At 37.9% G+C, this 72089-nt stretch overlaps 2 protein-coding genes and 1 pseudogene across 2 annotated transcripts; all 3 read left to right on the forward strand.

The window, feature by feature from the left end:
• Positions 1 to 5048: 5048 nt before the first annotated feature.
• LOC116114140 lies at positions 5049 to 5956 on the forward strand. The gene has a single exon (XM_031400294.1). It carries the CDS (start codon positions 5111 to 5113, stop codon positions 5801 to 5803), a length of 693 nt encoding a protein of 230 aa, XP_031256154.1. The 5' UTR covers positions 5049 to 5110; the 3' UTR covers positions 5804 to 5956.
• Positions 5957 to 28252: 22296 nt separating this feature from the next.
• LOC116114149 lies at positions 28253 to 33812 on the forward strand. Its single transcript, XM_031400302.1, has 2 exons — positions 28253 to 28761; positions 33547 to 33812. Exons 1-2 carry the CDS (start codon positions 28288 to 28290, stop codon positions 33748 to 33750), a joined length of 678 nt encoding a protein of 225 aa, XP_031256162.1. The 5' UTR covers positions 28253 to 28287; the 3' UTR covers positions 33751 to 33812.
• Positions 33813 to 70775: 36963 nt separating this feature from the next.
• LOC116114144 overlaps positions 70776 to 72089 on the forward strand; it is a 3265-nt pseudogene continuing 1951 nt past the window's right edge.

Raw genomic sequence — 72089 nt, forward strand, 5'->3', positions numbered from 1 at the left:
CAAAATTTCAGGAGGAGGAGGAGGGGTTCTTTGGCGGAGAAGATGTTAATGGTGGAGGAAGAAGAAAGTGTTAATGGCGGAGGAACAAGAAGATATAGAGGAATGAGGAAGAAGAAGATGTAGAGGAAGGAGGAAGAAGACGATGTAGATGAAGAAGAAGATGCAGGAAGAAGAAGATGTAGACGAAGCTAAGAAGAAACAGCAACCAAGGTGGAGATGCGTTAATGGCGGGAGGAAGAAGAAAGTTTTTGGGTTTGTTTGCAAGAATTTCGGGTTTTTGGGAATATAGTATAATTTTTAAAAGATTACATAATACTTCATTAATCCTAATTAAGCACTAATCAAGTTTAATTACCCTTAATCGATAACAAGGCTATTTAGTTAACACTTTAAAACTTCACAGCCTTTTAATTAAATTTAAACTTGAGATGGCTTTTTAATAAACTACCCTGAAGAAAACAGAGAAAAATTAGTTAGAGTTTAGTGGAATTTTCTAATTGAATTGGATGAATGAAGAAGAAGGCACGTGATTAAGACTTTATATTAAAGTAGATCACTAAAACACCATTGTTCTTACAACAGAAGTTAACTCCTAGTTTTGCTATATTACAAACTGACCCAGGTAAATTTATTACACTACAAAAACCATCAACCTTCATACATATTATTCTCAATATCTCCCCTTAACACAATGTAATAACTGCTTTATACTAGAATACTCATAAAAATATAGATAATAAAATTATGGGTACATCAGTAAAAATAGTTGGGCCCAAATTTTTCTTTTATTCAATATACATATTCTTTACACAAAGTCAGTATCATTTACAAAAGTTCTCAAAAGTGTATGGACAGTGTAACTATTCCTCCTCGCTTGCAGATGTCCATCCGATTGTGTCCTTACCTAGGTCCTGCAAAACATAGAAAAACAACGGGTGAGCACAACTAATGCCCAGTAAGTAAATCCTCTACTTATCTATCCCCGTAACTCTTTCTCTTAATTCTTTCCTTACACTCTTCTCTCTCTGTTTCTGTTTCTCATACTCTTTTCTATACACTCTCTGGTGTATGTCACGGCCTCATCTTACCGGAGGCACGGCTAGGGACTCATCCCACTCTTCGTGACTCAACTCATTCTCTCTTTTTGTTCTTTCTCTTTCTCTGTTTTTCTCATTCTTTCTCACTCGAGTGTCATGACCCCATCTTACCGGAGGCACGGCCGGGAACTCCCCTGCTCTACGTGACTTCTACTCATTCTATACCGATCGGACTCGGTTATGCATGGATTCAGAACCCTTGGCCATGTGAGTGTACATTCTTTCTCTCTATCTTTCGAACGTCACGGCCCCTTCTTACCGGAGGCACGACTGGTGATCACAAAGCACCCACTCTCGTGACTTTACTCATTACTCATGGGTTCCCCATTGCACAACCTACTCTATCCTCTTCTTTTGCTCTTAGAGTAGTTTATTCACAAAGGTCTCTACTCTTTCTCAAGCTAATGCTCATCTCATTCTCAAGCTAGTACTCATAGTGTAGCTTAACTCTTAGAGTAGTCTATTTACAAAGTTCTCAACTCTTTCTCAAGCTACTTCTCAATGCACAATTAATGCATATGGATGGTTCATGCTCATTAATGCACTTAGGAAATGTCAATATGCAATGTTGAAAGAATTAAGGTTCACAACTCATGCTCATACTTCTTTTAGGTATTTCATCAAACAACTCATGTGCATACAAAAACTCTTCTCTAACTACAACTCTATTTCTCTTTTTAACCATCCAAAATGGGAAAAAACTCCCTTCTATGGACATAATTCCTATCATAGAAGAACGCTCCCCAAAAATTTACTCAATCTCCTCCAACTTCATCTCAAACTCATCACACATCAACACTTCTCATAAAGGAAGCATATCCAACAAACACAACATGAATATTCATCTCAACTCAATTTCTCAACAAGTAGACATATATCTCTACTCAATTTCTCAACAAGCATCATATATACATGCATAAAGAAATCTCTACTCAAGGATTGCTTAAACTTTAGCTTTGAGTTTGATTTACTTACCTTGTGATGGTGTGATTCCACTAGCACTTATCTTTTCCTTTGGTAGATGTCTTTTCTCTACACATTTGAACAATACCACAATAAGCCCTCAATACCTTTATAAGTAAAATTCACATCTAGAGCAAGGATCCTTACCTTAGGATACCTTAGATCAACTCTTTACCAAAAACTACTCAAAAGCCCTCTAAAATCCTTGAAAAGTTGAAGGATAAATTGAGAGAAAAATGGTGGATGGATATGGCGGTGGAAGAAGAAGAATGAAGGGTTTACTAATATCAAACCCTTATTAACTTATGCTATACACCTTCTTTCCCATTTTGCCCTCACTCTTTCTTAGAAATTCCATCATTGTCCTTTGATTCATTACACTCACACCCCTAATACTAACACATTCTCCATGAAATTTTCTTACATTTTACTCCCCACTTTTACTGCTAATTAGGGGTAGAATAGTCACTTTGCCCCTAAGGAAAGAATGCTCTAGAAACTCACTACACATTTTAGTCGGTTCTTCACCACGGCGAAGACTCTTTCTTCGCCCCGACGAAAAGTTACATAACCTACCTCTTTGGTTTCAGGACCTCGTTGCCGTGGCGAAGATCATTCTTCACCCCGGCGAAGTCTGTAACACCAAAACTTTGCAAAGTCTTTACAATTTCAAGGCAATCACTCAACCAACCCAATACATCCATTCAACCAAGGGCCAACCAAACAATATTAACAATAAACCGACTCAAACAAGGGCAAAATAAGACACATTAGTTACGTACCTCGAGTGAGGCGTTACACACAACATCTTTCTTTCCTAGTTAATCTTCATACACAGTATTCTCAATATCCCCCCTTAAACACAACGTCTTTCTCTCTTGGTTTTCTCTCCTCTCAACTCTCTCGCATTTCTTCTTTTTATTTTCTTCTTCTTCCTTTCTATTCTCTCTTTTCTCTTTCTTTTTCTTATTGGTTTTTCTCCTCCTCCCGCGAACAATCCATTTTTAAAATCTCTTACTATTCATAAAAATATTTGGCAAATTTTTGTTAGCCCTGACTTGTTTTTGGCTATGACACTTTACTCCCTCAAAACTTTCAAATTCTTACACTTTACCTCCCAAAATTACTAAGTAAAATAGGATGACTTTTTCACGAGTATATATATAGTGAAAATTATTATGAAATAGAAAGGTTATTGATTAGTATATGATCTAAAATTGGCATATTTTGTCTCAAAGATATGTGCAACTTAGATGCCTTGGAGTTCTCGCTCCAAAGTCAACAATTATTTCTCTAGTGAACATTTATGTATATTCTAATGGAAGTCCATTAACAAGCGGAAAACTCACTGTTTAATTTATATTTTATCTAGCATAGCTCAAACTAAAGTTTCCACCTATGCCATAAATGAATTTGCTTTAGCTTTCATAAAAACAATAACATATATATAAATAATAGCGTCTCGATCTCATCTCAATCTTTATTTATGTATAATGGCGGTAATATCTGTGCAAACTTTCTTCTTCTTCTTCTTCTTCTTCTTTTTTTTTTTTTTTTTTTTTTTTTTTAAATCATTGGGAGTGTTTTAGTCAGTTTGCGTGCACCTTAACTAATTCTCCAAAACCTTAGAATTGTCGACTGCTTGAGGGGGAATCAAATCCAAAAGCTCATAGAACCTCATTTTACTCTTTTGTCATAGGCCACTAGTGGTGGTTAGCAAACTTTCTTCTTGTTATCATCAGTATTTATAAAATTTTTTTTGTTTGTTTGTCGCATTTGATGGAGCTTAATGGTGATTAATGAATAAATCGGTTAATAGGGACAATATCCTACTATGGTGAATTGTCTACCATCGTTATCATCCTAATTTTGTCCTTCCGAAGTGGACAGAACAAATAGTCCTAACCGCAAACAACAAACTTTAAATCCATTTGTACTGTAAAAAAAAAAAAAAAAAAAAAAAAAAAAAAAAGAACCATACAGAACTTGATGTTTGTTTGTGTACAAGTTTATTTCGTATTAATTTAATTGGCTATTTTCAGGCTTTTTCACGTGATACATTAGCGTCGTTTGAAATGTGACAACAAATTAACTTCATTAGATTATTTACCACATCATTTAATGTTATTGATACATATTGCTGAGGGGATTACTGTTATAAAGGTAAATGGTCAAACTACATTGGTCTAATCGGCCCATATAATAAATAGTCGAGGCATGAATGGAGACCCAAATTATAGCTGAACTGAACGGATCCACAAAAAATCAAAAAGCCCATTGGGTGGAAAAGTCAGTCAAGACTCCAAGTCAATAGGACGGCAGAGACCAACCGCGTGCTCAATTCTAGTTTCTCGTTTGAATAAATTTAGAAGGAAACCGCTAATTGCGGCCCCTTTTGTGTTTGATTTTTCAACGAGGAAGTGAACTGAAATGCAAGTGCTACGTGTGATTGTGTTGAATGATGTGTAAGTAAATATATAAAATTGAAACGCTCTTTAACTTTTGACTGAGAATCAACGCGTGTTTGTATGGACAAGGTCCAGAAGGAACAATCTATTCACTCGAAAAATCAATGTAAACTGATTTATCCCGGATGTGTACATATCAAATCTTTACGTTGGGGTATTTTTATTTACACTTAATGCTCATAATATATTTTGTAAAATTAGAATTAATTCAGTATAATAATTTAATTTAAAGCCATTTTATTTTTTGGTTAATACATAATAAAACAGATCCATGAATATCATTACATTTAATACAAACTACTGAAAAAAAAAAAAAAAAAAAAAATCAATATGCATACAAGAATTTGTATATGTTTTTTTCTATATGTAAATTATTCTATGTTCACATGGGTCCTACAAGAATATCTTTTGAATTTTTTTTTCACTAAAACTCTTTGGAAAATTCAAATTGTGGAAGCTTCAATCCTTTTCTCCTGGAGTCATGAAAAAGAGAAGCAAAGATCCTTTAACCAACAAGATTAGCTCAACCAATTCTCTATATAAACCAACGAGATTAGCTCAATCAATTCTCACTACAAAAGCATGAATCATATAATAATCGGTCGTTCAACTTTCTCCTTCGTTTGTTTCCTAGCCCTAGTGACATTACACGGCATCCATGCAGTTGAGTATGTAGTCACGAACAGAGCTGCAACAACCCCCGGCGGCATTCGGTTCAACAATGAGCTCGGCTCTGAATACACCAAACAGAGGATGGCAGCCGCCTCCGACTTCATTTGGGGAATTTTCCAGCAAAACACTGAAGCTGAACGAATAAACAGGCCACAGGTGATCCTTTCTGTTGATCCGGACAGCAAGTTCCTAGCGTACGTCGTCAACAATGAAGTCCACGTAAATGATAGCTATATCAATAACATTCGTGGTGATATCAAGTCGGATTTCAACGGGGTGCTTTACCACGAGATGACACATATTTGGCAGAACGGGATAGGAAAAGCTCCTGGAGAAGTAATTGAAGGGGTAGCCGATTTCGTCAGGTTGAAGGCAAATTATATCCCCGCTCACTGGGTGAAACCAGGAGGTGGTGATAAGTGGAATCACGGTTATGATGTTACTGCTCGGTTTTTTGACTACTGTGATAGCTTGAGAAATGGATTTGTTGCAGAGCTCAACAAGAAGATGAAAGATAGTTACAGTGATCGTTTCTTTGTTGATTTGCTGGGCAAAACCGTTGAGCAGTTGTGGAGCGATTATAAAGCCAAATATGCGAACTAAATTAAGCATGTTAATTAGGTTTTAATTTAAATAAGTATTATATATATGTGAGGGATAGTGATAATAAGGTGATCATCATGATTTAGTGTTGTCTCATTTGATCACCATATACAGTATATACATACATAATGAATAAAGATTTAATTTATATAAGCTATCGTTTAATTATTACTTTCTATTGATGGGTTTTTCTCATCGTTTATATCTTTTAATCTCTCATCGCAAATATTCTATTCAAAATCTTCGGACATTCAGGAACATCTTCTTCAAACTCATGCTGATTGACAAGTCAGGATTTATTGAATGGGTAGGCCCTTTAATTTGGCCCCTTTATGTGTATCACCGAAAACCATTGTTTACTATAAGTCCGAGTTATTAATTTAGAATAGTATGCTTTAGGATTCTATGAACTTTCCCTAGAAAAACCCTCTCCTTGACTATTTCAAATTGAACTCTTATGCGTTTCTCCCTGTTGAGGTTTTTCCCAGAAGGAATAGTATGCTTAGGAGAATTTTTTTTCGGTGGGGGGTTGTTGAAAATATGCTTAGGAGATTTGATTTGAATCCATTGCTAGGTGATATGAGCATACTTCAATTACACCACTTCTTTGATTTAGTCAATAAACAACACTACCATCCTAGATTGTAAGAATTGTTAGTTTATGTACGGAGTCTCTTGAAGAGACCTATTAATTTGCTTTTATTTCGCAGTAGTTGTAACTAAACAAAGTCCAACCTTTATAAAAGGACCTGCTATGAATAACAAAGACATGACTTAGCTTCCATATTTTCTTAGTGGAGTCCCGACTAAAACTCGAATACTAGTCAAAGCAGTTCTCAGTTTTTCCTTTTGCTGTAGTTGTTATCAAATTGGTATCAGAGCAGTTCCGTCCATGGCAGAAAGCGGAGCTCCTCAAACACGTTTGAAGGATTTGAAGGACCTTGCTGAGGATGCAGCAATCAACAGGATTGAGGGAAGCATGGAAACCTTCATGAGAGAGATCCGTAACCAAGTCTCTAATCCAGTGATGCAGATTCGAGATGTCTAAACACCCCCTTCACCACCCAAATCCAATGTTGTTCCTTCTTCCTCTGCATTACGCTTGCAAAACCCCTACGTCCAGCCCCAACGAGGACCAAAAATTAACCTATAAAAATATGACGGAGAAGAAGAAACTACTGGGTGGATTTTGCAAGCTGAGCAGTACGTCCTATTTTATCAAATTCCACCTCCACAACAGTTATTAATTGCCTCCTTTCATTTAAAAGGTGATGCTTTGTGTTAAGATTCTAGGGTTTATGATTAAACCTAAATCAGTCTAAAGCAGGTCATCAATCAACGATTAAACACAAGACAAATGAAAAATAAGAAGAACAAACATAAAACAGGATATAACAGTTTATAGTGGTTCGGCTTTACAGCCTACATCCACTATCCAAGGCTCATAATAGGGGATATCATTATCAATCAATAATGTACAGTGAGAATGATTTCATCAGAACATAAGGGAAAAACAAACAAGGAAGGAACACACCAATTCGCAAAACCCTAACTCTCTCAACCCAGAATTTGCCTTTTCCTCTTGCACCAGCAGGTGTTAAATACATATGCTTGAAGCCTGAATCATCATCCAACTGTCTCTGATTCTCCATAACCGCAAGATCACACGATCAATTCTGGAACATTCGGTAGGGTTGTGAGTTGTCAAAGCAAAAGAGAAATGAGAGAGAGGAATGAAGTCTGCGCACAAAATGAGATAACCCAAACAGATAGTATATTAGGTTTGGCCAAAAAATGACGTCGCATAAGAGAGTTTGACTTTAACACTTAAGCTGACTTCCACCATGGCAAATAAGGAGCCACATCACCACAAGTCTCCACCTTGGCTTCTCGATTTGTCACCCCCCATGTGGCCTTGGAAATGTACCAGTTCATTCTTGAACTTGAAGTAGGCTCATACAGAGCCTGTGTTTTTCAAATGGGACAGATTTTGTGAACATGTTGGTAGGATTATGAGATCCATCAATTTTCTCAATCTCGATCTCTCCTCTTTTAATCATTTCCCTAATGAAATGAAGACGGGCATCAATGTGTTTGGTTCTTTCATGGTAAACTTGGTTTTTACAAAGGTGAATCGCACTCTTACTGTCACTGTTAATCTTCACTGTCTGTTGCTCAATACCCAACTCATTGATCAGGCCTTTCAACCAGGTGGCCTCCTTTACTGCCTCAGTCAATGCAACATATTCTGATTCAGTTGAAGACAGGGTAACCATATGCTGCAATTTTGATTTCCAACTGACAGTGTTTCCCCACAAAGTAAAAACAAACCCAGATGTAGACTTCCTTTTGTCCAAATCTCCTACATAATCTGCATCACAAAACCCCTCAACACACTCATCACAACTATGGTTTTTCTTAAAAATAATTCCTACTGATTTTGTTCCTTGTAAGTATCTCATAATCCATTTAAGAGCCTTCCAGTGAGTCCTTCATGGATTGCTCATAAATCTGCTAACCAAACTTACAGCAAAACTTAAATCTGGTCTGGAACATACCATCAAGTACATTAGGCTTCCCAGTGCACTAGCATAAGGTATCCCTACCATGTCAAGCTTCTTAGTTTCAGTCTGTGGACTCTGCTCTTGTGAAAGTTTCAGGTGAGCATCGAGAGGAGTTTGAACAGATTTAGCATCCAGCATGTTGAATTTCTTCAGAATTTTCTCAGTGTAGTCCTACTGGACTAACTTTAGACTTTCAAAAGCTTTGTTTCTGACAATGGAAACACCAAGAATTTTTTGAGCTTGACCCAGCTCTTTCATTTCAAACTTGGTGTTCAGTAACTTCTTCAGTCGACATAACTCAGATTTATTATGGCATGCCATAAGCATATCATCCACATACAACAGTAAAAAAATATGTGTCAGTTCTGAGATTCTTTTATAGTAAAAATAGCTGTCAAAATTACATCTATTAAACCCTATTTCTAGCATAAAAGAATCAAATTTCTTATACCACTGTCATGGTGACTGTTTCAAACCATACAATGATTTTTTTAGTAGACAAACTTTACCTATAACACTGTTGTAACCTTCAGGCTGCTCCATTAGAATACTTTCTTCCAAATCCCCATGCAAGAAAGTTGTCTTCACATCAAGTTGTTCTAATTCCAGATTGAATTGAACTACTAGAGAAATCAGGACCCTAATGGATGTATGCTTGACCATGGGAGAAAATATTTCATTATAGTCAACCCCCTCTACTTGTGTGAACCCTTTTGCGACTAACCTAGCCTTGTACCTAGGTGCATCCTGAGTTTTTAAACCTGGTTTTCTTTTGAAAATCCATTTACATTTTACCACCCTATAGTTTTCTGGTTTATCAACCAAAACCCAAGTATTATTCTTCATAAGAGAATCAAATTCTTCCTCAATGGCTTTCTTCCATTCCAATTTTTCAGATCCAGAAACTGCTTCTTGGAATGTCTTAGGTTCATCATTCATCTCTTCCTCCACCTAAAGAGCATAAGCAACCAGGTGTGCATATCTTAGTCTACTTAGAGGTCTGATAGTTCTCCTAATTCTATCTCTTGATAATTGATAATCAGTCAAGTTTGAAGTATCTACACCTAGAGTATTCTGCCCTACTTCATGATCACCAGTTGGTTCTTCCTCATGAGTATCTAACTCCTCAACTCCACCTTGATTCAAACTTGGGCTAAAACTGGAGTCTGTCACTTCTAGTTCTAGGTGTCCAGCTTCTGAATAAGAGTTCTCAAATTCATCAGGTTTGTTTCCTAAACCAGGTAGGGTATTTTCTCTGAATATGACATCTCTACTCACAATACATTTCTTAGTTTCTAAATTCCAGAACTTGTAGCCTTTAACCCCATCTGGATATCCTAAGAAAATGCATTTGATGGCTCTAGGTTTTAACTTTTCATCCTTAGAATGAACATAGGCTAGACATCCAAAAACTCTAAGGTTTTCAAGGTTTACAGGATGACCAGTCCACCGTTCAAGTGGAACTCTAAAACCTATAGTTGATGAGGGTGTTCTGTTTATCAAGTAGACAGCAGTACGGGCTACTTCAGCCCAAAACTTGACTGGAAGTTTGGAACATGACAGGATGCTTCTTACCTTTTCTAGAATAGTCCTATTCATCCTTTCACAGAGCCCATTCTGTTGTGGAGTGTGTCTCACTGTCCTATGTCTAACTACCCCATTAATTCTATAGTAGTTATTGAACTCCTCATTAATGAATTCCAAACCATTGTCAGTTCTTAACTTTTTCACTTTCTTTCCACTTTGCTTTTCAACCATAGTTTTCCGTTCCTTAAATCTAGAAAAAGGCTTCATCCTTGGTTTTAAGAAAATAAATCCAAACATGCCTAGAGTAGTCATCTACAAGACTAAAAAAATACCTACACCCTCCAAGTGAATAATGCCTAGATGGTCCCCATAAATCAGAGTGCACATGCTCAAGTGGTGAGCTTGAGTAGTGCTGTCCAGTCCCAAATTTTACCCTACACATTTTCCCAAATACACAGTGCTTACAAAAATTCAGATTCCCTGTTTTATCCCCACCCAGTAGGTTTTGTTTACTGAGTTCACTTAAGCCCTTTTCACTAACATGGGCAAGCCTTTTATGCCACAAGGTAGTCTTATATAGTTCCTTAGTTGACCCAAAATTAGCCACTCCACTATCAGTCCTACCTTTCAACACATACAGTCCATTTCTTTTCTCAGCCTTCATGACAACCAGAGAACCCTTTAAGACACTAAGACTCCCATTAGCAGCCTTATAGTTCAGACCTATAGAGTCTAAAGTTCCAAGAGAGATAAGATTTCGTTTTAGGTCAGGGATATACCTAACATCAGTAAATGTCTTAGTTAATCCACTATGAAGATTCAGTTTAACAGATCCTATTCCCTTAATATGATAAACAACATTGTTTCCCATCATTACTTTCCCACCATCTAAAGGTTGAAATGAGCTAAACCACTCCCTATTAGGTGTCATATGATAGGTACAATTAGTGTCTAAAATCCACTCTTCCATAGTACTGCCCTATGAAATAACTAGGACCTTTGAACTCTCATAACCTTCTGATACTACCCCTGCACTACCTCCATCATCCTCTTTCTCATATTTCTTTATTCTTTCTCTCAGGACAATCTCTCCTAAGGTGACCCTCCTTATGACAGAAGAAACACTTCCATTTCCCAGGTTTGGACTTAGACCTATGTTTATTCTGCCCTCCTCTTTTCTAGTTCTTCTTTTCAGATCTTCCTCTTACTACAAGAGCCTCACCATCACTCACATTTTTATCCCTAATTCTATTTTCAGTATCCTTAGCTGAGATAGCTTTTACTACTTCTTCTAATTTCTGAGTCTGCCTATCATATTTCAAAGTCTCTACAAAATTCGAGTAGGATTTGGGTAGTGAGTTTAACAAAATCACAGCTTGGTCCTCATCACCAATTTCAATGGAAATACTCTCTAAATCTTGTATAATCTTAAGAAAATCATTCTTATTATCTTTTAGAGATTTTTGTTCATCCATCTTAAACCCAAATAAACTTTGTTTTAGAAATAAACGATTAGGCAGAGTCTTAGACTGATAAAGTGAATCTAACCTGCTCCATATCTCTACAACAGTCTTTTTCTTTTTGACTTCTCGAAGCACTTTGTCACCTAAGCCAAGGATCAGAGAGCTCTTGGCCTTGTTCAGCATGTCTTGTTTTTCAGTAGTGGTTAATGTTGCAGGTAACTCATCTTCTCCTTTCAGAGCTAACGCCAAGCCCTTTTTAACCAATACTGCCTCCATCTTTATTTTCCATAGTCCGAAGTCGTTCTCACCTGTAAACTTCTCAAGCTCATATTTAGTTGACATGTTTTCTCACAGATCAAAAAAACATTCAGCAACAGAGAAGGAATCAGTTTAAGGAAACTCAGAGAAATGTATTTAGGCAAGATTAAACAGAGAAACCTTAATTGGACATTCAATCGAGCTTTGATACCAATTTGTTAAGATTCTAGGGTTTATGATCAAACCTAAATCAGTCTAAAGCAGGTCATCAATCAACGATTAAACACAAGACAAATGAAAAATAAGAAGAACAAACATAAAACAGGACACAACAGTTTATAGTGGTTCGACTTTATAGCCTACATCCACTCTCCAAGGTTCACAATAGGGGATTTCATTATCAATCAATAATATACATTGAGAATGATTTCATCAGAACATAAGGGAAAAACAAACAAGGAAGGAACACACCAATTCGTAGAACCTTAACTCTCTCAACCCAGAATATGCCTTTTCCTCTTGCACCAGTAAGTGTTAAATACACATGCTTGAAGCCTGAATCATCATCCAGCTGTCTCTGATTCTCCATAACCACAAGATCACATGATCAATTCTGGAACATTCGGTAGGGTTGTGAGTTGTCGAAGCAAAACAGAAATGAGAGAGAGGAATGAAGTCTGCGCACAAAATGAGATAACCCAAATAGATAGTATATTAGGTTTGGCCAAAAAACGACGTCGCATAAGAGAGTTTGACTTTAACACTTAAGCTGACTTCCACTGTGGCAAATAAGGAGCCACATCACCACACTTTACAATATTTTAAATGGTTGCAACACACTGGGTCTTTGATAGATTGGAGCGTCTTTGTGCATGCATTGGAAAAACGTTTTGGACCATTTGATTTTGATGATCTAGAAGAAGAACTTGCCAAGTTGCGCCAAAATTCATTAGTAATGGCTTATCAAAAACGATTTGAGGGTCTTTCAAACCGAGTGGGAGGATTGACAGATGAATTTCTCCTACATTGTTTTTTGAGTGGGTTCAAAGATGAAATCCGATATATGCTAAAACTACAACAACCAACTTCCCTCACGGAAGCCATCGGACTTGCACGCACACAGGAAGCTCACCTTGCTGCCCGACCATGCAATCTAAACTTATCCTGTCTAAATGTTAGAGCACCACCACCACCAAATGCTATTGTTATGCAAGGGTCCTCCTTTTCCACTCAATTTTCTACTCCTCCAATAAAAAATATCTCATATGAAACCATGAAAGAACGCAGACACAAGAGTCTCTATTACTATTGTGATGAGAAATTTCGGCCTGGGCACTTTTGCAAAAACAAACTTAAAATATATTGGCTGGACAAACTTCTTTTGAAGATGAAGACATGGACTGTTTAGATGATCCACCTTCTTTAGACAACAATGCCCCTGAAATTTCTTTGCACGCTATGACGGGAGCACCTACACCTCAAACCATGCGAGTTACGGGGCTGCTTGGGCGTCAAGTTATATCCATCCTCATAGATATTGGTTCTACCCATAATTTCTTGGATCCTCATCTAGCTAATAAAACAGGTCTCTCAATAGACACAAATGCTACGTTTGATGTCATGGTAGCTAATGGCGACAAACTTCCAAGCATAGGACGTTGTACAAACACTGCACTCACGATCCAAGAGACACTTATTCATGTTGATTTTTTCCTTCTTTCTTTGGGTGGTTGTGATGCTATCTTAGGTACAAAATGGCTATAGACTTTAGGGCTGATTTTGTGGGATTTTCAATACATGTGGATGCAATTCACCCATGTTGGCCAGCCTAGAAAGATTGTGGGAAATTATGTTGCATCAGTACCTTATTCCACATGTAATTCTCTTAGCCAATTGGGAAAGCATGCTGGACCTAGTTATCTTATTTTTTCTCTAACCTCTAGTAGTTCCCCAAAGGCAAATTTGGAGGCCATAGTTCCCCTTTCTTTGCAACCTCTTTTGCAGGAATTTTATCGAGGTTTTCAACAAACCATGTGGCCTTCCACCTTCTCGTTCCCATGAACATCACATACATCTATTCAAAGATGCGCAACCCGTAAATGTTCCGCGTATTGCTATCCTTGCATTCGGAAAGACTGAAACTGAGCACCTGATTCAAGTGATGTTGACCGATGGCATTATATGGCATAGCCACAGCCCTTTTTCTTATCCTACTCTCTTGGTTAAAAAAAAGGATGGCTCTTGGAGACTCTGCATCAACTACCGAGCCTTAAATCAACACACAATTAAAGATCGATTTCCCATGCCTATGGTTGATGAGCTCCTAGATGAATTACATGGAGCCTCCATATTTACGAAATTAGATCTCTGTGCTGGCTACAGTCAAATTTGAGTTGCTTCTATAAATGTACATAACACAGCTTTTTAGACTCATGAAGGTTATTACAAGTTTCTTGTAATGCCATTTTGGCTTACCAACGCCCCTTCTACATTTCTAAGCTTAATGAACCACATTTTCCAGCCATTCTTGCGTAAGTTTATCTTAGTCTTCTTTTATGACATTTTAGTTTACAGAAGATCAATGGAAGAGCATCATTCCCTACAACAACACAAACTTTATGCAAAACAGTCCAAATGCTCTTTCAGAACTTTTGTGGTAGATTATCTTGGGCATGTGATATTGCAAGATGGAGTCACTGTTAACCAATCCAAAGTCGAGTGTATCATCAATTGGCCAACTCCAAAAACCATTAAGGCCTTAAGGGGATTCTTGGGTCTCACAGGTTACTATTAGAAATTTATTCGCCATTACGGACTCTTTGCTTAGCCACTCACACAACTCCTAAAAAACGATGCCTTTCATTGGACTAACGCTGCAGATAAAGCTTTCCAAGACCTCAAGATTGCCATGAGTAGTCCTTCAGTCCTAATCCTCCAGTCCTACCTCTTCCTGATTTTACAAAGCCTTTCACAATAAAATGTAATGCTTCTGGTGTTGTTGCTGGCGCCATCCTCATGAAAGAAAGGTCGCCCCTTAGCATTTCTCAGTCTTGCACTATTGATGCAGTGATACTTTGCTGGAAATGCATCAACATTACAGGTTCAGTTGGATTTGTTTTTGAAGCCTGTTGAAGATAGTTTCTTGCAGTGGTCCAATGTGCATGGTTGTAATTTTTAGTGTATTGTAGTTGAATGGCTTACGTGTGATTAAGTCAGTATTATGATGTGTATTGTGTATGAAATATTAGTTGTTAAGTTTAAATTTAAATTTGTAATGTCTGCTGTAGTTGTTGAATCAGCAGAGAGTTGTTAAGCTAATGCTTATAGTGATCAACTTCAATGAAAAGATATAGACTTTTGCATACATGCTTTGAGTTCTCTTTATCTTTCTTTTGCATTCTCCAGCCAAGAACCATCAACTGGTATCAGAGCCACTTACAAAAATCTAAAACCTATTGCAACCAATCATCAACGACAACTCAAGAACACCCTCAATTTTCAGTAAAAAGACTAGCCTGCATCTTCCCACCTTTCTTCTTTGTAATAGACACAAAACAAAGACATGGCAACCCAATCTGCTTTGATGGCACCATCGGTGTTTAATGGGGAACACTACTGCATATGGTTGTTAAAATGAATGCCTTCCTCCGAGGACAGGGACTGTGGCAATACGTGGAAGAAAATAGGCAGCCACGTCCATTAGGACAGAATCCCATTTTGAAAATGAGATTGCATGAGGAAGAAATAGCCAAAGCACTGAGAGCTCTTTTTCATATTCATGCAGCTGTGAATGACCTTGTATTCACAAGGATCATGGCATATGAGACCCCAAAGGAAGCATGTGATAAGCTGAGAGAGGAGTAAATAGGTAGCACCACAACAAGGAACATGTAGGTGCTTCATCTAAGGAGAGAATTTGAGATGCAAAGGATGCAGGAATCAGAAAAAGTCAAGGATTATGTTGACAGATTAATGAGTGTTGTCAACAAAATAAGGCTGATGGGAGGGGAGTTGACAGATATAAGAGTGGTGGAAAAGGTTTTGGTGAGCTTGCCGAAGAGATTTGAGTCCAAAATCTCATCTCTTGAGGACTCTAAGGACATGACTCAGATCACATTGACTGAGCTTGTTCATGCTCTCCAAGCTCAAGAGCAAAGAAGGCTCTTGAGGCAAGAAGACACAAGTGAGGGAGCAATGGTGGCAAACCATAAAGGCAAGCCCGCAGAAGGACAAACGAGGAGGTATGCTGGGGATAAAAAGGGGAAAGAAAAGAGCAGCAATCAATGGGAGAAGTCAAGTGGAGTGAAGGAATTTCCAGCTTGCACTCACTGTAAAAAGAAAGGACATTCAGAGAGGAGGTGCTGGTTAAGACCAGGGATATAATGCAGAAGCTGTAAACAATTTGGGCACATTGAAATGGTTTGTAAGAACAAGGGAAGCTAGCTAACACAGCAAGCTCGAGTTGGAGAAGACCAGCTGCAATGTCAAGAGGTAGAACAACTTTTTGTGGCCACCTGTTACATGGCACAAACTAGCAATGAAGCATGGCTAATTGACAGTGGCTGCATCAACTATATGGCTACAGACCTGCAAAGTTTCATTAACCTGGACAGCTCATATTGTTCCAGAGTTAAAATAGGAAATGGTGAGTTCATGGAGGTCAAAGGCATAAGAGACGTTGTTGTCCAAACCTGGTTAGGTATCAAGATCATTTCTCATGTATTGTATGTGCCTAGGATTAGCCAAAACTTATTAAGTGCTGGGCAAATGTTAGAGAAGGGTTATTCTCTACATTTCCAAAATCAAGCATGCACCATATTAGATCCTGAAGGGGCTGAATTAATGTGTGTAAAAATGTTAGGAAAAAGCTTCCCAGTTGAGTGGAAAAACTCCAACAACTTAGCTTTATCAACTAGGCTGGAAGAGTCAGAGATCTGGCACAAAAGACTTGGCCACTTTCACTACAATGGCCTCAAAGAGTTAAAGAATAAGAATATGGTCCAGGACGTACCTGAGATTGAAGAGAAGAGTGCCCTCTGCAGTGCTTGCCAACTTGGCAAACTAAGCAGGCCCCCATTTCCGTCGGATTAGGCCTGGAGAGCAACAACAAAACTCCAGTTGATCCATACTGATGTTTATGGTCCTATGCAGATTGAATCAATGAGTGGGAGCAGGTATTTTGTACTCTTCATGGATGACTTCACACGGATGACATGGATATACTTTTTGAAGTAGAAAAATAAGGTCCCTATTGTGTTCAGAAATTTCAAACTGTTGGTGGAGAATCAGGCTAGAACAAAGATCAAATCTATAAGAAGTGATAATGGAACTGAATATACATCAAGAGAATTCAGTTCAATCTGTCAAGAAGCTAGAATTAGGCACCAGTTTACTACACCAAACACACGACAGCAAAATGGGGTTAGTGAGAGAAGAAATAGAACTATCATGGAGATGGCTAGGTGTATAATGGCAGAAAAGCAACTCTCTGAGAGGTTCTGGGCTGAGGTTGTCAATACAGGAGTCTATCTCCTGAATAAACTGCCAACTAAGGCAGTCAAGGGGCAAACTCTAGCCGAGGCTTGGAATGGAATTAAACCAGCAGTGAGCTACTTGAAAGTGTTTGGGAGTGTGTGTTATGTTATGGTTCCAGTAGGGAAGAGAACTAAGCTTGATGATAAAGCTGAGATTGGCATATTCATTTGCTATAGCAGCCCATCAAAATGGTACAGAGTATACATCCCTGAGTCAAAGAGAATTGTGATAACAAGGGATGTAAAAGTGAATGAAAATGCAGTGTGGAATTGGGAGAGTAAGAAGATAGATGCTGACTGCAAAGTGCAACAGCCAACCAAAAACTTATTTGAAGAAGTTGAAATTAAAGAGGATGAAGAACCACCAGTTCGAGGGACCAAAACCTTGGCTGATGTATATGCAAGGTGTAATGTGGCAATGCTCGAACCAAGAAACTATGCTGAAGTTGCTGAGTCAAAAGCTTAGGGGAATGCAATGTAGGAGGAGATATCTATGATTGAGAAAAATAATACCTTGAGGCTTGTTGACAGACCTGAAAACAGAAAAATAATTAAGGTAAATTGGATTTACAAGCTGAAGGTTAATCCTGATGGTACAATCCATAAACACAAGGCAAGACTTGTGGCAAAAGGATTTGCACAACAGCAATGGGTGGATTATTCTGACACATTTGCTCCGGTGGCTAGACATGACACTATTAGATTGATCCTTGCTATGGCAGCCCAATTTGGTTGGAAAATCTTCCAACTTGATGTCAAGTCAGCATTCCTGAATGGTTGCTTGAGTGAGGAAATTTTTGTAGAACAACCTAAAGGTTATCAAGTGAAGGGTGAAAAAGGCAAAGTGTATTTGCTAGAGAAGGCCTTGTATGGCCTAAAGTAGGCACCTAGAGCCTGGTACAGTCGCATAAATGATCACCTAAGTAGTCTAAGATATGTGAGCAGTCCTAATGAACATAGTCTTTATGTCAAAAAAGCTAAGGGTGACTTGATTGTGGTATCTTTGTGTGTGGATGATCTGCTGATTACAGGGAGCAATCCAGACTAGTTGAGCTAGTTTAAAAGGTCCATGCAATCTGAATTTGAGATGACAGATTTGAGGGAGATGACATATTTTCTTGGTATGGAGATTGTCCAATCCAGAAATGGAATCTTTGTGTGCCAAGAAAGGTATGCAAATGAGGTGCTTATAAAGTTTGGCATGGAAAATTCCAAACTTGCAGATACTCCATTAGTTTCCAATCTGAAACTGAGCAAGAATGATGGTGAGAAAAGAGTGGATGAGGGACTGTTTAGAAGTCTAGTGGGATGCTTGTTGTATCTAACAGCCACATGACCAGATCTTATGTTTGCAGCTAGTTATCTTTCTAGGTTCATGAGTTGCCCAAGTGAATTGCATTATAGGGCAGCCAAGAGGGTGTTAAGATATGTGAAAGGGACCTCCAGTCTTGGCATTTGGTTCAGGAGGACAAAAAATCTAGTGTTGCTGGGCTATACCGACAGTGATTGGGGAGGATCACTTAGTGATATGAAAAACACATCAAGTTATGTATTTTATATCAATTCTGGTGCAATTAGCTGGTTGTTAAAGAAGCAAGATACTGTGGCACAATCCACAGCAGAGGCAGAATATATTTCTGCTATAGCAATTGTAAACCAAGCTGCTTGGCTTAGGAAAGTGCTAATAGATTTGAAGCAGAATCAAGGAAGGCCAACTCCAATTTTGTGTGACAACCAGTCAGCGGTTGCCATGGCCAAAAATCTAGTCCTTCACGGCAGGACCAAGCACATTAAGATAAAGTTTCATGCTATAAGGGAGGCCGAAGACAATGGAGAAGTTACTTTGATTCATTGCCGGGTTGAAGATCAAACTACAGACATTATGACCAAAGCATTGCCTAAAGCCAAGTTTGAGGAACTTAGACTTAAACTTGGTGTTTCCAGCAAAGGTATAAAAGGAGTGTTGATGCAATGATACTTTGCTAGAAATGCATCAACATTGCAGGTTCAGTTGGATTTGTTTTTGAAGCCTGTTGAAGATAGTTTACTACAGTGGTCCAACATGCATGGCTGTAATTTTTAGTGTATTGTAGTTGAATGACTTAAGTGTGATTAAGTCACTATTATGATGTGTATTGTGTATGAAATATTAGTTGTTAAGTTTAAATTTAAATTTGTAATGTCTACTGTAGTTGTTGAATCAGCAGAGAGTTGTTAAGCTAATGTNAGCCACTCACACAACTCCTAAAAAACGATGCCTTTCGTTGGACTAACGCTGCAGATAAAGCTTTCCAAGACCTCGATCAAGACTGCCATGAGTAGTCCTCCAGTCCTATCTCTTCCCGATTTTACAAAGCCTTTCACAATAGAATGTAATGCTTCTGGTGTTGGTGCCGGCGCCGTTCTCATGCAAGAAGGTCGCCCCTTGGCATTTCTCAGTCATGCACTTTCTGAGACTAAACGCTCTTTATCAACTTATTAAAAAGAACTCTTTGCTTTGGTCATAGCTGTACATAAATGGCGCCCCTTCCTCTTGGGTAGCAGATTCAAGGTACGCACTGATCACCACAGCCTTAAATTCCTTTTGGAACAAGGATTGGGAACCCCTCCCAACAACGATGGTTGGCAAAACTTCTTGGCTTTGAATTTGATGTGGAATATCGTAGTAGTGCTTCTAATTATGCTGCCGATGCTTTGTCCAAAATTCTGAAATGTCTATCTCTAACTCAACTATTACCAACTTGGTTAGATGATATCCACGAAAAGCATTGCGAATCTGTGGACATTCAACACAAAATGCAAGCTCTTGTTGATGGGAGAATTTTTGGTAACAAGTATGCAGTCAGACATTGATTATTATTTTACAAAGATCGGATTTATTTGGCTTCAAATTCTGCTACTAGAGATCTTATTATGCGGGAGCTACATGCTGATCCTAGCGGGGGCCACTCAGGATTTCAACAAACTTTCAAAAGAATTGCTCGTGATTTTTATTGGCCTGGGATGACATCTTCTATTAAAAAATTTGTCAGAGTGTGATATTTGCCAAAGAGTTAAACCTGAAAATACACACCCTGCTGGTAAACTTCAACCACTGCCTATTCCTTCACAAATTTGGACAGATTTAGCAATGGACTTTATTGAAGGCTTGCCATCGTCAGCTGAGAATGATGCATTTTGGTAATAGTTGACCGTCTTTCAAATTATGCCCATTTCTTTGCACTTAAACATCCATTTTCTGCAATCGGTATAGCACGGTTGTTCTTTGACAATATTTCCAAACTTCATGGGTTTCTGAAGACAATTGTCAGTGATCGTGATAAAGTGTTTGTTAGCACTTTTTGGCGTGAGTTATTTCGCTTACAAGGCACTAGATTACAATTTAGTTCTGCTTACCATCCCCAGTGTGATGGACAATCAGAGATAACCAGTCGGTGTCTCGAAAATTTCTTGCGTTGCTTCACCAATAACCGTCCGCAGGACTGGGCAAAATGGCTCACATTAGCGGAATTTTGGCACAATACGAATTTTCATTCTGCCATCAAGATGACACCTTTTAAAGCAGTTTATGGATACAAGGCACCAAGGCTTCTCTCTTACATTTCTGGTACAACTCACTTACCAGATTTGGATGCAACACTAAGGCAACGAGATCGTATTCTTTCATTGTTGAAGGAGAATTTGGAACTTGCGTAGAATCGCATGAAGTGTATGGCAGACCAAAAGTGGTTGGACCGTGAATTTGAACCAGTTGAATGTGTTTTTTTACGTCTTCAACCTTATCGGCAATCATCAGTGGCATTTAGGCGCTCAATGAAACTAGCACCGCGTTATTTTGGACCTTATAAAGTTCTCCAACAACTTGGGAAGTGGCATATAAGTTAGATCTTCCTGCCGAATCTCGTATTCATCCTGTCTTTCACGTATCTCAATTAACAAAGAAGCTTGGCAAGGAACCACGCCACAATCAACATTACCTTCAACTAATGACCAGCAGTGTTAGAATTTGAGGTGGGCCTGACTCCTCACCCAATAAGGCCTTGTTAAATGAGAGGATTACCTCCTCTTATAACCCAATAGGCTTGAGCTTGCCTAGTCGATGTAGGACTTCAACACTCCCCCTCACGGTCAAGCCCATATGTTGGGTCATGCCTGTTATTGGAGGTAGTTGTTGGCTCTAACTCCTCACTCGCTGGTCAAGTGCTCAGCTCAACTGAATCTGGGCTCTGATACCATGTTAGAATTTGAGGTGGGTCTGACTCCTCACCCAATAAGGCCTTGTTGAATGGGAGGATTACCTCCTCTTATAACCCAATAGGCTTGAACGTGCCTAGTTGATGTGGGACTCCACAAATTCCTGTTTCCCTTCCCCATAAGCTGTTAGACGAGAGAATTGTCCAAGCAGGACGCTGAAATATCAAGGAGGTTCTGGTGCAATGGGAAGGCTCCACTACTGCTACCTGGCATAGGCGTCTGGATCTTAAGCGTACATATCCGAACCTTGTGGGCAAGGTTCATTGAAAGGGGGGAGTATTTGATATGAGTGTACTTCAGTTACACCACTTCTTTGATTTAGTCAATAAACAACACTACCATCCTAGATTGAAGGAATTGTAAGTTCATGTATCAAGTCTCCTGAAGAGACCTATTAATTTTCTTTTATTTCGCAATAGTTGTAACTAAACTGTACAGTTCTCAGTTTTTTCTTTTGCTGTAGTTGTTATCACTAGGATGTGTTCAAAGCATTATTTACATAATATAGAAACATTTATTTTAAGTTTTTAAAATTTTTAACGTATAGGAAGAAAATATAAGTTTAAACTGCCCAGTAATTATTAGATTTCTCAATAAACAAAATTCAACTTAATTTCAAGATGGCCAGGGTTCTATAATTTGCATACGTTGTTGACTGTTCAATATAGGCCGTGTTCGGCCCTTTTCAGTGGTAGATCATACATTTGGGAATTGAAGCAGAATTTTTGCCACTTGTCCACATGGTAGTCAAAATCCTCGAGGAAAAAAGTAGGCTAAGTATGCATATCCATATACTAATTAATAACAGCATCATAGAAATCTTGGGCATTCTTCAACCGAGAGAATTTGAGTCCTTCCTCTGTATACTTAACAAAAACAATAAGTTGCGATCATCATTCTTTATAAACTGCAAAGATTATTGAAATTGAGAGTCATCCAATATATAATTCAATAATCAAGATGATGTAATCTTGATTTTATATTTTCGCTCTTTCAATCATGATGTGTTACATCACTTTGTATTAATAACAACATCATAGAAATCTTGGGCATTCTGCAACCAAGAGAAATTGAGTCCTTCCTTTGCATACTTACATAAACAATAAGTTGCGATCATCATTCTTCATAAACTGCAAACATTATTGAAATTGAGAGTCATCCAATGTATAATTCAATAATAAAGATGATGTAATCTTGATTTTATATTTTCGCTCTTTCAACCATGATGTGTTACATCACTTTGTATTCAAACTTTATAAAAATAGTATTATTCATCATTTAATTATTTTCTTGGTTTCCAAACAAATTATATCCATTCTAGTAATCAAGTTTCTTTACCTTTTGCTATAGAATGCTGCGTTGAAATCCATTACTAGGTGTGATTACAAGAAAATAATACTTTTTGTGATCACATAAAAATTTTAGAATAGTTTTGATACGATCAACTCATTAGTGTTAGATTAGTACGGTAATTCATTAGTGTTAGATTATCACACCGTACTAATCTAAGAATTTAGTCAAATTTATGATATACAGAATTTTAAAAGCGCTTTCAGAACCTTACTTGTTTTGTAGTTAATAAACAAAGTGATACAAATATAATATTAGGAAAGATCAACTAGGAACAAACTATGAAAGTTTTAGAGAGGTTACCAAATGATTAAAACTTATGCGGAATGGGTTGCTTGTTCATATCGTGCATAAGAGTTGTTCAAGGCATAAATGAAACATTTATCCAAGCAAGAAAAAAACACACTCATTTTTACATGGTTTAGCAACATGCCTAAATCTATAGGACCAAGTCCAGAAGAAGCAAATCCACTATATAAATTATGAGTTCAAATACAAAACAAGAAAAGTATAGTTGCAAAACACTCCCTATTTTCAACACATCAATCATTTCTTCTCTAATTGAATTTCAAACCACCATATCAAACTTCACACATGAGACCACCACGTCACACTTGAACTCCTCTCAAGTTTCAATAACGAAGGATCAACTTTTGAACAACAGCTAGCACACATCTAAGCATCAACATAGAACCATGTTTTAGAATCGTCACAACAAAGACAATGTAAGAGAAGGTAATTTTAAGTCTACCAAAGTATATGAAAAACCTTAGACGAATACAAAAACCTCAAAGGATATTCAGTGATGAATTAGAGGCAATTATGTTTCTTAAGGAAGGCACAGGAAAGTATGAATTTATAGAAAACCATGCACCAAAGGTTAGGGGACAAAAAAGTTAAGGTAAAAATTTTGTGTTCTGCTTTTTTGAAAAGAATCTTTTAGACCACAAACAAAGTAAAACAACTTTTCTAGTACATCAAATTATACGACAGGTGTAAATGGACCACAAAAAATATCTTAAAAGAGAATATATTTTCCTCTTTGCAAATCAAGTGCAATATGTGCTTTGTGAAAAAAATATCTGTCAGATGCGTTGTAACCACACATACTCTGAAGTGCCCATACGAGAACAAAAATTGACAAAAATACTTACAAACCACAATCAATATCACTCGTATTTATACGATTCTCCAAAATTTATTTTATCCATTGAGACATCGATTCCAATTAATAAGATAAAATTCAAGGATACAAGAAATCAAAGATTATCTATGTTGATGGGCCTTTCTCATCAATATATTTCGTGCTCTCACTTCGCGATCACCATATGTTTAACCGCTTTTTGATTAGAAACCTTAAGGTTTGCTTTTATTGTAGGGCTTGGGACTCGTATGGGAATAATTCTGTTGAAGATAGAAATAAGTATCTTCTTGATGTAACTCCGTTCGCTCTATAGTTTGGTTAAAGCGATTTAGATCTCTGTGTTAGTGAATCGATGATGATACTGATCCATGTACTAATTTTGAGCTACTCATAATCTAACTTTCAAAACATCTTCTTCGAACTCATACAGGTCACAGACTGACAAGTCAAGATTTATTGGATATGGTCTATATATGAATCATGGCTCTATAAATTCAACAAAAAGACTTTGTCCTCTCCGCTTTGATTTCTAAGGATGTGGAGCTTGTTTCTTCACGTCACTTAGGTAAATATTATCATAATAACTTATAAGTATGAGTTATTTAGATATTATGCTAGTGTGGTGGTTAAGGGTCCGTTTGTTTAATTATTTTTGCACTATCCTACCATACACAAAATACCATTTGTTTCTCTATTCTGAAAATCCTATTTTATTTTATTCAATTATTTTTAAACCCCCTAGTTTGTTAATTTAACTAAACACAAAAAAAAAAAAAAAAAAAGTTTAGAAATTGACAAAAACACCCCCACCCACCCACATTTCTAGATTCCAGCCACTACCGCTAAAATGTGGCTGGAATCTGGTATAATAGCGTACTACCAACTGGATTTGGCCAGTAGTGCACCGATCTATCATTTTCTGACCAGATCCATTGTGGATTTGGTCGAAAAATGTCAGATCTACGACCATCTTTGACAACTAAACATGGCTAGATATGGATGTCAACGGCCAGATCTAGTCGTAGATTTGACATTTTCCATGGATCTGCCTAGAAAAGGCCATCTCGGTGCACGACTGGCCAAATCCAGCCAGTCGTACACTGATACGATGACTCCGGCCACCCTCTGGCGGTGGTGGCTGGCTGCCAATATTTAATGGGTGGGTTGGGGTGTTTTTATAATTTTCAATGTTTTATTATTGGGGTGTTTAGGAAATTAACGAACCTAGGGGGTTTTTTTGTTCATTTTTAAATCCTACCTTGTTATTCCCACCCAACTCTTACTTTTTCAAAAATACTATCCAAAATACTAAAACAAATGGACCCTAAGTTATAAGTCTGTCTCGGTTGCTAATAGGGATAGTCATTGGAGTTTTTATCTAGGTGATAGTTTCAAGATCCCAAGGGATTAGTTGAGGTGTACATAAGTTGACTCGGATACTCCCGATCATAAAAAAATAAAAAAAAATAAAAAAAACTTAAAAGTCTGAAAGTAAATACACATCTTTGTAGTTTCAACTAGTTTGCTAAGGGTTTTTCTTTTTTCCTTCATTTAATTTATATATACAGTAGAATCTCTCTATAATGATACTCTATATAGGAATAACCCCCATATAGTCATAAAAATTTTTGATCCAACTTAGGCTAATTATAAATAAGAATAAATTTCGTATTGTAATAAATTATAATTTCTCTAGGCCCCGTTTTAAGGAACTTTCTTTTACATAGTAATAATTATATGTTTATTGCAAAAAATATATGTTATGTTACATTAAAGATTTAAGATAAAATAAAATATTTATCTAAAGTTGTTTGAGACAATGATTTATAATTTAGAGTTGTTATCACATCTTTTATCTTGCGAGTACATAATAAGTCGCCAGTATGAACACCTTTTTTGTTGAAGCCAAAATTTTTCTAGCTTCTCAAGCATGTTTAGAGTTTTTTGGCATGAAACTTTTTGTATTTCGTACTATCATCCTCAGGATTATCTCCTTCCTCTGCTTATCTAATTTCAGTAATGATTTCTTCTTCAGTTAAAACATACACAACTTGTTGCTCATTTGTATGATCGAGGAAGACATTAATATCCATTTGATTAGTGTAGTGAAGTTGTTGAATTTTATCACTCAAATCTATAATGACTCTTTGATTCTCCACTTCATTTGTAACTTGCAATTCATCACATCAGGGGTCCTAATTTTATAGTGCTTAAAACAATTGGCAATTGTCATTGGCTTCACATCAATTGACCATGTAACAACTGCATTTACAATTCCATCAAGGACATTTATCTTTTCTGGTTTCAAGATACGATCTTCTATCTGTTTCAAAAGTAGGCGATTAAAGCACTAACAATAATAACCTTTGAAATTTCTAGTGATGCCTGCATTACATGGTTGGATTTTGGAAGTGTTAGCTGGTGGTAGGAACAAAACAAAAAAATCCTAATGCTACTAAAACAATTAATTGAAATCCTAATACTACTAAAACATGAGTTGTAAAATAAGAAATCAAGTAATATTCTTATATCATGAAAAGTAAATAAGAAATCCTACTACTAAAACATAAATTATAAAATCAGAAATTAAAACAATAATTCTTATAACTATACCTCTATTAAATTATAATTTGCTCATAGTAATAAATTTAGTTGGTTACAATATTATGACTATAGAGAGGTTTTACTGTATTTTGTTTTCTGGTTCTTGTTTTTGTTGAGTAGTGCAAAACAAAATACTTTACGTAACTAAGATCATCTCCAAATGGTTATTTATATGACCAAAACTTCTTATTATAAAGAGTTTATCCATAGAAACAAGAGTCTAACAGACTTTTTATTCTTTAAATATAAATTAAAGAGTGAGTTTGACTCTCCACATTTATTAGAGAGTCAAATTCTACTCTCTATCCTAATTTTAAATAATAAATTGCAAGTTTCTATGTATTTTATTTATGATTTATCTCTCCTATTAAGTTTCTTTCTTGAAAAAATTATTCTCTCTCCTAAAATTTAAAAAGTCTATTAGATTTGAATAAAAATTTTGTTCTTTATATTTAAAAATCAATAAAGATGCTCTTTATTTATATAAAAGACGCTCTTTAAAATAAGAGCTCTATTGAAGATGCTCTAACACATAATTCACTAATTGAAGTCTATGAATAATTGAATTCTATGAACTTTCCCTATAAAAACCCTCACCTTCACTATTTCAAATTGAACCGTTATATACTTTTCTCCCTGTTGAGAAAAGTCTTCATGAACAACACAGAAATTCTAAAAAGAAATTGTTTGATTAAGGGATTTGATCTGAATCCATTTGGAGGTGGGTAAGACTATCTCCAACCCATTGCACCAATTTGGTGCAAATTTTGGTGCAAAACACTATTCCAAAGGAAAAATGATAAAGAAGTTTTAAACAGTTTTAAAGCTATTCAAGAAGAAAATCGACAGCTCGCTGCTATTTTCAATCAGGGCAACTCAGCTAGGGCACAAAATTATGAAATCCAAATGAGAAAATTGGCTTTGGCAGAATATCGAGAAGATAACAAAATTTTATTCAAGGATTTGAATTCTATAACCGATCCAAGCCTACGTGAGTTTTTTCAAAATGAGCAATAAAGAATTATGCAAAAAAGAGCTCAACAACAAGGTCAAGGATCTCAAAATAACTCAAGTTCTTTTCAATATTTTGATGATCTTACTGAATCTGGAACTAATCTACCGGAATACTAAATTGTTATTTTAGTTTATGTTGTATTTTCTTTTAATTTTAGTGTTTTTAAATTAGTGTTAATTTTTATTTTGAGTTATTGTAGTTTAACATTTGCATTGAATAAAGTTCTATTTTTTATTTTTCATCATTGTTTTAATTATATCATTATTATGAATTTATTATTATAAATAATAATCAAATTAAATTAAATACAAATAATCAAATTTGATGTGATTTTTGGTATAAAATTTAATACTTAAATTAACTTAACAAAATTAAAAAAACAAAAAAAAGCAAAAAAAATTATTGACGCTACAGTATCACGCCATTTTGGCGTGGCACTTTGGCGTGGGTTGGAGATGCCCTAAGTAACTGGGATGTGTTCAAAGCAGAATTTAAGATACTTGTCGGCAGGCCAAGTCAAAGTCCAATATCATTTTTTTTCCTTCTTCTAACAATTAATAAACATTAATTTGTCCTTTTCAAACTATTTTATAATACATGTAAGTATCATAAATATAATAACACGTGATTTTAATCAAGGGCCAATTCTCCTTTTTTTTTTTTTTTTTTTTTATTTCCCCTCCTATTGATTTCCAAACTCTATATAAACCATTGAGCAACATGACACAAAAATACAACCAAAGATAACTACTATAACAGCGAACCTTACCCATGGCTCACTACATCTTTTTCCTCTCTTTAATATTAACTACACTAGCAACTATGCAAGGTTGCCATGCAGTTGACTACACCATCACAAACACCGCCGGCACAACTACTAGTGGCGCCCGCTTCGGCAGCCAAATCGGGGCTGATTACAGTAGGCAAACACTAGCATCCGTTACGGATTTTATATGGAGAATCTTCCAGCAAAACAACACGGCTGACAGGAAAAGTGTAGAGAAAGTCAGCTTGTTTATCGACAACATGGACGGGGTCGCATATGCAAGCAACAATGAAATTCATGTTAGCGCGAATTATATAGGAGGTTATTCGGGTGACGTCAAAGGAGAGATCACTGGAGTACTTTATCATGAGATGACACATATATGGCAATGGAATGGGAACGAACAGACTCCTGGAGGATTGATTGAAGGGATTTCGGATTACGTGAGGTTGAAAGCTAACTATGCGCCTAGTCACTGGGTGCAACTATTGATGCAGTGATGCCTTGCTGGAAATGCATCAAATACTCAAGTCTGCAGGATTGTGTTCTGGAAAAAATGCAGAATGGTTCATGCAGCAATGACTTAACGTGCATGGGAGAGTTTTTTGTGTAATTGGTTATCTTGTTTTAAAGGGTATTTAAGTAAGTTCATTAGAAGTAAGTTTACTGTAATGTTGTGTTGAAATTTGAATTTGAAAGCTGTAACTTCTGCTGTAGTAGGTGTAATTAGTAGAGAGTGGATATGTGTTATATATTGTTTCTTTAATGAAAGGTCTGAAGCTTTTGCAAAAATAGTTTTTGGTGCTCTTTTTTTATCTCTCTCTCTCTCTCTCTCTTAATGTTCTTAGGCTGAAACCTACAAATGGTATCAGAGCCATCGCAAAAAACCAGAAACTTAGCATCCTAAACCTTTCGTTTACAACTCAAAAACACACTCCATTCTCAGCAAAAACTAACCTGCATCTGCCTTCCTCTTCTCTGCATCAGACGTGAAAAATAGAGCATGACAACACAATCTGCATTGATGGCTCCACTGGTGTCCAATGGAGAAAATTACCACATCTGGGCAGTAAAGATGAAAGCCTTCCTTCGTGGACAGGACTGTGCAGTATGTGGAAGAAAACCAGCAGCCACCACCACTTGGACAGAATCCCACGTTGAACCAGTTGAGGATGCATGAGGAAGAAACAGCCAAAGCTCCGAGAGCTCTTTCTCACTACATGCTGCTGTGACTGACCTTGTTTTTATAAGAATCATGGCATACGAAAACCCCAAAGAAGCATGGGATAAATTGAGAGAAGAGTACATGGGGAGCAATACAACAAGGAATATGCAGATTCTTAATCTAAGGAGGGAATTTGAGATGCAAGAATGTAGGAAACTGAAAAAGTAAAGGATTATGTTGATAGACTAATGAATGTTGTCAACAAAATCAGGCTTATGGGAGTGGAGTTGGCTGACCGAAGGGTTGTGGAAAAGGTTTGGTAAGTCTCGGAAAGATTTGAGGCCAAAATTTCTTCTTTGGAGGACTCTAAGGACATGACTCAGATCATTGACTGAGCTTGTTCATCTCTCAAGCGCAAGAACAAGGAGACTCATGAGGCAAGAAGACATTAGTGAGGGTGCATTGGTTGCAAGCTTCAAAGGCAAACCTGCACAGACACAAACAAGGAAGTAGCTAGAGATAGAAAGGGGAAAGAGAAGAGAGTAATCAGTGGGAAAGGGCTGGTGGAGTGAAAGAATTTCCAGCCTGTACTCATTGTAAAAAGAAAGGGCATCCGGAGAGAAGATGCTGGTTCAGGCCTGGTTACAGTGCAGGAGTTGCAAGCAATTCGGGCATATTGAAAGGGTGTGTAAGAACAAAGGAACCAGCCAACACAGCAAGCAGCAGTTGGGGAGGATCAGCAACAATGTCAAGAGGCTGAACAACTTTTGTGGCCACTTGTTACAGGCACAACCAGCAGTGAAGCTTGGTTAATTGACAGCGGCTGCACAAATCATATGGCTGCGACTTGCAAAACTTTGTGAACCTGGATAGATCATATTGCTCCAGAGTAAAGATAGGAAATGGTGAGCTCATGAAGTCAAGGCATGGGGGATGTTGCTGTCCAAACTTGGTCAGGTACAAAGTTAATCTCTCTGTGTTGTATGTTCCTGACTCAGCCAAAATTTATTGAGGGTGGGGCAGATGTTAGAGAAGGGTTTTCATTACATTTTGAGGATCAGCTTGTACCATACTTGATTCTAAAGGAGCTGAATTGATGAGGGTAAAGATGCAAAGGAAAAGTTTTCCAGTTGAGTGGAAAACCACCAATGAATCTGCCTGTAAGTAGACTGGAGGAGTCCGAAACTTGGCACAAACGGCTTGGACATTACCACTATAATGGCCTCAAGGAGTTGAAGAATGCAAACATGGTAGTGACCTACCAGAAATTGAGGAGGAGAGCACATTGTGCAGTGCATGCCAAATTCGAAAATTGAGAGACCTGCGTTTCACTCGGATCAGACCGGAGAGCAACAATGAAGCTTCAACTGATTCATTCAGATGTTTTTGATCATGCAAACAGAATCCTTGAGTGGAAGCAGGTATTTCATACTCTTTATAGATGATTATACACGGATGACATGGGTGTATTTTTACAGCAAAAGTGAGGTTCCTGCAGTGTTTAGGAAATTCAAACTGTTAGTAGAAATGAAGCTGGAACAAAGATCAAATCATTGAGAACTGACAACGGAGCAGAGTATACTTCAAGGGAATTCAATTCTCTTTGTTTAGAAGCTGGTATTAGGCATCAATTCACTACTCCATACACTCCACAGAAAAATGGAGTAGTAAGTGAAGAAGAAATGGACCATCATGGAGATGGCTAGATGCATGTTGGCAGAAAAACATCTTCCTAAGAAATTCAGGCTGAGGCTGTAAATACGGGAGTTTATCTTCTGAATAGGCTGCCAACCAAAGCAGTCAAAGGGAAAACACCAGCTGAGGCATAGACTGGAACTAAACCTACAATGGCTATTTGAGAGTGTTTGGAAATGTGTGCTATGTGATGGTTCCAGCAGTGAAGAGGACCAAGCTGGATAACAAAGCTGAAGTGGTATTTTCATTAGTTATAGCAACCATCAAAAGGATTCAGAGTGTACATTCCAAAGACAAAAAGAATTTGATCACCAGGGATGTGAGAATTGATGGAATGCAGTTTGGTGTTGGAGAGCAAGAAGATTATTGCTGATATAACACGCAACAACCAACCAAAGCTGCCCTAGATGAACATGAAACTGAAGAAGATGAAGAACCAGCGTTCGTGGAACCAGGACCTTAGCTGATGTTTTGCAAGGTGCAATGGCTGTGTTAGAACCTAAAACATATGTGAAGCTGCTGGATCAGAGGCCTGGAAAAGTGCTATGCAGGAGGAGATTTCCATGATTGAGAAGAACAACACCTGGAGGTTAGTTGAAAGACTTGAAAACAGAAGAATAATTCAGGTAAAATGGATTTATAAATTAAAGCTCAATCTGGATGGTACAATCCACAAACACAAGGCTAGACTCGTGGCAAAAGGATTTGCACAGCAACAAGGTGTGGATTACACTGATACGTTTGCTCCAGTAGCAAGACATGACACTATAAGGATGATCATAGCCATGGCAGCCTAATTTAGTTGGAAAATTTTCCAACTTGATGTCAAATCTGCCTTCCTAAATGGCTGCCTGGAAGAGGAGATTTCTGTGGACCAACCCGAAGGCTACCAAGTGAAGGGTGAAGAAAGCAAGGTATACATGCTGGTGAAGGCATTGAATGGTCTAAAACAGGCTCCTAGGGCCTGGTACAGCCGCATAAACGATTACCTTAACAGCTTGGGTTATGTAAGAAGTCCAAATGAACATACCCTTTATGTTAAAGAAGCTGAAGGTGATTTAATTATTGTGTCACTGTATGTGGATGACTTGCTAATGACAGGGAGTCATCCGGATTAGTTGAGCAAGTTCAAACAATCCATGAAATCTGAGTTTGAGATGACAGATTTGGGGGAGATGTCATACTTTCTTGGTATGCAGATTTTTCAGTCCAAAAATGGAATATTTGTGCATCAGGAAAAGTATGCAAATGAAATTCTCATAAAGTTTGGGATGGAGAATTGTAAACCTGCATGTACACCCTTAGTCTCTAACCTGAAGCTGAGCAAAAATGATAGTGAAAAAATGGTGGATGAGAGTATGTTTAGAGGCCTGATAGGATGCTTGTTGTACTTGACAGCCACACGTCCAGACCTGATGTTTGCAACGAGTTACCTCTCCAGATTTATGAGTTGTCCAAGTGAATCTCACTATAGGGCTGCAAAGAGGTTGCTAAGGTGTGTGAAGGGAACCTCAAACCTAGGCATTTGGTTTAAGAGAGCAGAAAAATTGGTTCTGCAGGGATACACAGACAGTGACTGGGGAGGTTCCTTAGATGACATGAAAAGTACCTCTGGGTATGTGTTTTACATCAATGAAGGTGCCATTGGTTGGTTGTCAAAGAAGCAAGACTCAGTGGCTCAGTCCACTGCAGAGGCAGAGTACATTTCTGCCGCAGCTGCTGTGAACCAAGCTGCTTGGTTCAGAAAAATCATGTCTGATATGAAGCAGGAACAAGTTAGGCCAACACCTATATTGTGTGATAATCAATCAGCAGTGGCAATGGCAAAGAATCTAGTTCTCCACGGCAGGACCAAACATATAAAGATTAAATTTCATGTAGTTAGGGAGGCTGAAAATGATGGGGAAGTGACTTTGCTGCACTGCCGGGGTGTGGATCAGATTGCAGACATCATGATAAGAGTTTACCTAAAGCCAAGTTTGAGGAACTTAGACTCAAACTTGGTGTTTCCAGCAAATGCATCAAGGGGGAGTGTTGATGCAGTGATGCCTTGCTGGAAATGCATCAAATACTCAAGTCTGTAGGATTGTGTTCTGGAAAAAATGCAGAATGGTTCATGCAGCAGTGACTTAACGTGCATGGGAGAGTTTTTTGTGTAATTGGTTATCTTGTTTTAAAGGGTATTTAAGTAAGTTCATTAGAAGTAAGTTTACTGTAATGTTGTGTTAAAATTTGAATTTGAAAGCTGTAACTTCTGCTGTAGTAGGTGTAATTAGTAGAGAGTGGATATGTGTTATATATTGTTTCTTTAATGAAAGGTCTGAAGCTTTTGCAAAAATAGTTTTTGGTGCTCTGTTTTTATCTCTCTCTCTCTCTCTTAATGTTCTTCGGCTGAAACCTACAGCAACCTGGTGAGGGCAACAAGTGGGATCAAGGCTATGATGTGACAGCCAGGTTTCTGGATTATCTTAACAGTTTGAGAAATGGATTTGTTGCAGAACTTAACACGAAGATGAGAAGTGGGTATTATGAAAGCTACTTCATGGATCTGCTGGGGAAGACGGTGGATCAGTTGTGGAGTGAGTACAAGGCCAAGTATGGAAAGTGACCAATCGAGTAGTCTAATTAATAAACCAATATATAAGATGTTTTAGAGAATAAAAGTCTGTCAAAGTGTCTGTTTTTATCCATATCAACTGTATGCATAATATAATTTCTAAATGAAAGTTCAATAAGAAACATTATGACTTCTTATTTAACTGAATATTCATTTTTGCAATAGCATCTGTTACAAAGATGAGATCTACAAACAACGACAATGATCAGCCAGTCATTTCGAAGACAAGGCACAAGATAGATAAGCCAAACCCATATATAAACTTAATTTGACGCACCATTTCATAATTTTCAAATAATTAAATTCACTATCCAGTTATGTTTTCTTATATACTGTATATTTTAAACGAGTGCTTTTTGGTTGGATTTCTGTCGTAAACCTTGTTATGCCCAAAAAAACTAGGGCTAATGTGAGCCCAAATCAGTAAGGACCAATCAAAATTCATGAAGGTTTTCTGCCGTCTAGATGCAGCCACGTCCCACAAGGATGAAAGAGGTAAGGCCATCATCAGTGAGGCAGGTGAACATCAAACTTATGAGTGGTTAGGAATTGTCTACTTCCTGAAGCCCTATGCGATTTAAAAATATCTCTCGTGCTGACAACCAATGGGAAATGGGTTAGGAATTGTACCACACCTACCCGCATGCAGAATCATGATTACCAGTTTGAATCCTCCAACTATAAATATAGGGCCCTCCTCTATTTTACGGGATTGGCTCATCCACCACTCAAAACATACACACACACACACACTCTCTCTCTCCCTACATTTATTTTCTCTATTGTAATCCAGCTTGCCGAGTGCGACCTGATTGTAATAACCCATTAATATAATCATAGTGGACATATGATTCGCCTTAGAGCATCCGAACCACTTTAAAAAGTGCTACTTGTTCAATATCTCTTTTCATACTTCCATACCACTTGTGATTTCTAAGTTCGCTTCACACAAATGAATAGTTGGTGTCAAAATCAAGCATCAATAGTTTGGCGCTAACAGGAGAGCCTGATTTAGTATCCGCTCTTCATCAGAAACCTCTCACTGATCTTGTCCACCAGCAAATGGCTCGTGGTTTTGAAACCGAGCGAACCAATATCGACAACGAGGAAATCCCCAAGGTATAGAATGACACTTCTCTTGAAGTGTTGCCAGTCCAACAGAGTATCATGGCAGATATTCCTTCAAGCTCACAGCTCAACCTGGCTGTGATGAATTACTTGGAGAGGTTCAACAATACTCTTCAAACGGTTAGTCGGAGGCTAGACTGTTTGGACTGGGTCGTGCCGCCAGAGTCTAACGAGGCGATACCGCTGCCAAAGACACCTGTAGGTCGCGCGAAAGCACAAAAAAGGGCAAAGGCATGTGCCGTGAACATTGTAGCGCATAAAAGTAAAGGAAAACAAGTGGCGAGCAGTGGACCAAAGGGGTTCGAGGGGCTGGCGAACACCAATCGCGCAATAGGTAGAATAATCGTGGCATTGCGACTTGGTGACATGTCGCAACATGAGCCATCCCACATCGCGTTGTATGGGCACAGCCAAAAAAAGTGCAGGGCGGGGAGATTCCTAGCCTCATCAAAATAATAGTCCCAACCATCGTCGTCGGGGTAACCCTCACCGTCAGTGGGTCGGTTCTGACCATCGCGGGGATCGAGAAAACTCCTCGAGCCATTCACTACTCTCACACGGCTCTAGCCAGCGTGTGTTATGGTATGTCAGAGGCTCCGGCCAAGCAGTGAAAAGGCCGGACCTTCGATCCTTCCTCAATCGCAACCGTGAGGGTCGAACCCATGTTGCAGAAAGTAACCCCCCCGATAGTTCCGCTATCTCAGATTAAGGAGTTGCAATGACAATTGGATCAATTCAAGGCTCAGCAAAACCAACAGGGGAAGGTCGCTGAGGCGTCTGCCTTTTCTCCAGCGATACTAGCTACTCCTCTCCCATCGAGATTCAGGATGCCCAACATGCGGGCATTCAACGAGAATTCTGATCCGCAGGACCACCTATACGAGTTTAATGACCTTATGGAACTCCACCAAGCCTTTGGCTTGGCCAAATACCGCTGCTTAGTAGTGATGCTAACTGCCCATGTTAAGCGCTGGTTCAGGTCACTCCCCGCGGGATCAATAAGCTCATGGAAAGAAATGAACTCGTTATTCTTGAGGCATTTGCAGGCAAACAGGAAGTTATCAATGCCGTTGAGCTATCTGAGCAATATATGGCAGAAGAGGGATAAGTCCCTCCAATCTTATATAGATAGATTTCACCGGGAACTCCATAAAGTGGCTTACACTCTTAAAGAGTCCATTCAGACTCTCATTATCATAGGGGTTCGCCCATAAATTGACTTATGGAAAGAGCTACAATCTGAGGACAATGTTTCCCTCACTCGCTTCTATGACCTCACCGAGAAGTATCTCCGAATAGAAAATTATGTGGCGGCTCTCAATCGCCACAACCCCGGTCCTTCAACCAGTGTTCCCGACTGGGGGGAGAACAGTAGAAAGGCTGATCGTGGTTGGGCTAATGATGATCAGCGTAAAGGAAAGAAGCAATGATTTGAGCCCATAAAGTCTTATGCCCCAATTCCTCGTTGCGATTGCGACTACACTCTTTTGAATGCCTCAGTATCAGCAATTCTAGATAAGTCAGAGGAGGCTAGCTTGCTCGAAGAACCGGAGCCCATAAAGAATCCCCCCTCACTTAGGAACAGGAAAAACTACTGCCGTTATCATCAGGACAATGGGCATCACACTGATGAGTGTCGGACCCTCAAGCAAGAAATTGAAGACCTCATCAAATAGGGGCATTTCAAGGAGTATATTGACGGTCTAACTCCTGTTTTGGGAAAAGGATCAAGAGGAACAAGGGAAGAAGCGTCGTGGTCGTATGGGGCTCTATTGTGTAGGGATCATTTTCGATAGGCCACATCTCGCGGGGAACTCTCAAGGTGCCTAGGAAAGGTATGCTCGGGAAGCTCGCCATGACCCCTTGAGTGTAATGAGCATGGCACCATGACTTGCTAAGATCCGTAGGGAAGAATAAATTACCTTCTTTGAAAAAGACGTAGTATGATTGCATCACCCCCACGATAATGCATTCATCATCACACCAGAAATAGGCTGGTATGAAGTCCACAGAATGTTGGTGGGCAATGGAAGCACTGCTAATATCCTGTTTTAACAAGCCTTCGAAAGAATGCAATTGGAAGAGGTAGACCTGAAGCCTGCCTCTTTCCCCCTCTATGGTTTTATTGGGGATCATGAAATTCCTAAGGGAACGATTGCACTCCCCATGACGTTGGGTGAAACCAACGAAATGACCAAGATGATGGAGTTCTTGGTGGTAGATTGTCCGTCCGCCTTCAATGGCATCCTGGAACGACCTCTGCTATGAAATTTCAAGGTTGTCACCTCTATCTACCATTTGAAGATAAAGTTCCCCACCCTAACGGGGATCAAGAAAGTGCAAGGATCTTAATGCGAATCTCGCGACTGCTACATAAGGGTAGTCTAACGGCGTGCAAGGGAAACGGAAAGCCAATAGGCTTCCCTAAGTAGGCCATGGCGATCAGCAAAATTGAGCCACGACCTAAACCAGTAGAGGACAACATCGATCCGCGCATCCAGGAGTACTTTTAGAGCGGGCCAGTTAAGGAACTATCTGATGTATCAGTTGATGAAAACAAGTTAACCAGAGTATTAAGAATCGGGAGTAATCTTAATCCCCAGCTCGCTAAAAGCCTAACAAGATCCTTTAGAGAGAATGTCTATGTCTTTGCTTGGACTCATGCTGATATGGTTGGGATCAACTAAAGTGTAATATGTCATGCACTAAACATTAATAGTGCAGTCAAGCCAGTTCGTCATAAGAGAAAAGCAATGGACCCTAAACGTTATGCTGCCAAAAAAGTGAGGTGGATAAGCTCCTCTTGAATGGGTCTATTCGAGAGGCGTTTTACCTGAGCAGGGTTGCCAATCTAGTCTTGGTAAAGAAGCCCAACGATAAATGGTGAACTTGCGTCGACTTCACTGACTTCAACAAAGCATGTCCGAAGGATAGCTTTCCCTTGCCAAGGATCGACCAGCTCGTTGATGCCACCTCTGGGCACAAGCTACTGAGCTTTATGTTTTTATAGATTGGGGACTGTATTGTTACAAGGTCATGCCCTTCGGCTTAAAGAACGTTGGGGCAACTTACTAGCGGCTAGTCAATCGTATGTTTTTCGAATAGATCAGAAAAACGATGGAAGTCTATTTTGATGACATGCTAGTTAAGTCGTATGTCGCTGCAAATCACATAGCGCATCTCGCTGAAATGTTCGATGTGCTCCAGAAGTACAGGATGAAGCTCAACCCTCTCAAGTGCTCATTCGGGGTATCTTTAGGAAAGTTCCTAGGGTACATGGTTAACCAGCGGAGAATTAAAATCAACCCCGAAAAGATCAAAGCCATCCTCGATATGAAAAGCTCCACCAACAAAAAGCAGGTTTAGAGCATGAACGGTAGGATAGCGGCTTTAAGTCGCTTCATATCAAGAGCAATAGATCATTGCTTGCCATTTTTTAATGTGTTTAGGGCCAACAAGAAATTCGAATGGACTCTAGGATGCGAACAGACCTTTCAGAGTATAAAAGAATGCCTCGGAATACCACATTTCCTGTCTAAGCCTCTTCCCAAGGACATTCTACTCTTAAACTTGTTTGTCTCCCAACATGCGATAAGCGCAACTCTCATTCGGGAAGAAGATAGAGTTCAATAGCCAGTGTATTACGCGAGCAAGTGACTGTTGGACGCCGAGATGCGGTATCCAGAAATGAAGCGATTAGCTTATGCCTTGCTGATCGCCTCTAGAAAGTTGCGACCCTACTTCTATGCCCACATAATCCATGTTTTGACCAACTACCTGCTCAGGCAAGTTCTTCAGAAGCCGGAGGCTCCGAGTAAGTTACTTAAATGGGCAATGGAATTGAGTCAATTTGATCTACATTACAGACTAAAAGCAACCATCAAGGGGTAGGCTATTGCCGATTTCATTTTGGAATTCTGATGCTAGCCCGATCGAAGAACCGAGCAATCAACCAACGAAGTCATCCAGGAGACCGCTCAGAACCTATCAACCTGGAGCCTCTGTGTCAACGGTTCTTTGAACAAGAAAAGGGCCAGAGCAGGTCTTCTCCTCCTCAGTCCCGAAGGGACATGCATTCATGGAATCTTCTAGTTCGGGTTCCAGGCTTCTAATAATGAGGCCGAGTATGAAGGGTTGCTCGCTAGTCTAGGACTAGCGAGAGAAATGGGATCTGACACAATCAACAGTCACAGCAACTCCCAATTGGTTGTAAATCAGATCTTGGGAGAATACCAAGCCAAGGAAGAAAACATGATCAACTACTTGAAGAAAGCAAAGGTTGCACTCGAGCCTTTCAAGCACTTCACGATCATGCCAATCCCGAGAGATAGAAACTTTATCACGGATGCCTTGGCAAAGATAGCCTCATCGCTAGACTTAGGTGTGTCGGACAATATTCCAGTTCGGTACATAAAGATTCCTAGCATTAGCTCACCTGAACAGACAGTAGCCACAATAAAATCAGTCTCCTGGATGACCCCAATCATTCAGTATCTCTAAGATGGGACCCTACCCAGCGATAAGGCTGAGGCAAAAATCCTACGCACCAGAGCTGTTGGTTACTCTCTCGTCCGGGATCAGTTGTACAAGCGAGGGTTTAGTGCCCCTCTCCTTCGATGTGTAACCGACGCAGAAGCAAATTATGTTATGAGGGAGATACATGAAGGGATCTGTGGTAATTACACTACCGCTCGATCCCTCACAAATAAGATTATCCACCAAGGATACTATTGGCCCTTGCTTCAAAAAGACGCTTTCAACTTTGTAAAAAAGTGCGACAAGTGCCAACGGTTCGTAAACATCCCGCAAGCTCCTTCCCACCAACTGACCACAATGATCAGCCCCTAGACATTCTCTATGTGGGGAATCAACCTTATTGGGCCTATGCCTGTCGAGAAGGGGGGCGTCAAGTATGTTGTGGTTGTGGTAGATTACTTCACAAAATAGGCCAAAGCCAAGCCCTTGGCCGCAATCACTACTAAGAAGCTCAAGGACTTCGTCTTAAAAAACATAGTGTGTCGCTACGAGATTCCTCATACCCTCATACCCTCATTTTTGATAACGAAAAGTAGTTCGACAATGAGGAATTTAAACAGTTTTACGATGAGCTAGGGATCCACAAAACGTTCACCTCAATCGCAAGACCGTAGGCCAATTGTCAAGTTGAAGCTATCAACAAAACCATCAAGCACACTTTGAAGGCCAAGCTTGGCGCTACCAAAGGTAATTGGGTCGATGACCTCCCTGAAGTTCTGTGGGCATACTGAACAACTTTGAGAACCTCTACTTCGAAAACGCCCTTCTTGCTAGCATATGGCTTCGAGGAGATGATCTTGGTGGAAGTAGGGACCAATTCACTTCGAAGAGACTTGTTTAACGAAACGAATAGCGAAGCGCTTCTACGTGCAAGCCTGGACGTAGTCAAAGAATATTGCGACAAGGCTCAGTTGAGAATAGAATCTTACCAATAGCGTGCAAAAAGGTTCTTCGACTCTAAGGTCAGAATAAGAGACTTCCAAGTCGACGACTTGGTTCTGAAAGAAGTCTTTCTTGGCACAAGGGAACCAAGCGTGGGGGTATTAGGACCCAACTGGGAAGGTCCATATTGCATCGCCAAAGTGATACGACCAGGGACATATCACCTCAAGAGACTTAACGGTTCTAAAGTACCACGAGCTTGGAATGCTGAACATATATATATATGTATGACACACACACACACACACACACACACACACACACACACACACACACACACACACACACATATATATATGACCAAAAACAACCAACTTTAAGAGGCATTCAAAATATTCAACATCAAAATAATTACTCTAATCAAATTCTCCACACCATTAGTCAACAAATGAATCGGATAGAAGATAATACTACCCACATAATCACCAAGATTTCAAAAGACCCTGGGAAGGAGATAGTAGAAAATTCCACACCTTTAGGAAATTCAACATCAACTTTAACATCAAATTCAACACCCCTTTATTCAATCTAGAAATGAACAGTGCATGAATGAACAGTAATCTACAGTTACTGCTACAGTGCATGAATAGTGATAAACAGTAATATTGTGTGAATAGTCATTTGCTACAGTGATCACCTACAGTAACTACAAATATTGAAGTTGTTTTGTGCGGTTTCTAATTAAGGTGGCGTATATGTGGGAATTTCTTCTTAACACTTACGGTTCCCCATCACAACAACCTATTCTTTTCTCTTCTTTAACATTCTTTAATTCTTTAATACTTATTCTTCCTTTCTCTTTATTCTTAGAGTGTTTTATTCTTTCTTTCTTTATTCTTTATTCTTTCTTAAGTTTCTACACATACACAATTATATACATATGGATGGCTCATGCTTAAAATTCTTACTTAAATGCACTTATGAAATGCACATATGCAATGTTGCATAAAATTAAGGTTTCTACCCAAACTCATACTTCTCTTAGGCATTTCATCAAACAAGAAATGTGCATATATAAACTCTACTTTAACCATAATTCTATTTGTTTCTTAAACTATCCAAATGAGAGTAAAACTCTTGTGTCATCACAATCCCTACATGGCAAAAACACTCCCAACAATTTTCTCCAATTATTCCAATTTCAACCCATCATCATACAATCACATACACTTCTCATAGTCAAATATATCCAACAACAAGCATAAATAATCATCAATCTCATCTCAATTTCTCAATAATCATAATATATGTATGCTCAAAAGAAATCTCTACTCACTTGAATTTCTTAAACTTTAACTTGAGTTGGATTTTGAGTGGAATTTACTTACCTTATGCTTAAGTAGTCTCTCCTAAGCTCTCTACTCTTGTTAGATTCAAATCTTCTCTTAACCCTATGCATAAACTTCATAAGAACTCAATTTTACACAAATAAATCATAGATAAAGAGCATGAATTCTTACCTTTTGAAGCCTAAAATCAAAACCCTATGAAAAACCACTCAAAAGCCCTCAAAATCCTTGGAGGATTGAATGAAAATTTGAGAGAAAATGGGGGAGGAGTGTGGTGGTGGAATGAAGAAAATAAGGGTTTCAAACCCTTAACACTTTAGTTTATAAATGCACTTTCCCATTTTGCCCTTACTCTTTCTTAGAAATTCCATCTATGTCCCTTAGTCAATTACCATAATGCCCTCATTTTTAATGCATTCTCTATGAAATTCTATCTCTTTTCACTCCCCACAATTTCAACTAATTTTGAGTGAAAATACCATTTTACCCTTAATACAAGTTTAAGGCATTTTTTTCATATTCTCTTAAAATAACTTTCACAAAAATTAACTAAAGGCCAAAAAGCATAATTTTCATGTACCTCCATGTCGGGCGTTACATGTACATTTTACATAGCATGATAGAATTGAAGAATTACAGAATTATGTAGAAATTATAGAATCACGTACGTACACACGTTACATAGAATTCAAAAATAAAGAATAAAATAGAAAAATGTTTAAATTAAGCGTGTTATTAGAATAGAACTTTCAGCTTTCCAGAAAAGTATAGAAATAAAAGCCTTAGAATTAATAGAATACATGCCAGAGTCAGACACATATTTTGGGATCATGCATAGACAGCATATAAATACATGACATAGCATAGAATGTATTTCATAAATTTTAAAGTTATTGGAAAATGTCCAGCTAGTTATTTTTCAGATTTACAAAGCATGTTTTTTTAGAGGGCTGTTGCAATGGGGAACCTGTGAGCATTCGCTGCGTTAGTTAGTAGCGACAGAGATGCAGAAGTTTCCCAAATGCACGCCACCATCAATGAGCAGCCTCAGAATAGAAAACATAATTATACAGTCCGCTAGAAGTGCATGTGGATGAGAACTATAGCTAGAAAGAATTTTAGACTACGGTCACATGGCCAGGGTTCCAAATCCATGCCTCAGCCTAGTCCGATCAGCAAACTAGAATACAATACATAAAGAGAAAAAGAAAGAAAATAGAATAAGAAATAGAAAAAAAATTCAAAAAGAATTAGAAAAGATTTTTTTAGAAAGAATACAAACATGACCATTTGCATATGTATCAGACATTTGATGTGAATTGCATTTTATGCATTTATGCATAGATTAAAAAGTTTATTTTATCATTGAATGTCTGACTAGCCAAGAAAAGAAAATAGAAGCCCACGAGAATGGAGAAGAAAAGAAAATAGAAACCTACGAGAATAGAAAAGAAATTAGAGATATATGAGAAAAGAAAATAAATTAGATACATGCTATAAAAGAATAGAAATTAGAAACATGACAAATAGTAAGGAAACTTCGCAATTCGTTGAGTAGAGAAGGAAATAGAAAGATGTAATATGAAGAGAAGAGAAATAAAATGATAAAGAATAGCACAGCATTAGAAAGATTTGAGAAAAAATAGAAGACTGTTAAGTAGTAGCCTGAGAATAAAAAGAGAAAGCAAGCATAAATTTAGAAGCAGTACAGCGAAAATGGGGACAGTGGAGTAAGAGCACAGTTAGGTTTTATTTACTTACTGAGCATTTATAGCTCACACCGTTGATTTCTTTATTTTTACAGGTATTAGATTGTAGTGGTCAGGAGACATCAAGCTGGCGAGAGGATTACACACACTGTCTCAGTGAAGGAATTAATGTGGATTTATGTATGTATTTTTAGTAATAATAATATTTAGAAAACATCTTCATGCTTTCCGATTCATTATGAAATAATTCTTATTATTTTTTTTATATGTGAGAAATGGTCTTTGTGTAATAGTATTTTATAACTGGATTAAGGATAAAAATTTTAGACGGACGCCCTTTTTAAGCTAGCAATTCTTTGGATTTTCTCTATAGGATACTCAGTGAGTACTTGCCTCGTGAAAGATTACAATTTTTTGTTTTCTAGTTCTTGTTTTGGTTGATGATGCCAAATAAACAAATTAGACCTAGCTAATATGTAAGAAATCACTAATCAGATTTGTTGGGGAGAGAGTTGTTGGTTAACTCACTTTAGTGTATGGTTACCCATTTTAAGTGCAGCGGAAATATTACCAAGTTGATTAAGCAAGTCAAGTTAGAATGAGTCATAAATAATAACAAGCTGTAAATGTAAAGCACACCAGCATATAATGGTTCGGCTAAATCCACTTTTAGCCTATATCCATGGGACCTTATCCAGATCGAAGTAATCCACTAAGTTAAAAACACATTACAAGATAATGTTCAAAGTTAATCTAAGATACAGTAAAAAGAACTCCCGGTTCAACTTTACATTTAGCACCACACTCTAAATCCTTAACATGTAGAGACTCCTTGGACCTTCTTTACACCTGGAACACACCCGAGAACAACTTGTGAACCCCCAAGCTTCAAACACTGATGCCATGCACCAGCATCGGCAAAGGAACCACATTCTAAGAGCCATCAAGTCAATGAATGATATGGTGAGGTTTTGGCACACAATGAAAATGAACATATGAACCTCAAGAGAAAGAGTACTCTAACAAATTTCAGAGTATAATGAAATAAAATATCAAAAGGTTAGATTCAAAGATGCAAGAAGATGATATATAGTGTAGGGTTTCTTGCTCAACATATATGTGCCATGTCAGCCAACAAGGGACTGACCTATGTTTTTCCAAATAAGGAAATTAGTCCTTCTTTTGGTTTGGACCATAAAGCAAATTGGGAAAAGAAACTTTATTCCCTCGGACCCATTAAGGATAATATGACACATGTAAAAAGGTCCTCAGAAGTAGGAGACAAAGATAAACAATATGTTTTTTGCTTTATCAGACATGCAACTCGTGTTGGGTTGCAAATATTTGAAACGAGGGTGTAAGCACAAACTATTGTGCACACACACTCGAAACGAAACAAGCCAAGACACAAGTCTAGCAACCAATGTGCATGCAGAACTGATGTGCACACACACGACAAAAGAAACAAGCTAAATCATAAGATTGGCAACTAGTGTGCACACATGTCTGTTGTGCACACACAACTCATAAGTTTGACAAATATGAGTATTCCACATTCTCCCCCTTTGTCAAACTTATGAATAAAGAACATAACAAAAGCGATTAAATGCAAACCTGTTTCAATCAACCAATCAAACCTGTAGATTTGCAAGAAACAAACATACAAACAAAAGTGACATAAGTATGAACATAAGGTTAGCAAATAAAACATCAAAGTAAAATAACCAAAACGTTCAAAAAAATAACAAAAATAGTAGCAATATAAAGTAACTATCTCCCGCATGGAGAGATAACAGCAAAGCAGTTCACAATTCACCAATAATTAAAAAAAAAAAAGTTTTTGTTCCCTTTCTTTGTTCATAAGTCTTGAAGAATTTTGAGAGGGTACTGATGTACGATTAGCTTTCCTTTTGATTCTTCTCTTGGGAGGAGTAGTGATGGTGACATGAGTATCCTTCATTTCTACATTAGGGGTAGCATCAAATGCAGTTTTAGCGGCTTCAAAAGAGGATTCATTTTGGATAGGAAGGGTTTTCTCTTTGACTGGTGAAGGAGGGACATCTTCAGTGTTGAGAAGCATCCTCCTCTTTAGAGTGTTGTGCCTTGTCTTGAGCAGCTGCATCTTCAGATTCTTCTTCTTCTTCATAAGCAACATCTTCTTCTTGAATGAAAGTTGCATGATCTTCAACAGACATGATAGGAGCAGGAGGAACAATAGGGACAATAGGAATAACATGAGTAGTAGGAGGAACCTCATTTTGATTAGCAGGAGGTTCAGTCTGAATAGGAGAAACAAGTTTCTTCTTCTTCTTTTGCTTTTTCTTCATTTTAGCCTTCATTTTGTCCATCCGAGCATTGAACGAAAGATGAATTTCCTTTACATATTGGAGAACAATCTCTATAGAAGTTTCCAAGTCCTGCATAGCAACAAAAAGCTTGGACTGCCAAGTGTTAGTCCTATAGTGTTCACTAGAGGAGGTGGAAGGAATGTTCTGTGATGGTTGACGAAAAGACTTATTGGTGACAGTTTTTATCTTCAGCAAGGGCTCCACTTCATAAAATTTGGGCTTGTAGGTGGAGATAATTTTGAAAATCAGGGAAGGAAAGGGTAAAATCTGGAGAGAATGAATGGATTATGCAACCACCCTAACACTTGTGAAAACCAATACGACTAAGTTGATTTTCTTCCCTTGTGCAATCCCATATAAAAGTTGTGTTCTTTCTGATCTAAAAGTGGAATTGTGTATGAGGGAGACTAGTTTGTTAATGAAATCTTAAATAATAGCCTGTAAAAGTGTGTGAGTGCACTTGGCTGAAGAACTCTACTTCTAGGCCATATAACAATTGATCCACCAATTATCACCTTAACAATTTTGTCTAATTCTAAACTAGTCAGATCAAAATTCTTCTTAATCTTTTTCATACCTAATGCAACCCTAACTACCTCTTCATTGAAAAGAACCTAATGCCCTCTAACATAGACTCTGTCAATGTGCACATCAAAGTTTGGTTCAGCATTATCAAGGCCAAAATTGGCATAAAACTCTTGAACAAGAGTTTGAATGGGTGTAGTTAGACCCGAGATAATACTAAGCCATTTTCGTTTCTTCATCATGGCATGACACTCATCAAAATCTTCTACCCTAACATTTGCCTTACTCACAATTGTCTTGTTGACAATATGTCTCTTAAATCTAACCTCGACAGCAGGCATAACAAAAGGAGAGATTTTACCAGTTGGAGTCTCTTCTATGATTGTCTTTCCTTTCTTCTTCGCCATCTCTGTTGGAGTCAAGGGCTTTGATGGAGCAGCCTTCATAGTAGCAGTCTTGTGAGATTTGAGAGTGACAATTGGAGTGTTGTCTGACGTGCTGTCGGACGCTGAAGGGGATTTTTCTAGTGACTTTTCAAGTGAGGCAGGGGCAGAATCCTCTGATGAGCGCATGAAGTCTTGGTGATCACTCGAAACAAGGGAAGAGACAGGTGAGGATGAACAGCTAGTTTCTTCCTCGTAGGACTCCTTTGGAGTGGCAGAATCAGACTCCGGTGGGGTTTTCTCTTTCATTGCCTTTTTCTTGTTAGATTTCTTTAGGTTTTGAAATCCCTTTTTGAGTGATTCCTCCATGACCTTTCTTTTTGGGTTTTCAATCGCTTTCTTTCTTGAATCCATGTGAGAAAAGAAAAAAAATCAAACGAGATTTGAGAGAAAATTGTAAAGAAAAGAGAAAACAGGTGGCATAATAGGGTTTAGAAAGTGAAGATTGACACGAGAAAGAGCAGGATAAGCATTTATTGCAGTCGGTGATTTTGAATCCCTAAAGAGAGTTATACCAAAAATAGAACTCTATCTTAAGTGAGTGTATACAAGCAATCATGTGAGCACACAACATCCCAAAAGAACATCAGAAATTTTCAAAAGACTAGACTTTATTAAACAATTTTAAAACATAAAATTAAAATGATGAAATGCTTCACATGAATTTTTGAAGGTTAAGATAGTTAATTTGTGCAAAACATCCTAATAGATCAATTTTTTCAATCTTAAAAGGCACAAAACTGATAGGAAGTTTCTAATATAATGTAATCAAAACAACAGTTCCTTAACCACGCACAAGAGAGATAAAGTCACAAGAGCTTGTCTAAGTGTGTGACAGTGTCCTCAAGGGGGTTAAATGAAACATTGGTCAATTTAAAAATTTTGCAAGAGAAACTCCCCCTTCCTTTATGCCCTACTATATTTTTCATTTTCTTTTTCAGCATAGAAAATAAAGATTTTTCTTTGCATATTGAACAAGGGGCAATTAACTATCAAAACATAACCAAAATGTAGCTTTCACACTTGCAAGAAGGTAGTCCTCTTAATCGTAGATTTTCCTAGATATAGGGGTCTTTACAAATCAGAAAACTACTTAAAATAACTTTCACACTTTAGGCAAGGTAGCTCTTTCATAATGGTGGCAAGAATGGATAAACAATTCATGATGAGATAAGGTCATGTTATAGAGAGAGTTTTAGTGGACACAACATACCAGAGTTAGCACACAGATAAGAGAAAATGAATGACAATTAAAGTGTTAGCACAAATCAAAGGACTTGACAAACAAAAATAAAAGTAGTATGTTCACGCTTTATTCATCAACAAAAATGAAAAACTACTCAAGTTGAAGTAGTTCAGTAGACTTCCTCAAGAAAACAAAAGTGTCATAGTCAAGTGCTTTTGTAAAAAGATTAGCCAATTGAGATTTTGTGTTCATATGAGCAAGTGCAATGATGTTCTCCTCAACTAACTCTCTAATGAAATGATGTCTTATGTCAATATGCTTAGTCCTAGAATACTAGACTAGATTCTTATAGATGTTAATGGCACTTGTGTTATCACAAAATATTGTCACACAATCTTGATCAACACCATAGTCATTCAGCATTTGCTTTAACCATAAAATTTGAGTGCAACAACTCCCCGCGGTAATGTACTCAGCCTCGGTAGTGGATAAGGAGATTTGATTTTGCTTCTTGCTGTACCATGTGACAAGATTGTTTGCAAGGTAGAAACATCCACCTGAAGTACTCTTTTGATCATCCAAACTTCCTGCCCAATCCATATCACTATATCCAACCAAACAATTGTTAGAATCAAATGAGTACCAAAGACCAAAATCACACATACCTAAAACATATTTCTTGATTCTTTTCACGGCATTCAGGTGCAACTCAAAAGGTTTAGATTGAAACCTAGCACAAACACCAACACTGAAACAAATATAAGGCCAGCTTGCAGTTAAGTGAAGAAGACTTCCTATCATGCTTCGATACATCTTGTTGTCTACCTTTTTACCATGTTTATCTTTGGACAGCTTAAGGGTAGCACTCATAGGGGTTTTAGCATGATTTGCATTCTTTAGACAAAATCTTGTCAACATGTTTCTAGCATACTTTGATTGGGAAACAAACATGCCATTATCCATTTGTTTAATTTGAAGTCCAAAAAACATATTCAACTCCCCTACCATACTCATCTCAAACTCATTTTTCATCAAATTTATAAATTCAAGTGCATGTGAATGAGATGTTGAACCAAACACAGTATCATCGACATAAATCTGTGCACATAGGATTTCATTGTTAGCATGCTTGATAAAAAGGGTTTTGTTGGCATTACCTCGTTCATAGTTATGCTTAAGAAGGAAAGTTGTCAGCCTTTCATACCAGGCTCGTGGGGCTTGTTTCAACCTATAAAGTGCTTTCTTCAATCTAAACACATGACTGGGTTTGTGGGGGTCTTGAAAACTAGTTGGTTGTTTGTTATATATTTTTCGATGAGCATCCCATTTAAGAAAGCACTTTTGACATCCATTTGGAATAGTTTTATCTTGAGACAGCAAGCAATAGCAAGCAGCAAATGGATTAACTCAAGTCGAGCAACGAGGGTGAAGGTTTCATCAAAGTCGATTCCCTCCACTTCAGTATACCCTTGGACAACAAGCCTTGCTTTGTTCTTGACAACATTACCAAACTCATAAGTTTTATTCTTAAAAATCCATTCGGTACCTATTATGTTGATTTCCTAAGGTCTCGGCACAAGTGTCCACACATCACTCCTTTTGAATTGTTCTAATTCTTCATGCATGACCTTAATCCAATTTTCATCTTCCAAAGCTTGCTTAGCATTCTTCAGCTTTGCAAGAGACACATAACAAAGATGGTTAATTTCATTTTGTCTTCTTCTTCTTCTTGTAACCATTACCTCATTTGGATCTCCAATCACGGTTGAAGGTGGATGAGCTTTTTGAACCCATGTTGGTGGATCTTTTTTTCTTTGGTTTCTCCTTTGAATACTTTCATCAGAGAGATCAACAACTAGCTCAATCCCTTCATTTTGCAATGATGAATCTATGGATGAATCTTTGCATGGAATAGATCTAATTGTTGCAGCATCGGAAATGGGTGTAAGCACATTTGAAAAAGGCTTAGGTTTAGGTGATTCATTTGTGCTCACACGGTTTTATGTGGCCACACGAGGAGTAGACATGTCTTGAATTTCACAATCTTGTGAATATTGTGAAAAATCTTTTGCATCACTAAACACAACATTAATGGATTCTAAAACTTTTTCAGAATGCATATTATAGATTCTAAATGTACGGCTGTCGGAAGAATATCTAATGAAAACTCCTTCATCACTCCTAGAATCAAACTTACCTAAATTCTCTCTATCATTCAAAATGTAGCATTTACATCCAAACACATGAAAATAAGAGAGATCAGGTTTCTTACCTATCCAGAGCTCATAGGGAGTTTGAAGGGTACCTCTTCTGAGATAAACTGTGTTGGAAATGTGACAAGCTGTATTGATAGCTTCGGCCCAAAGTCATGTGGGAAGCTTTTTGGCATTAAGCATCACCCTAGCCATCTCTTGAAGCACTCTGTTTTTCCTTTCCACAACACCATTTTGTTTAGGTGTTTTTGGCGTTGAAAATTCATGGAATATGCCCTGCAATTCACAAAAATTGGCAAAATTAGCATTCTCAAATTCCTTTCCATGGTCACTCCTAATTCTCAATCTTTGTAGCCTTAGGACTCTTTTCAACAAGCAACCTTTTAGCTAATTTTTGAAATGCATTGAAAGAATCAGATTTCTCACGCAAGAAGTCAACCCAAGCATACCTTGAAAAATCATTAACACAAACAAACACATACCTCTTACCTCCCAAACTCTCGGTTTGCATAGGACCCATTAGATCTATATGGAGCAATTCCAAAACACATGAGGTATTGAGATTAGATAAAGCTTTGTGAGATATTCTAGTGTGCTTACCTTGTTGACATGAACCACACACATTACCTTTTGGAGGTTCAAGTTTTGGTAGTCCTTTAACCACTTCCTTTTTTGATAGTCTTACCAAGTCTTTGAAGTTCATATGACCAAGTTTCTCATTCCACAAGTTTGTGGAATCTATTTTTGAACTGAAACATGACACATGGTTAGAAAGCAAGTAACAATTGTCATTTGGCCTTTTTCCCTCAAGTAGAGAAACACCTTTACCATTCAAAATTTGACACTTATCATTTGAGAATTGAACCACAAAATTTTTGTCACAAACTTGACTAATACTAATCAAATTAGCTTTCAAACCATCAACAAGTAAAACATCTTTCAAAATACGAAAATCAGGAAGCACAATAACATCTTTCAAAATAGGAAAATCAGGAAGCACAATTGACCATTTGCCAAGAATTTTACTTTTCTTTCCATCTCTATAAGTGGCATGCCCATTATCAACCGATTCAAGTTCGTTAAGAGAGATTTATTACCTGTCATATGCCTTGAACAACCACTATCTAGATACTAAAGATCATTTTGAAATGTAAGCAAAAAGGTATGAGACACAAAACAATTCACATTTGCATTAGGTTTCCAAATTCTTTTCGAAGAAAAACCATTGTTAGCATTATGATTTACATTAGCAACAAAACTATGGTTTTTAAGAACTTTCTTAAAATAAGCAATAAACTAAAAGCATTTGGGTCTGAAGTGACCTTTTATGTTGCAAAAATGGCAAATTGGAATGAATTTTGTTACCTTCACAGCCTATCTCATAGCAGTACCTTCAGCTGGAGTTTTGGTGGCCTTACAAACGTGCTTGCACTAGTTTTCGATGTGCTAGCACTAGGATTGAAGCCCAAACCATACCAATCTCTAAATAATTTTCCTTGACCAAAGACTTCATCAAGCTTAAGAGAACCTGCATTCAACTTATCAATGATGGCCTTAGCCTTGGTTAGTTCAGTAGTAAGAACAATAATCTTTTCGGACAAGGCTTTCTTTTGCTTCAACAAAGTAGCATTCTCAATACCACGAGATTGCAACTTTTTCATAGCCTTTTGCCATTGATCATACATTTTATCATATGCCTCTTTTTGCTCAGCATAAATATCAATAGTGTCATCTGAAACCTCACTCTTACCATCTTCTTAGTTCACGGTGAAGGCGAGAACATTTTCATCTTCACCCGAATCATCCTTATCACTCTCATCATGCTCACTCTCACTCAAAGTGGTAGCCATGGCCTTACTTTTCTTCTTTTTTTAGTGTGTTCGCACACTCAGATTGTATGTGCCCAAAGCCCTCATTCAAAACACTTGATACCTTTATTTTTCTTTTCTTTATCTTTTGAAAATTTCTTTGTAAAGGTACCAAGGGTTTGATGGTCATAAGACTTTTTCACAAAAGGTTTTTGGCTATAACCACAATCATGAGGCTTTTTCATGTTTTTCTTAAGAAACTTAGCAAATTTTTTTGTAAGTACAATTTTCATCATCTGATGAACTAAAATCACAATCATCAAAAGGATTAGAATCAACCTCATGTTTGAAAGCCAAACATTTTCTCGGTTTCTATTTATCCCAACGTTTCAAATTCAATTCATAGGTTTGGAGAGAGTCAATGTGTTCATCAATGTCCATAGCATCCACATCTCGACATTCTTCAATGGTGGGCACCTTTGACATAAACCTTCTAGGTAGAGAGCAAGTTTTACTTATGCCTTAATACCCTTTGTTGGATTTCTTTAAAGTTACCTTAGACAAATGTGAAACAAATTCCTTAAAAGTTCATTAGGGGTAAAATGGTCTTTTCGCTCCTAATTAGATGAAAAAGTGGGAAGTGAAAGGAAGCAAAATAATGTGAAGAAGATAATAAAAATAAGGGTATTTTAGTAATTGACTAAAGGACATAGATGAAATTTCATAGAAAGTACAAGGGCAAAATGAGAATACATGCTTATATTATTTGATATAAGGCTTCATTTGAAGAAACTCTTAACACACCTTCAGCCCTTGTTCATGCCACCTTTACGCTATTTTCTTTCAATTTTCTTCACTAAATTTCAAAGGAATCATAGGATTTGGCTTGGATTTTTGGAGATTTTCAATCCTAAAGCATCCTAAGGTAAGATTCTAGCAAAAGGAGTGTGATTAAACTTTAAAGTTTTAATTTTTTATGGTTTTTATATGATCTAGGTCCAAGAGAAAGAGATTTTGAGCAAAAAGGAAGTGATCTCACATATTCAAGGTAAGTAAACCTAATTTGAACCTTGATTTGAGCAAGACTTGTGTAGTATGATTCTTGCATGTTTTTATGTGATTGTATGTTAGAATTGTTGGCTGTTTTTTATGATGAATGATGTGTAATTTCCAGCCATGAGAAGTAGTGTATGGTTATGTGATGATTTGGTGAAGTTATGGAAGAATTAGTGTTGAAATTTTTGAAGTGTTGAGTATTGTTGAAAATGGATAGGTTTGATGCTATAATTAGTGACTTTTTGGCTCACATTTTGGTGGAATTAGAGAGATGTGGAAGTGTAGCCAACATGGTACTTGCATATACATATGAATTGTTTGATGAAAATCCAAAGAGAAAATGCATGCATGAGTTGGCTAAACCCTGATGAAGAAAGGGTTAAAGAAAGGCAAGAATTGAAGTAGGAATATTATGTTTGGGCTTAACCAAGTGTAAATGTTAGTATTCAAGGGTGCATATTGTTATGCCAGAATTTAGAATATCACTTGGTCATGTTAGTTCCATAAGAGAAATGGCCCTTAGTGCTTGGCTCTAGTTACTTGAACGTTTCCTACTTTTTGAATGCACATGAAAGTGTTAGAAAGAAATTGTGTTATTTTGATATGACAATTGTGATAGTAGAAAATGGTAGAATTTGTCATGACATACCATTATGCCATAATGAATTTGCAAGTTTGTATATGTGAATTTGGAAAGCATATTAAAGAATGGGCTTGATCATGCATATATTGTGCACATGATTATATATATAGCCTTGATTTAGTAAATGAGAATATGCAAGAATATGTTAGCAAAGAATGAGAAAGAAAGAAAAGAAAATGATTAGTAATTTTCTTTTAAGCTAACATGCAAATATGTATATTTTCTCATTTACTAAAGAATGCAAGAGTAGAATTTCCATAGCTAGGGAATTCATGTTGAAACATGTATAGTATCTCTTTCTACAACATGCTATGATATAAGGTTTTTGCGATGGGGAACCCGTGAGTGACAGAGATGCCCACATACATGCCACCACGAGCGAGAGGCATCAGCAGAGATATACAATATTTGTACAGTCCATGAGTAGTGTATGTAGATGAGGACTGTACCCAGTAAAGCATACCTATATGCACGCCGCCACAAGCGAGTAGCCACAGCAGAGAGATATAGTACTTGTATAGTCTGTGAGTAGTGCATGTAAATGAGGATTGTACCCACTCACATGGCCAGGGTTCCAAATCCTTGCATCAACCTAGTCCGATCGGCAAACCAGAAAGAAGAAAGAAAAGAAAGAGAAATAGAGAAGAAAAGAAAGAGATACAGTGTAATAACCGTTTTATAGTAAAATACTCATAGAAATACATATAGTCAAATACATGTACATTAGTAAAAATAGTTGGGCCCAAATTTTTCTTTTACTCAATATACATATTCTTTATACAATATTTGTATCATTTACAAAAGTACTCAAAAATGTGGTGGACAGTAACTATTCCTCCTCGCTTGCCGACGTCCATCTGACCACGTCCTCACCTAGATCCTACAAAACTTGGAAAAACAACGGGGTGAACACAACTAATGCTCAGTAAGTAAATCCTCTACTCGTCTGTCCCCGTAACTCTTTCTCTTAATTCTTTCTTTACACTCTTCTCTTTTCTCTTTTGTTTTCTCTTTCTGTCTGTTTCTCTTTCTCATACTCTTTTCTATTAGCTCTCTGTTGTGTGTCACGGCCTCATCTTACCGGAGGCACGGCCGGGAACTCTCCTGCTCTCTGTGACTCTACTCATTCTGTCTCTGTTCTTTCTCATGTTTTCTCATTCTTTCTCATTTGAATGTCACGGCCCCATCTTACCGGAGGCACGGTCGGAAACTCTCCCGCTTTACGTAACTTCTACTCAATTTCTACCAATCAGATTCGGTTATCTATGGATTCGGAACCCTTGGCCATGTGAGCATACATTCTCTCTTTCTATTTCTCAAATTGTCATGGCCCCTTCTTACTGGAGGCACGGCTGGAACCTCTTATTCCACTCTTCGTGACAGTCACGGCCCCATCTTACCGGAGGCACGACTGGAACCTTACCTTCCACTTTTCGTGACTTTACTCATCACTCACAGGTTCCCCATCGCACAACCTACTCTATTCTCTTCTTTTGCTTATTCTCTTTTACTCTTAGAGTAGTTCATTCACAAAGTTCTCTACTCTTTCTCAAGCTATTACTCATAATGTAGCTTATACTCAAAATTCTCTACTCTTTCTCAAGCTACTTCTCAAATGCACAATTAATACATATGGATGGTTCATGCTCATTAATGTACTTAGGAAATGCCAATATGCAATGTAGCAAGAATTAAGGCTTACTATTCATGCTCATACTTCTCTTAGGCATTTCATCAAACAACTCATGTGTATACAAAAACTCTTCTTTAACTACAACTCTACTTCTCTTTTTAACCATCCAAAATGGGAGGAAGCTCCCTTCTATGGTCATAGTTCCTATCATAAAAGAACAATCCCAAAGAAGTTGCTCAATCTCCTCCTACTTTATCTCAAACTTATCACAAATCAACACTTCTCATAAAATAAGTGTATCCAACAAACACAACATAAATACTCATCTCAATTCAATTTCTCAACAAATATATATATACATACATATCTCAACTCAATACATGCATAAAGAAATCTCTACTCAATGATTTCTTAAACTTTAACTTGGGTTGGATTTACTTACCTTGTGATGGTGTGATTCCACTAGCACTTCTCTTTTTCTTTGGTAGATGTATTTTCTCTACACCTTTAAACAATAACACAGTAAGCCCTCAATACCTTTATAGGTAAATTCCACATCTAAAGCAAGGATCCTTACCTTAGGATGCCTTAGATCAACTCTTTATCAAAAACTACTCAAAAGCCCTCTCAAATCCTTGAAAGGTTGAAGGATAAATTGAGAGAAAAGGGTGGATGGGTATGGCGGTGGAAGAAGAAGAATGAAGGGTTTACTAATATCAAACCCTTATTAACTCATATTATACATCTTCTTTCCCATTTTGCCCTTACTCTTTCTAATAAATTTCATCATTGTCCTTTGATTCAGTACACTCACACCCTCAATACTAACACATTCTCCATGAAATTTTCTTACATTTCACTCCCCACTTTTACTACTAATTAGAGGTAGAATGGTCACTTTGCCCCTATGGAAAGAATTCTCTAGAACTCACTACACATTTTATTCGGCTCTTCGCTGCAACGAAGACTCTTTCTTCGCCCCGACGAAAACTTACAGAACCTACACCGTAGGTTGCAAAACCTCATTGCCGCGGCGAAGATTCTTCTTCGCCCCAGCGAAGTCTATAACACCAAGATTTCGCCAAGTCTTTACAATTTTAAGGCAACCACTCAACCAAACCAATACATCCATTCAACCAAGGGCCAACCAAACAATATTAACAATATTCCAACTCAAATAAGAGCAAAACAATAAACATTAGCTACGTACCTCGAGTGTGGCGTTACAATTCTCTCCCCCTTAAAGAATTTCGTCCTCGAAATTCACATAAACAACTCCGGGGAACGATTTTGCATGTCTGGTTCTACCTCCCATGTGTCCTCTTCTACCTTATGGTTTCTCCAAAGGACTTTCACTAACAGAATACTCTTATTGCAAAGCTCTTTAACCTTCAGTCTAAAATCTGAACTGGGCGTTCTTCATACACAAAATTCTCTTCTAAATCAATGTCCTCTACACTTAGAGTATGGGAGGGATCACTGACATACTTCCGAAGCATTGAGACATGGAAAACATCATGCACCTTATCCATGCTAGGTGGTAGTGCCAATATGTAGGCAATCTTTCCCACTCGTTGCAATACCTCAAATGGACCTATGAATCTCGGTGTCAACTTCCCTTTGCTTCCGAAGCGCATTACTCGCTTATAGGGGGAAACTCTTAGAAACACTTTATCACCCACTCTGAACTCAACATCTTTTCTCTTCAAGTCAGCATAACTTTTCTGTCTGTCTTGGGCTTGCTTCATTCTGTTTCGAATTAACTTTACATGCTCTATCATTTTCTGAGTTATTTCTGGCCCAAGAACTGTGCTCAACTCATCCTTTTCACCTATCTCATCCCAATGTAGTGGAGACCTACATCATTTACCATATAAAGCCTCGTAAGGCGCCATCTTAATTGTAGACTGATAACTATTATTGTAGGCAAACTCCACCAAGGGTAGCAATTCATGCCATGAGACTTTATAATCTATACAACGGGCTCTCAACATATCCTCAAGCACCTGATTCGTTCTCTCTGTTTGGCCATCTGTCTGAGGATGATAGGCAGTGCTGAATGCCAAACGAGTACCCAAATTCCTTTGTAAACTCATCCAGAAAGCTAAGACAAATCTGGAATCTCTATCTAACATTATTGTCTTGGGCACTCCATGCAACCTGACTATCTCTTTAATATAAATCTAAGCCAACTGATCCGTAGTAGTGCTCTCCTTTACTGGAAGAATATGGGTTGACTTAGATAATCTATCCACAATCACCCATATAGCGTTATGCCCTTTCTAAACTCTAAGGAGACCTGTGATAAAATCCATCGAGATGCTCTCCCATTTCCATTCTGGAATACTAAGCGGCTGAAGCAACCCTGATGGCCTTTGGTGTTCTACTTTTACCTATTGACAAACCAAGCACTTAGCTACAAATTTTGCAATATCTCTCTTCAAACCCGGCCACCAATAACCCTTCTTCAAATCTTGATACATCTTGGTTGCTCCAAGATGAGCAGTGTATGGTGTGTCATGAGCCTCCGTAAAAATTCTCTTCCTCAACTCATCATTCGGAGGAATACACAACCTATTTCTGAAATAAAGGGCACCATCTATTAAGTAGAACTCTGATGTCTTGCCCTTATGCACTTGCTGAGCTATTCTCTGACACCACTCATCTGCCACTTGCTTTTCTTTAACTTCTTCTAGTAAGGTAAACTGAACCTCTAACTTGGCAATCCGTCCCGGAATTACTTCAATCTGCTCTTTACACAACTCTGCTAATAACTCTTTCTGGTTAGTAAACCGGGACAAATAAGCTTTTCTACTCAAGGCATCGACCACTACATTGGCTTTCCCCAGTTGATACTTGATCTCACACTCATAATCTTTAACCAGCTCTAACCATCTTCTCTGTCTCATATTCAGCTCCCTCTGAGTGAAGAAGTACTTTAAACTCTTATGGTTGGTGTAGATATTACTCTTGGCACCATAAAGGTAATGCCTCCAAATCTTTAATGCGAAGACCACGACTGCCAACTCTAGATCATGCGTAGGGTATCTCGTCTCATACTCTTTCAATTGCCGAGAGGCATAAGCTATCACCCAACCTAACTGCATTAACACAGCACCAAGTCCTTACAGTGAGGCATCTATATAAATGTCATAATCTACACCCTCATGTGGTAACACTAACATGGGAGCTGTCATTAATCTCCTTTTCAACTCTTGAAAACTCTCATCACATGCTTCTGACCATGTAAAAGGAGTTCTTTGTTTGGTAAGAGCTGTCAACGATTTAGCCAATTGGGCGAACCCTGTTACAAATCACTAGTAGTAACCTGCTAAGCCACAGAAACTTCTAACCTCTTTTACTGTCTTCGGCCTCTACCATTCAAGGATTGCCTTCACTTTACTCGGATCTACTGAAATCCCTTCCTTAGACACAATATGGCCCAGAAACAAGACTTGGTTAAGCCAAAACTCACACTTGGAAAACTTAGCATACAGCTTCTTTTCCCACAATCGTTGCAACACTAATCTCAAGTGTTCCTCATGCTCTTCTCTCGACTTAGAATAAACCAGGATATCATCAATAAAAACCACTATGAATTGATCCAAACAATCATGGAATACCCGGTTCATCAAGTCCATAAAAACTGTTGCGCCATTCGTCAAGCCAAAAGGCATCACTACAAATTCATAATGCCCATATCTTGTATGGAAAGTAGTCTTTGATACATCTTGTTCAGCCACTCTTACTTGATGGTACCTTGACCTCAAATCAATTTTGGAGAACAATGCTGCTCTTTTTAACTGATCAAAAAGGTCATCTGTACGGGGTAGTGGATACTTATTCTTCATTGTCACTTTATTCAACTCTTTACAGTCTATACACATCCGTAGTGACCCATCTTTCTTCTTCACAAACAAGATTAGAGCTCCCTAGGGAGAATGGCTCGGTCGGATCAAACCTTTATCCAAAAGCTCTTGGAGTTGCTTCTTTAATTCCTGAAGCTCGGCTGGGGCCATTCGATAAGGGGCTTTAGATATGGGTGTTGTCCCTGGTGCTAATTCAATACTAAACTCAACCTCTCTTTCCGGAGGTAAACTCAATAAATCTTCCGGAAACACATCTAGAAAATCTCGAACTACTGGCACCCTCTGAATCTCTAACTGAGGAACATCACCACTCTGTACTACATGTGCAATGTACCCTGAACACCCCTTTCTTAACATCTTTCTAGCTTTCATGTTACTGATCAACATACTCAACTGATGGCCCTCTTCAAAGCTAAACTTGTCTCCACTATCGAGATTAAATCTCGCTTTCTTCTTCCGACAATCAATTTCTACTCCATACCTCCCTAGGAAATCCATGCCCAAAATCACATCAAAGTCAGGCATATCAAAAACTATTAGATCTACTGTTAACTATCGTCCATGGATCACCACGGACTCTCCTGTCAGCATCTCATGGGTCACAACACTAACCCCATCGGGTAACTCTATCTTAATGGGTTGACTCACTCTAATAGGTTTCAGACCTAATTTCTCTATCATCCCATAAGATATAAAAGAATGAGTGGCTCTAGAATCAATTAAAGCATATAAAGGAACTGCATGAAATAACAACTGACTAGTTACAACTGATGGACTGGCCTCTGCTTCCCCTTGTGCCACTGTAAAAACTCTAGCACTAGTACCTCTAGAACTCTGGGCTACTGGTGGGAGAGGAGCTTTACAATCCCTCATCAAGTGCCCTGGCTACCGGTACCTATAACACACTCTCTGGTCTCTCAAACACTCTCCTAAGTGGTTTCTCCCACATTTAGGACAAGAGGGAAACCCTTCTGTCCAAGGTCGTTTACTCCTCCAATCTCTTCTATTCTGCCTAGGCTGAAACTTATTCTTATTACTCTTCATTTCTTTACTCTTCCCACTCTCAATTTTTTCTCTCTATTAGGCAGAGGATGGCTCACTCGATCCTTCTATTGAGGGACCTGCTGGGGTAATTTTATTCTCAAATATTTCTGCCCTCATGGCTCGCCTCAAGGCCTCACTATAGGTTTGTGGGGGATCGGCACCCATCATTATATCCCGAGCTATCTCCGGTTTCAACCCATGAACAAATTTGTCTCTCCTCAATACTAGAGTGCTAACAATTCCTAGTGCAAATCTGGCAACGGCATTAAATCTCACGAAGTACTCTTTCACTATACTAGACCCCTGCTGCAAACCGATAAACTCTTAAATCTTCTCATGAACTCGGTCCTCTGTTCTATACTCAGCCTCAAACTCTCGCCTGAATTCTTCCCAAGTCATTACTGTAACATCATGAGTATCTTCTACTAATTCCCACCAAATTCAAGCATCACCCCGAAATAAGAAACTCGCATACCGGATCTTCTCTTGGTCCACCATGGGAAACAAAGCTGTGGTACGTTCTACGGACCTAAACCATTCTTTTGCTACTACCAGGTCCGTAGTACTTCTTTAACTACAACTCTACTTCTATTTGTAACCATCCAAAATGGGAGGAAGCTCCCTTCTATGGTCATAGTTCCTATCATAAAAGAACACTCCCAAAGAAGTTAATGTATTTTCTCTAACCTTTAAACAATAACACAGTAAGCCCTCAATACCTTTATAGGTAAATTCCACATCTAAAGCAGGATCCTTACCTTAGGATGCCTTAGATCAACTCTTTATCAAAAACTACTCAAAAGCCCTCTCAAATCCTTGAAGGTTGAAGGATAAATTGAGAGAAAAGGGTGATGGGTATGGCGGTGGAAAAGAAGAATGAAGGGTTTACTAATATCAAACCCTTATTAACTCATATTATACATCTTCTTTCCCATTTTGCCCTTACTCTTTCTAATAATTTTCATCATTGTCCTTTGATTCGTACACTCACACCCTCAATACTAACACATTCTCCATGAATTTTCTTACATTTCACTCCCCACTTTTACTACTATTAGAGGTAGAATGGTCACTTTGCCCCTATGGAAGAAATTCTCTAGAACTCACTACACATTTTATTCGCTCTTCGCTGCAACGAAGACTCTTTCTTCGCCCCGACGAAAACTTACAGAACCTACACCGTAGGTTGCAAAACCTCATTGCCGCGGCGAAGATTCTTCTTCGCCCCAGCGAAGTCTATAACACCAAGATTTCGCCAAGTCTTTACAATTTTAAGGCAACCACCAACCAAACCAATACATCCATTCAACCAAGGGCCAACCAAACAATATTAACAATATTCCAACTCAAATAAGAGCAAACAATAAACATTAGCTACGTACCTCGAGTGTGCGTTACAATTCTCTCCCCCTTAAAGAATTTCGTCCTCAAATTCACATAAACAACTCCGGGAACGATTTTGCATGTCTGGTTCTACCTCCCATGTGTCCTCTTCTACCTTATGGTTTCTCCAAAGGACTTTCACTAACAGAATACTCTTATTGCAAAGCTCTTTAACCTTCATCTAAAATCTGAACTGGGCGTTCTTCATACACAAAATTCTCTTCTAAATCAATGTCCTCTACACTTAGAGTATGGGAGGGATCACTGACATACTTCCGAAGCATTGAGACATGGAAACATCATGCACCTTATCCATGCTAGGTGGTAGTGCCAATATGTAGCAATCTTCCCCACTCGTTGCAATACCTCAAATGACCTATGAATCTCGGTGTCAACTTCCCTTTGCTTCCGAAGCGCATTACTCGCTTATAGGGGGAAACTCTTAGAAACACTTTATCACCCACTCTGAACTCAACATCTTTTCTCTTCAAGTCAGCATAACTTTTCTGTCTGTCTTGGGCTTGCTTCATTCTGTTTCGAATTAACTTTACATGCTCTATCATTTTCTGAGTTATTTCTGGCCCAAGAACTGTGCTCAACTCATCCTTTTCACCTATCTCATCCCAATGTAGTGGAGACCTACATCATTTACCTATAAAGCCTCGTAAGGCGCCATCTTAATTGTAGACTGATAACTATTATTGTAGGCAAACTCCACCAAGGGTAGCAATTCATGCCATGAGACTTTATAATCTATACAACGGCTCTCAACATATCCTCAAGCACCTGATTGTTCTCTCTCTGTTTGGCCATCTGTCTGAGGATGATAGGCAGTGCTGAATGCCAACGAGTACCCAAATTCCTTTGTAAACTCATCCAGAAAGCTAAAGACAAATCTGGAATCTCTATCTAACATTATTGTCTTGGGCACTCCATGCAACCTGACTTCTCTTTAATATAAATCTAAGCCAACTGATCCGTATTAGTGCTCTCCTTTACTGGAAGAATATGGGTTGACTTAGATAATCTATCCACAATCACCCATATAGCGTTATGCCCTTTCTAAACTCTAAGGAGACCTGTGTAAAATCCATCGAGATGCTCTCCCATTTCTTCTGAATACTAACGGCTGAAGCAACCCTGATGGCCTTTGGTGTTCTACTTTTACCTATTGACAAACCAAGCACTTAGCTACAAATTTTGCAATATCTCTCTTCAAACCCGGCCACCAATAACCCTTCTTCAAATCTTGATACATCTTGTTTGCCTCCAAGATGAGCATGTATGGTGTGTCATGAGCCTCCGTAAAATTCTCTTCTCTCTCAACTCATCATTCGGAGGAATACACAACCTTTTCTGAAATAAAGGGACCATCTATAAGTAGAACTCTGATGTCTTGCCCTTATGCACTTGCTGAGCTATTCTCTGACACCACTCATCTGCCACTTGCTTTTCTTTACCTTCTTCTAGTAAGGTAAACTGAACCTCTAACTTGGCAATCCGTCCCAATTACTTCAATCTGCTCTTTACACAACTCTGCTAATAACTCTTTCTGGTTAGTAAACCGGACAAATAAGCTTTTCTACTCAAGGCATCGACCACTACATTGGCTTTCCCCAGTTGATACTTGATCTCACACTCATATCTTTAACCACTCTCTACCATCTTCTCTGTCTCATATTCAGCTCCCTCTGAGTGAAGAAGTACTTTAAACTCTTATGGTTGGTGTAGATATTACTCTTGGCACCATAAAGGTAATGCCTCCAATCTTTAATGCGAAGACCACGACTGCCAACTCTAGATCATGCGTAGGGTATCTCGTCTCATACTCTTTCAATTGCCGAGAGGCATAATGTGGAAGTGTAGCCAACATGGTACTTGCATATACATATGAATTGTTTGATGAAAATCCAAAGAGAAAATGCATGCATGAGTTGGCTAAACCCTGATGAAGAAAGGGTTAAAGAAAGGCAAGAATTGAAGTAGGAATATTATGTTTGGGCTTAACCAAGTGTAAATGTTAGTATTCAAGGGTGCATATTGTTATGCCAGAATTTAGAATATCACTTGGTCATGTTAGTTCCATAAGAGAAATGGCCCTTAGTGCTTGGCTCTAGTTACTTGAACGTTTCCTACTTTTTGAATGCACATGAAAGTGTTAGAAAGAAATTGTGTTATTTTGATATGACAATTGTGATAGTAGAAAATGGTAGAATTTGTCATGACATACCATTATGCCATAATGAATTTGCAAGTTTGTATATGTGAATTTGGAAAGCATATTAAAGAATGGGCTTGATCATGCATATATTGTGCACATGATTATATATATAGCCTTGATTTAGTAAATGAGAATATGCAAGAATATGTTAGCAAAGAATGAGAAAGAAAGAAAAGAAAATGATTAGTAATTTTCTTTTAAGCTAACATGCAAATATGTATATTTTCTCATTTACTAAAGAATGCAAGAGTAGAATTTCCATAGCTAGGGAATTCATGTTGAAACATGTATAGTATCTCTTTCTACAACATGCTATGATATAAGGTTTTTGCGATGGGGAACCCGTGAGTGACAGAGATGCCCACATACATGCCACCACGAGCGAGAGGCATCAGCAGAGATATACAATATTTGTACAGTCCATGAGTAGTGTATGTAGATGAGGACTGTACCCAGTAAAGCATACCTATATGCACGCCGCCACAAGCGAGTAGCCACAGCAGAGAGATATAGTACTTGTATAGTCTGTGAGTAGTGCATGTAAATGAGGATTGTACCCACTCACATGGCCAGGGTTCCAAATCCTTGCATCAACCTAGTCCGATCGGCAAACCAGAAAGAAGAAAGAAAAGAAAGAGAAATAGAGAAGAAAAGAAAGAGATACAGTGTAATAACCGTTTTATAGTAAAATACTCATAGAAATACATATAGTCAAATACATGTACATTAGTAAAAATAGTTGGGCCCAAATTTTTCTTTTACTCAATATACATATTCTTTATACAATATTTGTATCATTTACAAAAGTACTCAAAAATGTGGTGGACAGTAACTATTCCTCCTCGCTTGCCGACGTCCATCTGACCACGTCCTCACCTAGATCCTACAAAACTTGGAAAAACAACGGGGTGAACACAACTAATGCTCAGTAAGTAAATCCTCTACTCGTCTGTCCCCGTAACTCTTTCTCTTAATTCTTTCTTTACACTCTTCTCTTTTCTCTTTTGTTTTCTCTTTCTGTCTGTTTCTCTTTCTCATACTCTTTTCTATTAGCTCTCTGTTGTGTGTCACGGCCTCATCTTACCGGAGGCACGGCCGGGAACTCTCCTGCTCTCTGTGACTCTACTCATTCTGTCTCTGTTCTTTCTCATGTTTTCTCATTCTTTCTCATTTGAATGTCACGGCCCCATCTTACCGGAGGCACGGTCGGAAACTCTCCCGCTTTACGTAACTTCTACTCAATTTCTACCAATCAGATTCGGTTATCTATGGATTCGGAACCCTTGGCCATGTGAGCATACATTCTCTCTTTCTATTTCTCAAATTGTCATGGCCCCTTCTTACTGGAGGCACGGCTGGAACCTCTTATTCCACTCTTCGTGACAGTCACGGCCCCATCTTACCGGAGGCACGACTGGAACCTTACCTTCCACTTTTCGTGACTTTACTCATCACTCACAGGTTCCCCATCGCACAACCTACTCTATTCTCTTCTTTTGCTTATTCTCTTTTACTCTTAGAGTAGTTCATTCACAAAGTTCTCTACTCTTTCTCAAGCTATTACTCATAATGTAGCTTATACTCAAAATTCTCTACTCTTTCTCAAGCTACTTCTCAAATGCACAATTAATACATATGGATGGTTCATGCTCATTAATGTACTTAGGAAATGCCAATATGCAATGTAGCAAGAATTAAGGCTTACTATTCATGCTCATACTTCTCTTAGGCATTTCATCAAACAACTCATGTGTATACAAAAACTCTTCTTTAACTACAACTCTACTTCTCTTTTTAACCATCCAAAATGGGAGGAAGCTCCCTTCTATGGTCATAGTTCCTATCATAAAAGAACAATCCCAAAGAAGTTGCTCAATCTCCTCCTACTTTATCTCAAACTTATCACAAATCAACACTTCTCATAAAATAAGTGTATCCAACAAACACAACATAAATACTCATCTCAATTCAATTTCTCAACAAATATATATATACATACATATCTCAACTCAATACATGCATAAAGAAATCTCTACTCAATGATTTCTTAAACTTTAGCTTGGATTGGATTTACTTACCTTGTGATGGTGTGATTCCACTAGCACTTCTCTTTTTCTTTGGTAGATGTCTTTTCTCTACACCTTTAAACAATAACACAATAAGCCTTCAATACCTTTATAGGTAAATTCCACATCTAGAGCAAAGATCCTTACCTTAGGATGCCTTAGATCAACTCTTTATCAAAAACTACTCAAAAGCCCTCTCAAATCCTTGAAAGGTTGAAGGATAAATTGAGAGAAAATGGTGGATGGGTGTGGCGGTGGAAAAAGAAGAATGAAGGGTTTACTAATATCAAACCCTTATTAACTCATATTATACACCTTTTTTCCCATTTTGCCCTTACTCTTTCTAAGAAATTTCATCCTTGTCCTTTGATTCATTACACTCACACCCCCAATACTAACACATTCTCCATGAAATTTTCTTACATTTCACTCCCCACTTTTACTGCTAAGGAAAGGGTAGAATGGTCACTTTGCCCCTATGGAAAGAATTCTCTAGAACTCACTACACATTTTATTCGGCTCTTCGCTGCGGTGAAGACTCTTTCTTCGCCTCGACGAAAACTTATAGAACCTACGCTATAGGTTGCAGAACCTCATCACCGCGGCGAAGATTCTTCTTCGCCCCGACGAAGTTTGTAACACCAGGATTCTGCCAAGTCTTTACAATTTTAGGGCAACCACTCAACCAAACCAATACATCCATTCAACCAAGGGTCAACCAAACAATATTAACAATATTCCAACTCAAATAAGAGCAAAACAATAAACATTAGCTACGTACCTCGAGGCGGGCGTTACATACAGCATAAGAGAAACAGAAATAGAAAAGAAACGAAAGTTATTTTCTCGGGAAAGTTTATTATTCTGCATATGTATTATGCTACTTACATGATTCAGAATTTCTTATGTGCTCAACAATGTACAGTTTTATTCATTGTCTTTGCACGTTGGTAAGTAGCAAATCAGAGTATCAGAAAAGAATGCAGAATATTAGAAAAGAATGAAGAATATTATCAAAGAATAAAGTGAGAAAAGGAAAATCAGAACATGAGTAACGGAGGAAACACAATAGTGTAGTTTGGTTTACTTACTGAGCAATTAGTGCTTACGCTATTATTTTATTGTTTTGTAGGTACTAGATGATTTACGACCGGGTGGGACGTCAAGAAGCGGAGGAGTTTGGTGGTACTGTTCAAGATTACCTTGTGCTTACTAAAGTATATCAGTATTTTATGTATATATTTATATGAATTAAAATTAGAATTTTCGGATTTTCGATTATGTATATATGTTTATAAAAGTTATTTAGTGAATTTTTTCTTATATTTCTCAAAGTATTACTAGCTATACAGTATATTACACCTTCAGTGCTCAGATGGACAAAATGGAACATGCTTCCCTTATTCAGATTAAATCTGCTGCTGATCAAAATGAGGTTCCAGCTACTGCTCCTATTGTCCCTGTTTGCCCCTGTTGTCCCTTCTATTCCTACAGTTTTTGTTGAAGATCTTGCTGCTGTCATTCAAGAAGAAGAAGCTACTCATGAAGATGAAGATCAACTTGAAGATGCAACTAATCAAGAAAGGGTACAGCACTTTGAAGAGGAGGATGCCTCCCGTGTGCGCACTAAAGAAGTCCCTCCTCCTCCTGACAAAGAGACCACCCCTCCTGTCCAAGATGAGTCCTTTCATGAAGTTGTTGACATCTCCTCTGCTGCTATTCCAAGTGTTCAAGTGGACTCTCAAGTCACCATCATTGCCCCTCCTAAGAGAAGAGTCAAGATCTAGTCGCTCATTGGTTCCCTCTCGGAAGTCTTCAAGACTTATGAACAAAGAGGGGAGTAAGCATTATGTAGGAGTGAATTTTAAGTTGAAAACTTTTTAATCTCTTTTGCTTATTGCTGGAACAGATTTGCTGTCATCTCTCCATGGGGGAGTTATTTTATTTTTTCTGCTATGTTTGTTATGTTTTTTAGAACTTTTTATTTTTATTTTTGCTTTGTTAGCTAACCTTGTGTTCATATTTGTGTTGCTTGTGGTTTAGTTTCTTTGTATGCTTGTTCTTGCAAACTTGCAGGTTTGATTGGTTGATTGAAACATATTTGCTCTTGATCATATTCTGTTTATGTTCTTTGTTCATAAGTTTGACAAAAGGGGAGAATGTGGAATACTCATATTTGTCAAATTTATGAGTTTATGTGTGCACATTGGTTTCCAATCTTATGATTTGGCTTGTTTCTTTTATAGTGTGTGTGCACAACAGTTCCTTGTGTACATTGGTTGCTAGTTATGTCTTGGCTTGTTTTGTTTCAAGTGTGTGTGTGCACAACAGTTTGTGCTTACACTCTCGCTTTAGATATTTGCAACCCAGCACAAGTTGCATGTTTGGTAAAGTGAAAAAGATATTGTTTATCTTTGTCTCTAACTTTTTAGGACCTTTTACATGTGTCATATTATCCTTAAGTGGTCCTAGGGAATAAAGTCTCTTTTCCTGATTTGTTTTGTGGTCCAAACCAAAAGAAGGAATACCTTCCTTATTTGGACAAACATGGGTCAGCACCTTGTTGGCGGACGTGACACTAATGTGTTGAGCAAGAAACCTTACACTATATAACATCCTTTCTTGCGTATTTTGAATCTAGCCTTTTGATCTTTTATTTTATTATACTCTAAAATTTCTTAGAGTATTCTTTCTCTTAAGGTTCATAGGTTCATTTCCATTTTGTGCCAAAACCTCATCATTTCACTCATTGATTTGATGACTCTTGGAATGTGGTTCCTTTGTTGATGCTGGTGCGTGGCATCAGTGCTTGAAGCTTGATGGTTCACAAGCTATTCTCAAGTGCATTCCCGAAGTGAAGAAGATCCAAGGAGTTGCTACACGTACTTAAAGAGTGTGGTGCTAAGTGTAAAGTTGAACATGAAGTTCTTTTTAGTGTATCTTAGATTGACTTTGAACTATATCTTGTAATGTGTTTTTAACTTAGTGGATTGTTTTGATATGGACAAGGTCCCATGGATGTAGGCTAAAAGTGAATTTTTGCGAAACCATGTATATGACTGTGTTCTTTACTTTCCGCACTTGAGTTTGATATGGTTTAATTGGAAATCTTTTAATCAACTTGGTAATATTTCTGCCCCATTTAAAATGGGTAACCATACACTAAAGTGATTTAATCAACAACTTATTCCTAACACTCTTTTTTCTTCTCTTCATCTCTTCCTCTCTCAATCGCACCAGGCCGCTTTCTCTCTTTTTTCTTTCTTCTCCTTCTATTTTCTTTTCTTCTTTCTTTTTCTCTCTTCCCATTCTTTCTCTCTTACGTATTTTGAATCTAGCCTTTTGATCTTTTATTTTATTATACTCTAAAATTTCTTAGAGTATTCTTTCTTTTAAGGTTCATTTCCATTTTGTGCCAAAACCTCACCATTTCACTCATTGACTTGATGGCTCTTGGAATGTGGTTCTTTTGTTGATACTAGTGCATGGCGTCAGTGCTTGAAGCTTGGTGGTTCACAAGCTGTTCTCAGGTGTGTTCTCGCGTGAAGAAGGTCCAAGAAGTTGTTACACGTTAAGGATTTAGAGTGTGGTGCTAAGTGTAAAGCTGAACATGAAGTTCTTTTTACTGTATCTTATATCGACTTTGAACTATATCTTGTAATGTTTTTTTAACTTAGTGGATTGCTTTGATCTGGACAAGGTCTCATGGATGTGGGCTAAAAGTGAATTTTAGCCGAACCATGTATATGACTGTGTTCTTTACTTTCCGCACTTGAGTTTGATATGGTTTGATTGGAAATCTTTTAATCAACTTGGTAATGTTTCTAGTAACCATACACTAGAGTGAGTTAATCAACAACTTACTCCTAACACTCTTTTTTCTTCTCTTCATCTCTTTCCTCTCTCAATCGCACCAGGCTGCTTTCTCTCTTTTTTCTTTCTTCTCCTTCTATTTTCTTCTCTTCTTTCTTTTTCTCTCTTCCCATTCTTTCTCTCTTTAACCCCCCCCCCCCCCCCCCCCCCTCCAAAAAAAAAAAAACCACTTCCCATATCTACCCGCTAACACAACAAACACAGTTTTGTAATAGGGGTCCTTTTTCCTCTTGATCATAATGATTTCTTCATCAATCTTATAAATGAATTTCTCGGCAACCATATTGCATAAATAAGCTAGGTGGATAGAATGGGTGGTGATTGCATAGCAATAATGCTAGACATACAAACAAATCTTACAAATATTTCTACATAAACTGATGTGGTAGAAAATGAATGGAATAGTGAATAGGATATGTTTGACTTTTTATATTCATTTTTTACCATATTAGTTTGTATAGAAATCTTTATAACATTTGTTTGTACGCCTAGTATTACTCATTGCAGCGGTGACATTTAAGCCTTAAAAGGACAAATTTACTGTGAAGAAGAGATAATCTATTGAATTGCATTTACTTGGAGATCATTGAGAATCCTTGTAACTCAGATATTTACAATTCATTTATTAGATATTTGGGATGTGTTGTTGCGGCTGAGAAAGGGGAGAGACGTTGAGAAGAAAAAATATTGACAGGTGGCTTTGGTGTAATTCTTGTTTTCCAGCAACGGAAGAGGCTGAGTAGAGAAAAAAAAGAGAGAGAATAAAATAATGTGCACTAACCAATGTGTACTAATCCAAGTACTAACATTAGAAATTTGAAATTCCCTCAAAAAAAATTTTAAATTTTCAATATTAGTATTTGGATTAATACAAATTGGTTAATACATATATCATTACTCGAAGAGAAAAGGGTATCTTCAACTTCATAATTAAATATAATAAAATTTAGTAGTTTAGATAGCAAAGTGTAATTTTAAAAGTCCATGCGTGCTTCATTAGGCCATTGTTCGGGTGGAAAAAAATCGTTTACTCTTTGAATATTCAATAAAATCGCGTCCGTATTCATTGAACCTTGGCGCCTCCACAGTTGACATTTCGCCTTCTCCGCGCCCACATTCGCTCGCTGTCGTGACCAGACCATCATTAATCATGTGTGTTTTATTGTTTCCTTAAAAAGCCTGCAACTTCATTGTTTAACTCCTCACTGTCTTCCTAAACCACTAATAACCACAACACAACATATGGCCTTCACGGAGTTCAGACCACTCGACGAGAAACTTCTGATAGAGTATATCAAAGCCACGCGCTCTTTGTCCTCCAAAATTGGTAACGAGTTTGATGACTTGACCATCAAAGAAGTCGGAGATGGCAACCTCAATTTCGTTAATATCGTTGTCGGCACTTCTGGTTCTATAGTCATCAAGCAGGCACTTCAAATATAATTCCTTTCTTCTTGATATAATTCATAGTGTCAACTGTTGAGCTAACCTTTGTAATTCGCTTGTGGATGCGCAGGCACTCGAATACATTCGATGTATAGGTGAATCATGGCCAATGACAAGGGAGCGAGCATATTTTGAGGAATTGGCGTTGAAAGAGCACCGCCAACTGTGCCATGATCATGTTCCTGAAGTCTATCATTTTGACCGGAATGCGATTCTTGGAGCCTCCACATATTATCCTGAGGAAAGGGCTGCTTGCAGGAATTGAGTATCCATTGTCGCAGAACACATATCAGAATATATGGCAAAAACTCTTTTCTGCACATCTCTTCTGTACCGTTCTACCATGGAGCATAAAGGAGCTGGTAAGAATCATTACGTAACTTATAACTTAATTCACAATTTACGCACTTAATTTCCAGTGAGATTCCAATGAGCTTACTTGAATGATTGATGCAGTCGCTGAATTTTGTGGGAATGTAGAGGTATGCAATCATACTGCGCGTGTTGTTTTTTCTGACCCCTACAGAGTATCTCAATATAACCATTGGACTTCTCCTTATCTTGATCGAGATGTGGAGGCTGTAAGGGAGGATAATTATTTGAAGATTGAAATTGCTGAGTTGAAATCCCAGTACTACTTCTTTCTATGTACTAGTTTTCTTTCCACAATATGNAGAAAATAGAAGGGAGGAGGGAAAAGACGGAGAAGAAAGGAAAGAAAGAGAAGGGAAAAGAGGGAGAAGAAAAGGTAAAAAGAGAAGGGGAGAGGGAAAAGACGAAGAACTGAAGAAGAAAGGAAAGAGAGAAGGTAAAGGGAGAAGAAAAAGTAAAAAAGAGAAGGGGAGGAGGGAAAAGAGTCAAAAGACGGAGAAAAAGAAAGAAAGAGAAGGGAGAGATGAAGAAGAAGATAAGAGAGAGAAGAGAAAAATGAAATAAAAAAATATGATAAAAAAAGTTTAAGGATTTATT

The sequence above is a fragment of the Pistacia vera genome, unplaced genomic scaffold (genome assembly GCF_008641045.1).
Source record: "Pistacia vera cultivar Batoury unplaced genomic scaffold, PisVer_v2 Contig700, whole genome shotgun sequence".
NCBI classification, from domain to species: domain Eukaryota; kingdom Viridiplantae; phylum Streptophyta; class Magnoliopsida; order Sapindales; family Anacardiaceae; genus Pistacia; species Pistacia vera.

Excerpts from the sequence above, each read along its gene's own strand:
- LOC116114140 (XM_031400294.1), top strand. The coding sequence starts at position 5,111 with ATGAATCATATAATAATCGGTCGTTCAACTTTCTCCTTCGTTTGTTTC.
- LOC116114149 (XM_031400302.1), top strand. The coding sequence starts at position 28,288 with ATGGCTCACTACATCTTTTTCCTCTCTTTAATATTAACTACACTAGCA. Across the intron at positions 28,762-33,546 it reads ACTATGCGCCTAGTCACTGG|CAACCTGGTGAGGGCAACAA; the intron begins GTGCAACTATTG and ends TGAAACCTACAG.